Genomic DNA, 72,089 nt, shown 5'->3' on the forward strand with positions numbered 1-72,089 from the left:
CACACAGTCTGTGTAGAGAAGCATCGAAGAGCACCACAAGGAATTCCAATTCCTCCTGATCGACTCATCCAACCTTCTCTCACCTTAGGTTACTCCTGCTTCCCCATGCAAGATCCTCACACTGCCTGGTCATCTGGTTCACTGCTGAATTGGGAATCCATCTGCTGGACCACCTGTCTGTAACCTCAGCTAACTTCACTCTGTAAAATCTGTAGAGATAGAGGAAACCCTCAAGCTCACCAAACTCCCACAAGAATACTATGACTTCACCATCGGCTTCAGTGAAAGGGAAATGAGCACCTTGCCACCTCACAAACCACATGATTGACTCCTCTCGGGTACCACACCACTCCTTCCTGAGATCATCTGTTCTCCCTTTGTCCTCTTGAGATCCAAGCGCTACATCGCCAAAGTGCTACAATATGGCTTCTCTCAACCATCCCAGTCCCCAGCCGGTGCAGGATTCTTCTTTGTCAAAACGAAGGCTGCGGTCTTTGTCCATTCACTGACTACCACGGACTGAACAAAATCATCTCTAAGTACTGCTACCCTCTGCCCTTGATGAGTAGCGCATTCGGCACTCCACAGGGCCCAGATCTTCACCAAACTGGATCTACGCAGTGTGTACAACCTGATCCACATCTACATAGAAGAACATAGAATAGTACAGGCTCTTCGGCCCACAATGTTGTGCCGACCCTCAAACCCTGCCTCCCATATAAGCCCCCACCTTAAATTCCTCCATATACCTGTCTAGTAGTCTCTTGAACTTCACTAGTGTATCTTCCTCCACCACTGACTCAGGCAGTGCATTCCACGCACCAACCACTCTCTGAGTAAAAAAACCTTCCTCTAATATCCCCCTTGAACTTCCCACCCCTTACCTTAAAGCCACGTCCTCTTGTATTGAGCAGTGGTGCCCTGGGGAAGAGGCGCTGGCTGTCCACTCTATCTATTCCTCTTAATATCTTGTATTCCTCTATCATGTCTCCTCTCATTCTCCTTCTCTCTGAAGAGTAAAGCCCTAGCTCCCTTAATCTCTGATCATAATGCATACTCTCTAAACCAGGCAGCATCCTGGTAAATCTCCTCTGTACCCTTTCCAATGCTTCCACATCCTTCCCATAGTGAGGTGACCAGATGCCAGGAGGATGAGTGGAAGACGACATTCATAACATCCACTGGCCCCTATGAATACTTCGTGGTGTCCTTTGGACTTTCCAACAATCCACCCATTTTAAAATTCTTGGTTAACAAGATCTTTACCTTCTCCACGGACTCCTCAAGACCACATCTGTCACATCCATTCAGTCCTTCAGCATCTCATTGTAAACCTACTGTACTGCAAGTTAGAAAAATGCCAGTTCCACATAGTTATTTCCTACCTGCGTTATGTTATTTCACCCCAAGACATAACCATGGACGCAGAGAAAGTGCGCGCCTTTCTCTCCCAGTGAGAACTGCATGGGAAGACACACTTAAGCACCTTCTTCTCATGCAAGTACAACTCTACACGGTGCTGTTATGGAGTAGGAGATGGGGAGCTACTCACCATTAAATTTGCCTCAGAGAACTGGACCCCTACTGATCCGTCATCACCCATGGTCCCATACTGCTATAGATTTCATCATGGTTTGCTACCTTCAGACGGGCCATGGTGATCATGATGCAGGTTGACCGGTTCTCATTGGCATCCCATCAGTAGCTGAGAGGTGGACCTGGTTCTCCCTCAGCATATTGTGTCAGACCAGCACCCACAATTCATTGTCCGTTTCTGATTGGGCTTCTCCTCCCTCCTCAGCACCTCAGTGAGTTTGTCCTCTGGTTATCATCCACAGACCAACAGCTCATCTGAAAGAGCCATTCAGCAAGTGGAGAGACTTCTGCAATGCTTTGCCACCTCTAACCCTTCAACATGGAGGGTACAGAGTCTGGCCCTGTAGCTCAGAAGGGTAGGGCAAGGAAGAGGAGGGCAGTTGTGATAGGGGACTCGATAGTAAGGGGGTCAGATAGGCGATTCTGTGGACGCAGTCCAGAGACTCGGATGGTAGTTTGCCTCCCTGGTGCCAGGGTCCGGGATATTTCTGATCGTGTCCAAGATATCCTGAAGTGGGAGGGTGAAGAGCCAGAGGTCCTGGTACATATAGGTACCAATGACATAGGTAGGAAAAGGGATGAGGTCCTGAAAGAAGAATATAGGGAGCTAGGAAGGGAGTTGAGAAAAAGGACCGCAAAGGTAGTAATCTCGGGATTACTGCCTGTGCCACGCGACAGTGAGAGTAGGAATGCGATGAGGTGGAGGATAAATGCGTGGCTGAGGGATTGGAGCAGGGGGCAGGGATTCAAGTTTTTGGATCATTGGGACCTCTTTTGGCGCAGGTGTGACCTGTACAAAAAGGACGGGTTACACTTAAATCCTCGGGGGACCAATATCCTGGCAGGGAGATTAGCGGGGGCTACTGAGGTGACTTTAAACTAGAATGGTTGGGGGGTGGGAATCAAATTAAAGCGGCTAGGTGTGAGGAGGTTAGTTCACAACAGAGGGATGGGAACCAGTGCAGAGAGACAGAGGGGTGTAAAGTGAGCGTAGAAGCAAAAAGTACAAAGGGGAAAAGTAAAAGTGGCAGGCCGACAAATCCAGGGCAAGCATTAAAACGGGCTAAGAGAGTTGTAAAAGAGTGCCTGAAGGCTTTATGTGTCAATGCAAGGAGCATTCGTAATAAGGTGGATGAATTGAAAGTGCAGATTGTTATTAATGATTATGATATAGTTGGGATCACAGAGACATGGCTCCAGGGTGACCAGGGATGGGAGCTCAACGTTCAGGGATATTCAATATTCAGGAGGGATAGACACGAAGGAAGGGGAGGTGGGGTGGCGTTGCTGGTTAAAAAAGAGATTAACGCAATAGAAAGGAAGGACATAAGCCGGGAAGATGTGGAATCGATATGGGTAGAGCTGCGTAACACTAAGGGGCAGAAGACGCTGGTGGGAGTTGTGTACAGGCCACCTAACAGTAGTAGTGAGGTCGGAGATGGTATTAAACAGGAAATTAGAAATGTGTGCAATAAAGGAACAGCAGTTATAATGGGTGACTTCAATCTACATGTAGACTGGGTGAACCAAATTGGTAAAGGTGCTGAGGAAGAGGATTTCTTGGAATGTATGCGGGATGGTTTTTTGAACCAACATGTCGAGGAACCGACTAGAGAGCAGGCTATTCTGGACTGGGTTTTGAGCAATGAGGAAGGGTTAATTAGCGATCTTGTCGTGAGAGGCCCCTTGGGTAAGAGTGACCATAATATGGTGGAATTCTTCATTAACATGGAGAGTGACGTAGTTAATTCAGAAACAAAGGTTCTGAACTTAAAGAGGGGTAACTTTGAAGGTATGAGACATGAATTAGCTAAGATAGACTGGCAAATGACACTTCAAGGATTGACGGTGGATATGCAATGGCAGGCATTTAAAGGTTGCATGGATGAACTACAACAATTGTTCATCCCAGTTTGGCAAAAGAATAAATCAAGGAAGGTAGTGCACCCGTGGCTGACAAGAGAAATTAGGGATAGTATCAATTCCAAAGAAGTAGCATACAAATTAGCCAGAGAAAGTGGCTCACCTGAGGACTGGGAGAAATTCAGAGTTCAGCAGAGGAGGACAAAGGGCTTAATTAGGAAGGGGAAAAAAGATTATGAGAGAAAACTGGCAGAGAACATAAAAACGGACTGTAAAAGCTTTTATAGATATGTAAAAAGGAAAAGACTGATAAAGACAAATGTAGGTCCCCTGCAAACAGAAACAGGTGAATTGATTATGGGGAGCAAGGACATGGCAGACCAATTGAATAATTACTTTGGTTCTGTCTTCACTAAGGAGGACATAAATAATCTTCCAGAAATAGTAAGGGACAGAGGGTCCAGTGAGATGGAGGAACTGAGCGAAATACATGTTAGTAGGGAAGTGGTGTTAGGTAAATTGAAGGGATTGAAGGCAGATAAATCCCCAGGGCCAGATGGTCTGCATCCCAGAGTGCTTAAGGAAGTGGCCCAAGAAATAGTGGATGCATTAGTGATAATTTTTCAAAACTCGTTAGATTCTGGACTAGTTCCTGAGGATTGGAGGGTGGCTAATGTAACCCCACTTTTTAAAAAAGGAGGGAGAGAGAAACCGGGGAATTATAGGCCGGTTAGCCTAACGTCGGTGGTGGGGAAACTGCTGGAGTCAGTTATCAAGGATGTGATAACAGCACATTTGGAAAGCGGTGAAATGATCGGACAAAGTCAGCATGGATTTGTGAAAGGAAAATCATGTCTGACGAATCTCATAGAATTTTTTGAGGATGTAACTAGTAGAGTGGATAGGGGAGAACCAGTGGATGTGGTATATTTGGATTTTCAAAAGGCTTTTGACAAGGTCCCACATAGGAGATTAGTGTGCAAACTTAAAGCACACGGTATTGGGGGTAAGGTATTGGTGTGGGTGGAGAATTGGTTAGCAGACAGGAAGCAAAGAGTGGGAATAAACGGGACCTTTTCAGAATGGCAGGCGGTGACTAGTGGGGTACCGCAAGGCTCAGTGCTGGGACCCCAGTTGTTTACAATATATATTAATGACTTGGATGAGGGAATTAAATGCAGCATCTCCAAGTTTGCGGATGACACGAAGCTGGGTGGCAGTGTTAGCAGTGAGGAGGATGCTAAGAGGATGCAGGGTGACTTGGATAGGTTGGGTGAGTGGGCAAACTCATGGCAGATGCAATTTAATGTGGATAAATGTGAAGTTATCCACTTTGGTGGCAAAAATAGGAAAACAGATTATTATCTGAATGGTGGCCGATTAGGAAAAGGGGAGGTGCAACGAGACCTGGGTGTCATTATACACCAGTCATTGAAAGTGGGCATGCAGGTACAGCAGGCGGTGAAAAAGGCGAACGGTATGCTGGCATTTATAGCGAGAGGATTCGAGTACAGGAGCAGGGAGGTACTACTGCAGTTGTACAAGGCCTTGGTGAGACCACACCTGGAGTATTGTGTGCAGTTTTGGTCCCCTAATCTGAGGAAAGACATCTTTGCCATAGAGGGAGTACAAAGAAGGTTCACCAGATTGATTCCTGGGATGGCAGGTCTTTCATATGAAGAAAGACTGGATGAACTGGGCTTGTACTCGTTGGAATTTAGAAGATTGAGGGGGGATCTGATTGAAACGTATAAGATCCTAAAGGGATTGGACAGGCTAGATGCAGGAAGATTGTTCCCGATGTTGGGGAGGTCTAGAACGAGGGGTCACAGTTTGAGGATAGAGGGGAAGCCTTTTAGGACCGAGGTTAGGAAAAACTTCTTCACACAGAGAGTGGTGAATCTGTGGAATTCTCTGCCACAGCAAACTGTTGAGGCCAGTTCATTAGCTATGTTTAAAAGGAAGTTAGATATGGCCCTTGTGGCTACAGGGGTCAGGGGGTATGGAGGGAAGGCTGGGTTCTGAGTTGGATGATCAGCCATGATCATAATAAATGGCGGTGCAGGCTCGAAGGGCCGAATGGCCTACTCCTGCACCTATTTTCTATGTTTCTATGTTTCTATGGAGGAAGAATCTGTCTCACAATCCACACACCTCCTCTGCCATGGGTACGTCACCCTTCAAAGTGCTTCATGGCTACCAACCTCCATTGTTCCCCATGGTGTAGGTCTCATCTGCCAGGGCGCTGGTGAGGGAGTGGGTGGGGGAGGTGAGGGTGAAGGGGTAGGGGAAGGAAAGAGAGGTGAGAATGGGGAGGGTGAAGGGGTGGGAGGGGGTGAGAAAGGGGGAGGGGAAGCAGTGGGATAGGTGGGGGAGCGGGGTGTGAGAGAGGGGGAGCAGTGAGGGGAGGGGTGAGAGAAGGGTGAGAGGGAAGTGGGGGGAGCAGTGGGGGAGGGAGGGGTGAGAGAGAGGGAGGGGGAAGCTGTGGGAGAGGTGAGACGGTTAGTGAGGAGGGAGGGGGTGAGAGAGTGGTGGAAGAGGGAGGGAGGGAAGTGGGAGTGGGGAGGGAGGAGTGGCTGGTAGGGGAGGGGTGGAGGGGGGAGGGAAGAGGGGAGGGGGAGAAGGGGGAGGGGAGGGGGAGAAGGGGGAGGGGGAGGGGGAGAAGGGGGAGGGGGAGGGGGAGAAGGGGGAGGGGGGGTAGGAGGGGGAGGGAGAGGGGAGAAGGGGGAGGGGGGGTAGGAGGGGGAGGGAGAGGGGGGAGGGGGAGGGAGAGGGGGGAGGGGGAGGAGGGGGGAGGGGGAGGAAGGGGGAGAGGGAGGGGGGAAGGGGGAGAGGGAGGGGGGAAGGGGGAGAGGGAGGAGGGGGAGGGGGAGGAGGAGGGGGAGGGGGAAGGGGGGAAGGGGGGAGGGGGAAGGGGGGAGGGGGAAGGGGGGAGGGGGAAGGGGGGAGGGGGAGGGGGGAGGGGGAGGGGGGAGGGGGAGGGGGGAGGGGGGAAGGGGAGGAAGGGGAGGGAAGGGGGAGGAAGGGGGGAAGGGGGAGGAAGGGGGGGGAAGGGGGGAGGAAGGGGGGAGGAAGGGGGGAAGGGGGGAGGGGGAGGGGGGAGGGGGGAAGGGGGGAGGGGGGAAGGGGAGGAAGGGGGAGGGAAGGGGGAGGAAGGGGGGAAGGGGGAGGAAGGGGGAGGAAGGGGGAGGGGAGGAAGGGGGAGGAAGGGGGAGGGGAGGAAGGGGGAGGAAGGGGGAGGAAGGGGGAGGGGAGGAAGGGGGAGGGGAGGAAGGGGGAGGGGAGGAAGGGGGAGGAAGAGGGGGGGAGGAAGGGGGAGGAAGAGGGGGGGAGGAAGGGGGAGGAAGAGGGGGAGGAGGGGGGGAGGAAGAGGGGGAGGAGGGGGGGAGGAAGGGGGAGGAAGAGGGGGAGGAAGAGGGGGAGGAAGGGGGGAGGAAGGGGGGAGGAAGGGGGAGGGGAGGAATTGGGAGGGGGAGGGGAGGAAGGGGGAGGGGGAGGGGGGGAGGGGGAGGGGAGGAAGGGGGAGGGGGAGGGGGGGAGGGGGAGGGGAGGAAGGGGGAGGGGGAGGGGGAGGGGGAGGGGGAGGGGAGGGGGAGGGGGAGGGGGAGGGGGAGGGGGGAGGGGGAGGGGGAGGGGAAGGGGGGAGGGGGGGGAAGGGGGGGGGGGGGGGGGGGGGGGGGGGGGGGGGAGGGGGAGGGGGAGGGAGGGGGAGGGAGGGGAAGAAGGGGGAGGGGGAGGGGGAGGGGGAGGGGGAGGGGGAGGGAGGGGGGAGGGGGAGGGGGAGGGGGAGGAGGGGGAGGGGGAGGGAGGGGAAGAAGGGGAAGGGGGAGGGGGAGGGGGAGGGGGAGGGGGAGGGGGGAGGGGGAGGGGGAGGGGGGGGGGGGGAGGGGGGAGGGGAGGGGAGGGGGGAGGGGGGAGGGGAGGAGGGTGGTGTAGGGAGGGGAGGGGAGGGGAGGAGGGTGGTGTAGGGAGGGATGGGAGGGGTAGGGAGGAGGGTGGTGTAGGGAGGGATGGGAGGGGTAGGGAGGAGGGTGGTGTAGGGAGGGATGGGGAGGGGTAGGGAGGAAAAGAAGGGGAGTGGGGAAGTGAGAGAGAGGTTGTGGGGGTGGCAGTGGGAAGTATGCTACGATTATTAAGGCTTAGTATTGTCGGCAGAGTGGAAGTTGTAGAGAGCAGAGACTGGTTGAGAGGGAAACTGGAGTTTAGGGGAAGTTGAGGGGAGGGATGTTGGGCGGATAATGAGGTGGGAGGGAGACGGGGTAATGGTGGAGGGGAGGCTGTAAGCGGTAGGCGGTGCCTGGTGTGGGGAGCTGGTGGTTCCGGGGGCGGACCAGGCCAGGCCGGGCCGGGAGAGGAGAGACTTGTTTACACAGACTGCCGAGCGCCTGGGGAATAATGCGGAAAGGAAGTGATCCGGAGCTCTTGTCTGCCTGATCCAGCTTCCTGCTTGGGAGGATCTGGTTACGGCAGCAGCACCACTCCAGCATGGGAAGGGGAGGCACCGCACCTCGCTGAGCCGAGCCGAGCCGAGCCGAGCCGAGCCGAGGGCAGGGCAGCGAAGCCCGCCGGCCGGCCGTCCGGTAGGTGAGTAAGTAAGGTCCCGGCCGGCCGGGCCGCGCCGCGCCGGAGATCGGCTGGCCTGGCGATTGGGGGGGTTGGTTTGTGTCCCGGTAAAGTGTCGGCCTCTCCCCCTCTCCCGTGCTGTGGTGAGGGGGTGATGGGTTGAAGTGGAGGGGGAAGGGTGGTTAATGTCCCGCTGAGGTCATCGGCAACAGGTCCGGTGGGGTTTGGGGCCTCCGGGTTATGTCATGTGGAGCCGGGTGGGATGGGGGACCCGGTCCGGGGAAGGGTGTGTGTGTGTGTGTGTGTGTGTGTGTGTGTGTGTGTGTGTGTGTGTGTGTGTGTGTGTGTGTGTGTGTGTGTGTGTGTGTGTGTGTGTGTGTGATGGGAGGAGAGGTGGATTCAAGATTGAGTGCTAGTATGGGTCTGATGTGTATGGAAGTGAAGAGCAGGGGGTGTGAGTTGTGTATAGTACTGAGGTGAATGTGAGGGGGGAGTGTTGGGAGAATGTGATTCGGGTAAGTGCATCAACAGATGGTGTTGGTGGGCTACTGTGAGTAGGGGTGGCAGGTGGGAAGTGACACTGGGTGATAGGTGGGAATGTTGAATGTGGGCAGGAGGGTTTGCAAGTCTGGGACCGCAGTACAGTGAGGGCATGTTGAGATGGGGGTGCATTGAGGAGGGTCTGTTGGGGCAGTGTGTGTGATTGGCATGCTGGTCTGTGATTTCAGTGGGAACAGATTGGGGTGGTAGTGGCAGGCAGTGTTACGGTGATGACTGGGGATGAACAGACTTGAACATTCTGGGGGAGTGGCAGGTAGGTGCTTGGGATGAGGTGGTTAAGGTTGTCTATGGAATGGCTGGGGATGGGTGAGTGGGGAGTGGGGGCAGTGCAATGGTTGGAAGGCGGAGGTGGGGGGGGGGGGAGCCACTTTCCGTACTGTTCCTTTGCCTGTCTAGAAACAGCAAGAACTTAATTGCCTTGAGCTTCCGGTTTGAAACTGGCAGCAAGCTACATACTGGGAATGAGTCACCAGTGGAAACAAAGAATCTCTTGGTCTCCAAGTTGCAAGGGGCTGTGAGGTTAACTCCTTGTTGGCTGGCTTGTGTCTGCTACCCAGAGCCCTGGGGCTGTGTTTGGGGGGAGTTTAACTGAAGTTTGTAGTCTATGTGTAACATGATGCTCAATGCAGGATGTGAGTGGCGTTCCCTGAATTTTCCAGTCTCTGTAGCAGAGAGCGGATTTAGTCATGATTTAGCAATGCCTGCACACACAGCACCTAAATCTCATTAAAGTCTTTCCGTTCTGCAACACTACTGTTCTGTACCATTGCAGAGAAACTGCGTGTGTGTGTCTAAGAAAATAACCAATGCTGGTCTACTTATGTCTCTGTTTAATATTTATAAAATGCTGATGGCCACAAACCAGGCTGGTGTGTGGAGAACACCCCTGGCCTTTCCAGCCCTGTTCTACATTCTCTCTGGTGGCGGTTGCTTACCTGTCTTTGCTGCATGTCCCTTGGTGACCACACCAGCACCTGTAAGGAGCTGCCCTCTCGATCATCTGGTTGTCGTTGACCCCCAGCACAGTGCTTCCCAACTGTTCAGCTCTTTCTGCTGTTTCCATGGGGAGGTTGTGAGCTGTGTTTCTGGTGATACTAACAGACGTGAAAGTGATGCCGGGAACAACTCGGTGGTGCAGAAGAACTATTTATGTCATGTCGCACAATGAAGTGGTGGATGTAGGCCGTTGCTGTATCGGTCATTGCTGGCCTTCTCGGCTACTGGCATTGGTCTGTGAGGATGCCTTCTCTTTGAGCTGTGGTCCTGGGTGAATCTGCTCCACCAGCTGACGGCTGGAGTGTACAAGATGATCTCAGAAGCACCAGTGAGACCACTGATTGTATACTCAAGGTTCAAGCAACACACACAAAACACAGCAGGAACTCACCATTTTGTGCATGTTGCTTGGATTTCCATCATCTGCAGATTTTCTTGTGTTTGTGTTGGTACTCAAGATTCAAGTTTATTTTACACATGTACATCAAAACATACAGTGAAATGTGTCTCATTTGCATTAGCAGCCATCAAGTGTCTGAGTGGTGATGCTATTGAGAGACGTGTATTGTGGCAGCATAAGTGAGTAAACATCATAAAAATGATTTGAGTTCAGGCAGGATGAGTGGTTGGATCTTTCTGTGTAAGTGAGCAATTGACAGTGCTGGGCTGTAGAGCTGAGCCTTAGAACAACATCCTATAACACCGTGTCCTAATAGTTTTCTTCAAATATCTACTGCAATACTATTTTCAGTAGGCTTCTAACTGAATCAAGCCAGAAATAACTGGAGAGGTTTGTTAGTGAGATCAGTGAAGAGTGTGAGCTTGTAATGTTTAGATTGCACGTTATTTCTGCCCTTTCTGCAGCCCGCCTCAGCAGTGCTGTGAAGTTATAATGAAAGGAAGTCCACAATTAGACAGTTTCACAGTTTACTGAGCTACTGAGCAGCTTGCAATCTGCAGGAAGTGCCTTCAGGAAGCTGCTACCTAAATCCTGTGAGTGGCAAAACATGCAAAGAAATCAATAATTCATAAACATTCTGGGTTACACTGATCTTTTCTGCTGTAGAAAATCATTTCGTTTTAGTTTTGTAAGTCACGAATAGTAAGATGGCAGGACATTAATTGGCTGGTTACTTTATTATATCTGAATATTTTAGTCCAGATGTATTTGGTTATGTTTTGTAAATATACAGCCGTTGGCAATCGTATATTTTAATGTTTATCCAGAATTTATTATGAATCTAGTGTTGGATAGATTTCCTGTCAGTCTTTTCCATTATAAATTCAAGTACCTGTTTATAATGGAAATTGCCTATGTAAACTTGTCAGACTATAATTACACCCTCCTGCCAGTGATGGTCTGGAGTCCCACTGAGGAAGGAGTTGATCTTGATTTCTCATGTGGAACATGAGGGCAGCTTGACCGGTGTAACAAAATTACTGCTGGAGGTACCCACCCACTGTCTATGCTAAGCTTCCCTTCCCTCCCTCTCCCAATCCTAGCCATATCTTTCTAACACCATTTTCTTGCTCTGTTTGCACAATCTGCTACTGGTTCTTCCCATCAGGTGGCGGTTTAGTATACAGTATTGTAATAAAAATGATTCATTAACTGACTGTGAGTCTTCATGGTATAAAAGCAGGAGATGTGGGACTGGAGAATGGGGTCTTTGAGAAAATTCTGACTATTTGTGGCTTGTTGTGTGTACCTGTTGCATCTTCCTAGCATGGTCTCTTGTTTTTATTATCTGCTACGTGCTCCAACCTCTTAAGGCTATCCCTATGATTATACACGGGTACCTACTAGACAATTAGTAGTTCAGTCACACATGACACGGTGTCACTAGATAGCGTACAATTCAGTCACACATGATTCAGCGTCATAGCTACTGGAGTTGCTGCCTTGAGGCTCTAGTATCCTGATTTGATCACTAGAATGCTGTCTGAGTGGAGTTTGTACATTCTCCCCGTGACCGTGTGAGTCCCCCCCCCCCCGGTGCGTCAGTTTCCTCCCAGACACCCCAAGATGTTAGCTTGCTGCTGTACGTTGTCCCTGGTGTGTAGATGACTGGTATGACATGGATGAAATTGATGATGGGAATGTGGGAGAGTAAAATAGAATGGGTATAGAGTGAGTGTAAGTTGCTGATTTGAGTACACTCAGTGGCTGAAGGGACTGTTTGCATACTGTATGACTCACAAAAGATTCACAGATCTGTTTTGCTCAGGTAAGGTATCTAAAACGTGCCTCAGCAGGGCATTGGAAAATCGAGCAAATGCTCATACCACCGACTAGACAGTTGTCCGGTCACCACTACCAGAGGCACCACTACTTCTCGCCTGCTTGGTTAAACTTTATACGTTGCATCTCATCCAGGTTCTTCACTGCAAACATTAACTAGGAAATAACAGAGCCCCACTGAAAAATACACATAAAATAGAAAATTTAGTAGCAGAATTTACAATACCTTCAATAAATGTTCTGTGAGTTTGGTTAAAAAAAATGCTATATGCCTTTTAATGGAGGCAATTTGAGTCTAATAATATGCCTGTGAAGTACCTGAACATGCTTTGCATGTTGTGGGCATTAAGTTTTTGTTGTAGAGGTACTGGTCACACTGTACTGCTGATCTGAATATATTGCTGTGTGGCCTGCAAGGCCTGATTCATACTCAACCCTTGTGACCAGGAGCGACCTTGGTACATTCATGCAGCTGTACTGTTTGAATGTCATAGAACATAACAGCACAGTACAGGGCCTTCAGCCCACGGTGTGCTTATAACCTGCTCTAAGATTAGTCTAGCCCTCCTCCCCCCCCCCCCACATAGCCCTCCATTTTTCTATCACTTATTTGCCTATCTGAGAGTTTCTTAAATGCTCTTAATCTACCTGCCTCTACCTCCATCCCAGGCAGCACGTTCCACACATCCACCATTCTCTATGTAATTAAAAAAAACTTATCTCTGACATCTTCCTTGTGTATTCCTCCAATCACTTTGAAATCATGCCCCCAGGTATCACCCATTTCTGCTTTGGGAAAAAGTCTCTGGCTGTCCTCTCCTATCATCTTGTACACCTCTATCAAATCACTTCTCTTCCTCTGTCACTGCAAAGAGAAAAGCCCTAGCTCACTCAGCCTATCCTGATAAGACATGCTCTCTGTTCCAGACAGCATCCTGGTAAATCTCCTCTGCAGTCTCTCTAAAGCTTCCACATCCTTCCTATAATGAGGCCACCAGAGCTGAACATGACCCTGGTTAGACCACGCTTGGAGCATTGTTATAGGAGCTCTTCACTCTGTGAAAAGATTAATGGTGACTGATCTCCAGGATACAGAATACCCCGGAGCTCCAGCCGAGACAATCTCTCTGTAATCCCTACACCTACTCAGATAACAAGTGGCTTCTGTCAACAGACCAAGCCCCCACAAACCAACACTTTCTCTTTAACTCCAATTCAACACAGTGGTGGAACTGGGTGGCTCAGTGGCTCAGTTAGCAGAGCTGCTGCCTCAGTGCCACAGAGCATAAGACATTAGACCCATCAAGTCTGCTCCACCATTTCATCATGACTGATTTATTACTCCCCTTAACTCCATTCTCCTCCTTCCTATAACTTTTAACACCCTTACTAGTCCTCTTCAAATATACCCAATGTCTTGTCCTCCACGGTCATCTGTGGCAATGAATTCCACAGATTCACCACTCTCTGGCTAAAGAATTTCCTTCTCATGTCTGTTCCAGGAACATCTCTGTACTTGTATTCTGAGGCTGTGCCCACTGGCTCTAGACTCTCCCACCATTAGAACCATTCTCTCCATTCTAGGCTTTTCAATCTTGACCTTGGGTATTGTCTGTGTGGAGTTTGCATGTCCTGCCTATTGCTGTATGGTTTTCTTCTGGCTGCTCCAGATAACCCGTATCCCAAAGGTGTGAAGATTGCTATACCAATTGGCCACTGTAAATTCCCTCTGGAATGAAGGTGAGTGGTAGGATCTTGATAGGAATGGGTGTCTGATGGTGGGTGGGAATCAGAGGGCTGAAGGGCCTGTTTCTGTCTCTCTATGACTCCATGCTTAATGGTTTATAGAAAGTATCTGTCCTGGGAGCTGACAGATGTCACTTTGTTATGTACTTAAAACTGATCAATTTACCCTCAGCAAAGAAGGAGAAAAAGTGAGCAAGATTCCAACTGGGATACGCTCTTGGAAATAGTAATATGTCTGCTGGAGGCCAAAATATCTTTTGGGTATATATCCCACTAATTGCCTGCAAGATTTCTGGAGGAAGTGATTTCTTGTCGATTTCCTCTTACAACGATTTTTATACAATGATTTAGAGACTCGTCCTTGGGTGATTGTAAGTTTTGTTTTCTTGATGTTGTAATCAGAAATGGAAAATCAAGAGAGGCTTAGCACGAGGAGTTGACTGGCATTTTCCCATTTTACTGCTGTTCCACAAAAGTCCAAATCCAGCCTGATGTCACTCTTTGGTTCGTAGTTCTAGAAGCCAGCAAGGCTGAAGCATAAACTACAAGACTGAGGGACTTCCGCAGCATCCGAGGTAGGTCAAAGGACCAAAACACAAAGAAATTATGAGGGGCACAGATACAGTAAATGCAAGCAACCTTCTCCCACTGAGGTTGTGTGAGACTGGAACTAGAGGCCATAGGTTAAGGGTGAAAGATGAAATATATAAGGGGAATATGAGGGGGAACAACTTCACAGAGGGTGGTGAGAGTGTGGAATGAGCTGCCAGAGGAAGTGGTGGGAGTGGGTTTGTTTGGATAAGTACATGGATGGGAGTGGTTATGTAGGGTTATGGTTCAGGGGCGGGTTAGTTCGAGTAGACAGAATAACATATAGTTCAGCATGGACTAGAAGGGCTGAAGTGCCTGTTTCTATGATGCTGAATAAAAGCAAGAGTTGTCATTTCATCCCTCATATTTGCCCTGCCATCCAAATGATCCTGGCCAATCTTTGATCTTGCCATCATCTTCCTACCCTAGTCCCATATCCCTTAATATCGAAAAACTCATCCATCACTCCCTTGAATAAACCCAGTGACTGGGCTTCCACAGTTTCCTTGGATGGAGAATTCCAAGACCTGTGCCTTCTGGCTGAAGAAGAGCCTGCATTTCTTTAGCACCTAGTATGACCCTGGAGCCTGGCTGGACTGCTTATCCTGGTGGTGTTAAACTGTTCCTTACACAAAGCTACCGTACTCTACCAGTTAGTTGTCACTGTTGTTGGGTCTGATGTTTTTGTGATCCAAAGGTTCTTTTGGAAGTGAAGGATGAGGCATAAAACTTACTGCTAGCAATTTTATTGAGTGTGAAAAGAACAAAGAACAGAAAGACAAAGGAAAAAGTAGTTGTTTTCTCATGCTCAGACTAGAGTTAAGAAAAATTCCACTGATAATTAATGTATAAAATAGATCCTATCAAATAGTCAGACACGAGGAAGATGGTCAGATTCAAGTGGTGTGACACTGGCTATGGAAAACTAAGGAAAAAAAACTCAAAGTACAAGCAACTGTAGGGTAATTATTGGAAATTCACTAAACAGTTACATGTATATAGGTGATTATGTGAAATTATAAGTACAGGTGTCCCCAGCTTTTCGAACGTTCGCTTTACGAAACCTCACTGTTACGAAAGACCTACATTAGTACCCTGTTTTTGCTTTCAGAAGGTGTTTTCACTGTTACGAAAAAAATTCAGCGCGTGAAAAAAAGCAGCACGTACCCCAAGCAGCCTCTCTCCCCGGATTCGGAACGGCATTCTCGCCAGCATTGCTTTAACACGAGCAGTCGTTTGCAAGATGAGTTCTATGGTGTCGGAAAAGCCTGAAAGAGCTCGTAAGGGTGTTACACTTAGCGTAAAACTAGACATAATTAAGCGTTTCGATCGTGGTGAGCGAAGCAAGGACAAAATGAGTTTGGCTTGTGGAAGCTGACGAAGATGACGTTGAAGAGGTTTTGGCATCCCATGACCAAGAACTGATAGCTGAAGAGCTGATGCAATTGGAAGAGGAAAGGATAACAATCGAAACCGAATGAGTAATGATAAAGTACGACTTTAATTTTGAAAGGGTACGTAGGTTTAGGGGATATTTGCAGTATGGTTTGAGTGCTTACAAAGAACTGTATGATAGAAAAATGCACGAGGCTCAGCAGTCAAGCAAGCCTTCCACATCAGCCACAGCAGACGACGAACCTCGACCTTCGACATCGAGGTGGGCAGTCATAGGAGAAGATGAGCTGCCTGCCCTGATCGACGATGAGATGACATCCCAGTGTCCCACCACCCCAACACCCAGGCCACGGACAGATACTGTACCGATTTGAAGAGAATGCAGCAGTAGCCGGGAGGCACACAGCACATCTTTAAGAAAAAAGCCGAAATAAACATGCTAATTAATTAGGTGCTGCCCCACACGTAATTAATTAGCATGTTTATTTCGGCTTTTTTCTTAAAGATGTGCTGGGGGCGTCCTGGCTACTGCTGGACCCCTGCGTGCTTCGCGGCAATGTATTGGTTGGTGGCCCAGAGGGTGGGGGCCACTGTACCACCCAACCTCCGACTCAGCCTAACACACCATCATCAGTGTGCTCGGCAAGCTATCTTCACGATTCCCGTAAGTGATACTACACTGTATATACATTATTTCTACTTTATATCGGCTGTGTATTTTTACGTGTTATTTGGTATGATTTGGCAGCTTCATAGTTTAAAGATTACTGGAGAGCGCTTGCGCCGTGTTTTTGCCAACAGCGCTTGCGTGAGAGTTTCTGCCGATGGCGCTTGCGTGAGATTTTCGCTACGGAGAACAGTGCAGGCAATGGTTGTAGAGAAGTATTTCTACTTTATATAGGCTATGTATTTATCATATCATTCCTGCTTTTACTATATGTTACTGTTATTTTAGGTTTTATGCGTTATTTGGCGTGATTTGGTAGGTTATTTTTGGGTCTGCAAACGCTCACAAAATTTTCCCATATACATAAATGGTAATTGCTTCTTTGCTTTACGACATTTCGGCTTACAAACCGTTTCATAGGAACACTCTACCTTCGGATGGTGGGGGAAACCTGTAAGCTTAGGGAAATTAAACATGAAAATTAACAATTCTACACCCTAAACCGACACTGTAATGGCTCAGCTGATGTGCACACAGTGTGACCCTATACTAGTGCTGTGATCATCGTGGGTAATCTGCTCTAGAGATATTGGTTAATAAGTAAAGTTGAGCCTAGATGTTAGTGCTCTGAGAAACAGAAAATGAAGCCTCAGTTTAGTGTCTCATCACAGGGCTGGCATCTCCAACACTCTCAACTGTTGTGCTCAAGCCTTTGGAATGGGCCTTCAACCCACAATGACTCAGTGGGAAGATTACTACTTGTTGAGCAACGGTTCGTGTACAGCTGGCAGTCTCCATCCAATCTTGTGCAGTCTGTCTTCCAAGAATACACAGTTCCTGCCACCAGTCTGAGACGCCCCTCTCCACAGCCATGGGCTGTCTTTGCTAAAGGAATTCATCGTTCCGCAGTTTCGGTGATTGGTGGTGGGTGCAGTTCTGACGACCACTCAGGATTGATCATCTCGGTCTTTCTGATGTTCCAGCTGTCTCGTCTGATCCTGTAGAAACTGGTCAATCTAGTATTTTTGTAATGTACACTATATCTGCCAGTTTTCCCTGTGTTTGTGAACTGGAGTTTTGGAAAAGGCTGTTTAGTGTTAATCCTTACATTAGTACAGCAACATCTATTACTGCTCCAAGTATGAGTCCCAGGGTGAAATGGCTAATATGAGGGGGCATAATTTTAAGGTGAATTGAGGTAGGGGGTTGTCAGAGGTAAGTTATTTTACACAGAGTGCTTGGTGTGTGCAATGTGGTGCCAGGGGTGGTAGAGGCAGATAATGCATTAGAGACATTTAAGAAATTCTTAAATAGGCATATGGATGATAGAAAATGGAGGGCTACGTAGGAGGGAAGTGTTAGATTGATCTCAGAGTAAGTTAAAGGGTTGTGGGTTAAAGAACCTGTGCTGTAATTTTCTAGGTCCTATCTCTACATCTCAACCCTAGTGGTAATCTGAAGTTTGAGTGTTGAGCATCCAGTGTTGGTGAAAACCTTGTTCCTTGTTCTTCAAGTAGAGAAAGTGAAAGTTGAAGTTCTGTCTGTAGTTCTCATACATACAGGTGGATCTGCATCTCCAACTTGATGTTAGGTAAGTTCTCTGTCAAACCCCTGTCTACTGTGACTAGAGTGATTGGGGTTTGAGAGAATTGCCTATGGTAACAGATGATATAACAGAGACAAATTTAACAGAAAGATTGGCATTTGAATAGTACCTTTCTCTTCCCTTTCAGGAGATTGGAAGGTACTATAAAGTGTGGTTACTGTGGTCATGTAGGAAATACCGCCACGAACTTCCTCAAAACTCATGACCTACTGGTCAGCTGATGTTTTACTGACATTGAGAAAAGGATGAGTTCTACGTCAGCGAGCAAAAAAGAAACTGTTGGAGGAACTCTCAGCATGTCAGGCTGTATCTGTGGAGGTGGAGGGATGATCGTTCTTTTGGGTCAAGACCCTGCATCAGTAGGGGAGGGAGATGAACAGTATATAGAAGTGAGGGAGGGGTGAGACAGGAGATGGATGAAATCAGTTACGGGAGGGGATGATGGACAGATGAGCTAGGTGTAAAAGGCGGGGGGGGGATAGATAGACAGATAATCAGAATCAGATGTATTGTCACTGATATTTGGCATGAAGCTTGTTCTGCAGTAGCAGTACAGTCTTAGAAAAAAGTGCAAAACAAAAAGGAATAACGAGGTAGGGTTTGTAGATTGTTCAGAAATCTGATGGCAGAGAGGAAGAAGCTTTTTGCTGAGTTGTTAGGTGTGGCTGTGCAGGCTACTGTAGTAATGAGACTTACTGACGAGAGTGTGGTAAGGAATAGGTGGAAGCAGATAATGGGGGTTGGTGGGGGAGGGGAGGGCAAGGTTTGACGGCTGGAACTGGGTCGAAGGAGAGAGGAAGAACAGAGACAGAAGCCAGTAGGTAAGAGGTGGAACCGGGACAGAGGAATAATGGATAGTTTGTCTTTGGTATGTCACCAAAGAATTTCAAAATTCCGTAGTGTACAGTGGAGAGCATTTTGACTGGTTGCATCACAGCCTGATATGGAGGCTCCAATGCACAAAATCACAAGAGGCTGCAGAGGATGGTTGACTCATCAATGGTACATTGAAGGCATCCTCAAAGGACAGAGCCTCAAGAAGGCAGCAACTATCATTAAGGACACTGGCCATCCAGGGCATGCATTTTTTTTGTTACTACCATCATGGAGGAGGTGTATGAGCCTGAAGAGACACTAATTGATTTAGGATTAGCCTCTTCCACTCTAGCAACAGGGTCCATGAATGTTACCTCATTATTCCATTTTTTTCCTGCACTATTTATTTTATACTGTACTGCTGCTGCAAAACAACAAAATTCATGTCATAAGCCTGATTCTGAATTCTGTAGTTGGAACCAGAGAGGGGAAGGGGGTGTTCTGGTGAAGAATGCCCAGGACAGTCAGGTGGGTGTGGGAATGGGAAGGGGGTGGGGTGAAGAAATGGGAAGATAAACTTAGAAGTTCAAGACATCTTTTGCAGACAGACCATGGGTCCTAGGCACCTGATCTGTACTTGATCTCACCTGAGTCGAGGAGGCTCCCTCGAGTGACATTTAAACTAAATTACAATATCTCATTTCCTCTTCCCATTCCCACACTGGCCTGCTCTACTGCCACAGTGAGACCAAATGCAAACCGGAAGAACAACAAACACCTTGTGCTCTACCTGGGAAGCCTCCAACCCAATGGTAGCAACATTGAATTTTCCAACTTCAAGTGGCCTTCCTTCAACCCCCCGCCCCTCGTTTCTTTCCTATTCCCATCTCTGTCCCCTTGTTCACAATTTTTATCCTAACCCCCCTCCTCCCTTTATTGAGGTTTGTCGCACTCCCTCACCTGGTTTCATTTACTAACCATCCCTAGCTTCATCTCTTTCCACCTAGCACTTTCCAGCTCAATCTCACCCCCGCCCCCATCTCCATCTGCCTAATCCTTCTCTCGCCTCATCAGATTCCATGAATTGATCATTCTGTTTCACCCCTCCCTCTCACCTCCTCATTCTGGCTTTCTTCCACCTACACTCATTTATGATACAAGGCCTGACATATCACCCATCTCTCTACCTCCACAGATAGTGTCTGACCAGCTGAAATGCTCGGGCAATCTATTGTTTGCTCTAACTGTAGTCTCCCGTGTCTTTAAGATACTGAGAGGGCAGCTGTCTCATTCAAAACACTGCAACTCTCTCGGTGGCGTCAGCTGAGATTGGAATTAACTTTGATCATGATCTTTGATTCAGAGGCGATAGAGTTGCCTCTTGTACTATAATGTAAAATGTGGGCAAACAACCTGGCCTTCCTCTTAATCAGAATCGGGTTTATTATCACTGACACATAGTATGTCCTGTTCTGCACCAGCAGCACAGTGCAATACATAAAACATTATGTTGAGTGCCATTGAGTCACGTCAGCTCATGGCGACCCTGTGGATAGTGTAGTTGTCCCTAGGGTTTTCGTGGCAAGAATCGGAAGTAGATCGCCAGGCCTTTCTTCTGCACAGATACTGCTGCTGCCCAGACTGGGACCCGGCCGGATTCGAACTCAGGACCTTCTGCCTCGAAGTCCAGTGCTGATGCCACTGCACCACCGGCCGGCCATAGAATATAATAGTAATAAATATATATATAAAAAAAAATAGTGTAAAAAGAGTGCAGAAATTTAGTGCAGTAGTCTTTGTGGATTCATCGTCTGTTCAGAAATTTGATGGTGGAAAGGAAGAAGTTGTTTCTAAAATGGTAAGTGAGTATTTTCAGGGTCCTGTGTCTCCATCCTCTTTGATGGTAGTAATGAGGAAGGAGATGGCTTGTCCTAGATAAGGGGTTCTAAATGATGGCATTGCCTATTGAAGGTGTCCTCAATGGTGGACATTTTGGCCATTCTCCTATAAGTGTTAAGTTGCAGCTTTCATTATGCTGTACTTTCCACTCTCTCGTGAGTGTAACCAAATCCAGGGCAGCTCCCCAACACGTACCTTGCGAAGTCAGTTCTGGCAGACTGTGTGGATGTGATCAACAGAGAGATCCAACGTCCAGGAAGGAGGTTCTACAACACTTCATGGAGAGCGAAGGCATGATAAGGCACAGAAGAAGCGATGGTCATCCACTGCAACCAAGGAAGACTCCAGTTTATGATAACTGCTTGTACCACTGGATCTGGACTTCTGAGGTTGAGAGAGTGCAATGGCTTTTCCATTTCAGTGAATGTGTTTTGTAGCAGCACTGAAGGACAGTGCAAGACATAAACTTACTATAAATTACAAATTAAATAGTGCAAATTTTCGAATAATGAAGTAATGCTCATAGACCAAATGGCAGAGGGCAAGAAGTTGAGAAACTAGAAGGTGCTACACATGAAATGCTGGAGGAACTCTGCCAGCCAGGCAGCGTCTATGGAGGAGAATAAATAAGTCAATGTTTCAGGCTGATAAATTAAAACATGGCTATGTCTCCTTTCTCTTCCCTACCTTCCAGAGTCCCAGAGAGTTTGAAAGAACTCTGTGACTATATGAAGACTCGGGAACAAGAGAAAATCTACAGATGCTGGAAGTCCGAGCAACACACACAAAATGCTGGAGGAACTCAGCAGGTCAGGCAGCATCTGTGGAAAAGAGTACAGTTGACGTTTTGGGCTGAGACCCTCCAGGGTTTCATCCTGAAACGTTGACTGTACTTTTTTCCTAAATGCTGCCTGGCTTGCTGAGTTCCTCTAGCGTTTGGTGTGCATTGCTCATATGAGGAGTCAGTTTGCCTTTGCTGACTAGGGCAGAAAGTATAGAGAGGGATGTCAGAGGTAAGTTCTTTACAGAGAGTGGGCAGTGTGTGGAATATCCTGGTGATGGTAGAGGCGGATACATTAGGGGCATTTAAGAAATTCTTAGGGACATGAATGAGAGAAAAATGGAGGGCTATTAGGAGGGGAAGCTTAGATTGCTCTTAGTCCACATTAAAGGGTTGGCACAACATGGTGGGTTAAACAGCCTGTAGTGTATGAAAGTGTTCTGTGATTCCAGGGCCATTAAGCAGAAGCCTTGCACCACAATGTCAGTCCACACTCTGCTTGGATGGAATATCTCCTGCATTTCCATCAGAAATATTCTGTACTTAATATTGTACACTATTCACAGCAGTGGGCGTTAATGTGGTGCTAGCCAAGGGAATTTGACTGGTATTCTCTGTTTATTTCATGGTGACGGTGAGGGAGGAGTTTGCACAATGAGGTGCAGGTTGTTCTCATTCATTGAATGCTCCCTCTCATTGTTATATTTTTAAATGTCTTGATTTTTCACCTATCCTAAAGGTTTAACCATAGTAACTGCTGCATACATGCTGCTACACTTTCCCATGCAAAATGATGTCTTGTGTGCATCACCTCAAGTTGGTGGAAGTTACGGAACTTTAATAGATGGATCTCAGCTGTGGCCCCGCTATTGCTTTCAGACTTTCAGTCACTTTGGCATTTCCTCCCCCTTCAACTCCTCAGTGAAGACTCCCTAAAGCTAGTTCTCTGACCAAGCCTGTCCTAATTTTTTCACCTTAGGCACACCACCCTTTTCTAGTAGTATCCGAAACAGCTTGCTATGGTTTACTCTGTCAATGCATTATATCAGTGTATCTTTCTTTGGGTTACCTAGCAGGGAGCTGTTTTAGATTGCCATCAGATGCAGTATAACTGAGGGCAGTATGTCTCTTGTACGTTTCATTAACTGAGCACTTGGTCTTGTTTCCACTGAAGAAAGTTGATGCAGACAGCTTATCAATGTAAATGTTAAACGTATCTGTGCATATGTTGAGCTCCCTTGTGACAGGCAGCTGCCCTGTCAGTCCTGCTGCTCTTAGTGCACAGTGAAATATCGCGCTTGTCCCTGCAAATGAGGTGCTTGTCACACAACTTCAAAAGCAGACAGAGCTGTAGGGCTGAAAGTTTCAATGTTTTACTCCCCACTGCTGACATGTCAGCAGAATGGCTCCTTTTCCCCTCAAGATGACTCCCCCGAAATGATGGCAGTAGAAGTTCAACAATCATCTGGCCCTCCTAGTAATGTACCTGCACTCCTTCTCTGCTTACCTGGGGCTCCTGGTTCCCATGCCCCCCTTTTACTCACTGGGACCCTGTTGTTTCTCAAGCTGTCCTACAACTTGCCTCAGTCAGTAGAAAATTTGTTTTCACCCTGTCCAGCATCTTAAAGAAAAAGTGAATCAAAATAAGTGGTGAGGTATTAATAATCAGGGCCCCAAACAGTCCTTCCAGGTGAGGCATCACTTCACCTGTGAGTCGACTGGGGTGATATACTGCGTCCGGTGCTCCCGATGTGGCCTTCTATATATTGGTGAGACCCGACGCAGACTGGGAGACCGCTTTGCTGAACATCTACGCTCTGTCCGCCAGAGAAAGCAGGATCTCCCAGTGGCCACACATTTTAATTCCACATCCCATTCCCATTCTGACATGTCTATCTACGGCCTCCTCTACTGTAAAGATGAAGCCACACTCAGGTTGGAGGAACAACACCTTATATTCCGTCTGGGTAGCCTCCAACCTGATGGCATGAACATTGACTTCTCTAACTTCCGCTAGGCCCCACCTCCCCCTCGTACCCCAGCTGTTACTCATTTTTATGCACACATTCTTTCTCTCACTCTCCTTTTTCTCCCTCTGTCCCTCTGAATATACCTCTTGCCCATCCTCTGGGTCACCCCCCCCCCGTCTTTCTTCCCAGACCTCCTGTCCCATGATCCTCTCGTATCCCCTTTTGCCTATCACCTGTCCAGCTCTCGGCTCTATCCCTCCCCCTCCTGTCTTCTCCTATCATTTTGGATCTCCCCCTCCCCCTCCAGCTTTCAAATCCCTTACTCACTCTTCCTTCAGTTAGTCCTGACGAAGGGTCTCGGCCTGAAACGTCGACTGCGCCTCTTCCTATAGATGCTGCTTGGCCTGCTGCGTTCACCAGCAACTTTGATGTGTGTTGTTTATTAATAACACCTGCTGCTTCAGCACAGCCGAACCTGCTGGGCTACCTGGTTATTATCTTTGTGGCCTCTATTGGCTGACGTTGACCATGGATGTTGCGTCCTAACTATCCACATTGTTGGTGCATGTCGTCTGTGGCTGGGGAGACCAGTGTGAGATTGTCAGTCTCGGTTGTAAAGTTCACATCTGTAAGTGGTCTGAGCTCTGCTGGAGATGCAGTGTTCCTTTCTATGGGCCTATTTGCCTCCTGCTGCTTCCAGGAAGTTTTCTTCACCTGACTTAAGGTGTTGTTTTAGGATGCTTCTCCATCTGGTCCAGTTGGCTGCAAGTTCCTCCCAGGACTCGGTGTTGATGTCCAGCGCCTTCACGCAGGCATCCTAGTAGTGCACTAGCGGGCAGCCAGTGGTTCTCTTACCTGAAGCCAGCTCACTGTGGAGCATGTCTTTTGTGATGTCGCAGACTTGGCCCAGCCAGTGCAGCCTATGCAGGGTGTACGTGCCAGGGAGGCTGACGTGAGAGAGAACCTCCGTATTGGGCACCCTCTCCAGGAGATGCACACAATGCGACAAAAGCACCTTAACTGGAAGGTGTTGAGCTTTCTCTCCTGCTAAGCATCAGTTGTCCAGGTTTCGCTGCTGTACAGTCATGTACTGGTGACACAAACATACACTGTCACCTTTGTTCTGACTGAGTGTTTGGAGTTCTCCCAGACTCGTGTAGTGAGGCAGGCAAGAGTTGGTGCAGCACATATCGATTTCTGCATCCAAGGAGAGGTCGTCACTGACGATGGACCCCAGGTATGTGAGCTGATGAACAGCATCCAGTTTGTGGTAATGACTGGTGGTGTCCCAAGACGTTTGCCTTTTTCAGGCTGATAGACCAAATTCCTTGCAGGCCTTGAAGAAGCTCTGGAGCTGCTGTGGACTGTGGGTTGTGACTACTGCACCATTAGCAGCAGAATCTCTGATCGTAGCTTCACGCACTTTGGTTCTGGATCTTAGGCAGGCGAGGTTAAGAAGCCTCCCATCTGATTGAGTGTGGATCTCAGTGGACATCTGGGCAGCCACCTGGCCTGCCATAGTCTACTTTCCTCACTGGGTGCATGGGGATTAGGAATTATCTGAACTGCAGGCAGGAAACACTGCACTCGGAAAGAGACCAACTCTAAAACTAGGATTTTGGTTATCCACCTACAGGAAAGATATCAATATTATTGAAAGAGTACAGAGACAATTTACAAGGATGTTGCTGGGACTTGAAGACCTGAGTTATAGAGGAAGGTTGCACAGGTTAGGGTGTTTTTTGCTTGAGCATATGAGAATGAAGGGAGATTTACGAGGTAAACACAATTATGAGGGGTACGGGTAGGGTAAATGCAAGCAGTCAGATGGCGGGGAGGAGATGGGCCTCTATCAAAGGAGGTGTGAGGTGCTCCTTCCCTCCATTAGCCTGCAGGTCACCCCTGGGCAAGGTGCAGCACCTGCTTAGCCCCCCCGATCAGGATCACGTGAATCCACGGGAGCAGGTGGTGGATGGTTGTGTGAACAGCCGGTGGATATCACAAGTCCTGGTTATGCGACCACTGACGCCAGGCAGACAATCTCTGAAGAGTATTGATAATGGCTGGGGTCATCTGTCTTGTAAAGACACTGCCCAGAAGAAGACAATGGGAAACCATTTTTGTTGAAAAATTAAGGACAATCATGGTCAAAAGACCATGATCGCCCGTGTCATATGACACAGCACATCATGATGATGAAATGCAAGCAAGCTTTTTCTTCTGAGGTTGGGTGAGACTAGAACTAGAGGTCACGGGTTGAGAGTGAAAGGTGAAATGTTTAAGGTGAATCTGAATGGGAACTTTACTCAGAGGGTGGTACGAGTGTGGAATGAGCTGCTAGCAGAGTGGTGGAGTGGGTTCGATTTCAATATTTAAGACAAGTTTGATAGGTACATGGATGGAAGGGGTATAGAGACTAGATTGAATAATGGTTCAGGATGGACTTGATGGGTCAGAGGACCTGTTTCTGTGCTGTGGTGCTCAATGTTGTATGGGCAGTTTGGCTGTAAGTAGCGAAGCAAGATTGAGGGTCCAGCTGGCCTCTGGTGCTGCTCTGAGTTGATCATGATGATGTGTCTGTCGGAGGGCGGCCTCTGCTGCTACTGGCTAGGAGCATGTCCAACCCTGACTGAAGGTGTGCTTCCTTTGTGTTTTGCAGGTATGGAGAGTGCCATCACACTCTGGCAGTTCCTGCTGCAGTTACTGCTGGACCAGAAGCACGAGCACCTCATCTGCTGGACGTCCAATGATGGGGAATTCAAACTCCTCAAGGCCGAGGAGGTGGCTAAACTCTGGGGTCTGAGGAAGAACAAAACCAACATGAATTACGATAAACTGAGCCGTGCACTCCGATATTATTATGATAAGGTATTTGTTCTTTATTACATGTGGGGTGTGTACTGATTTTTTTTTTGTCCTTGATACTGAGTCAGACAGTTCACAGTTTTTATATGCGAGGTCATCTTCTTTGGAAAGAAAAGTAGATCAGATAAAGTCACGTTTATTATCACTTGAAATTTATTGTTTTGCAAGAGCAGTACGGTAAGAAATATATAGAAGTTAAATAATTAGTGTTAAAAGAGAGCAAAAATAGTGAGGTAGCAAAAAAAAATTATTGTTTAAGTAGTGAAAGATTGCAGCATGCTGTTGTGCAGAGGGTCTTGGGAGTGTTTGTGAATGAATCTCTAAAGGTTGGTTTGCAGGTACAACAGGTTATGGAGAAGGCAAGTGAAATGTTGGCCTTCATTGCTGGAGGGACTGAATTTAGGAGCAGGGAGGTTACACTGCAACTATACAGGGTGATAGTGAGGCCACGCCTGCAGCACTGGTCTGACTTGACAACAGATATATTGACTTTAGAGGAGTTTACTGGGTTGATAATGGAGATGAAAGGAGAGATTGAGTCGTCCAGGATTCAGGAGAATGAAAGGGGATCTTGGAGTAACATAGAATTATGAAAGTACATAAGATAGAAGCAGGAAAGTTGTTCTTAGTGGTAGGTGAGATTAGAACTAGTGGACATTGCCTCAAGATTCAGGGACTAGATTTAGGATGGAGAATGAATTGCTTTTTCCAGAGTAGTGAGTGTGGAATTCTCTGCCCAGGGAAGCTGTTGAGGTTACCTCATTAAATATATCTAAGACACAGTTAGGTAGGTTTTTGCTTAGTGAGGAATTGGGGTCACGGAGAAAAGGGCAAATAGGTGTAACCTCGTCCATAGCCAGTTCAACCATGAATGGTAGAACAGGCTTGAAGGGCCCGATGGCCAGTTCCTGCTCCTATATCTGCAGTTCTTATGTAATCACTAACAGAAGATGGGCTTTGGACCATTCACCCTCACTATATAGAGCCTACTGATTTCCACCTCTGCAGCATTACTGAAACCCACCCTTGTTCCAACTGTTCTGCTACAGAAATCTACACTTTTCCCCCTCTATCGCACACCTGGTCAAAAACCCACTTTCACTGTTCATCTTCTTGAGCTTGCCCAGGGTTTTGCTCTTGTATCCTAACTTGTGTATCCTAGCTCTGTTTGTGTATCACCTCAAGTTCTCCCTGAAACGTTGGCTCCCAACACATCTTAAAAATTCTCATCTATGTGTTTAAGTGTCTCCATGTCTCTCCAATCATCAGTTCCACGTCTCTCAGGACAAGTCCGCACTTGGTTCCTGAACAACCCACACAGGATCACTTTGCTGCCAGTAATGATTTCTCAGCTGCGAGGGCGCCAACCTCTGGTAATTCCCACCTAAACCAGCACCACCTCTCTCCCACTTCTTCCTTTAAACCACCACCTCTCTCCCCTTCCTCCTTTAAACCACCACCTCTCTCACTCTTCCTCCTTTAAACCACCACCTCTCTCACTCTTCCTCCTTTAAACCACCACCTCTCTCACTCTTCCTCCTTTAAACCACCACTTCTCTCCCCCTTCCTCCTTTAAACCACCACCTCTCTCCCACTTCCTCCTTTAAACCACCACCTCTCTCCCCCTTCCTCCTTTAAACGACCACCTTTCTCCCCTTCCTCCTTTAAACCACCACATCTCTCCCACTTCCTCCTTTAAACCACCACCTCTCTCCCCCTTCCTCCTTTAAACGACCACCTTTCTCCCCCTTCCTCCTTTAAACCACCACCTCTCTCCCCTTCCTCCTTTAAACCACCACATCTCTCCCCCTTCCTCCTTTAAACCACCACATCTCTCCCCCTTCCTCCTTTAAACCACCACATCTCTCCCCCTTCCTCCTTTAAACCACCTCATCTCTCCCCCTTCCTCCTTTAAACCACCACATCTCTCTCCCTTCCTCCTTTAAACCACCACCTCTCTCCCCTTCCTCCTTTAAACCACCAGCTCTCTCCCCTTCCTCCTTTAAACCACCACCACCTCTCTGCCCCTTCCTCCTTTAAACCACCGCCTCTCTCCCCTTCCTCCTTTAAACCACCGCCTCTCTCCCCTTCCTCCTTTAAACCACCACCACCTCTCTCCCTTTTCCTCGTTTAAACCACCCCCTCTCTCCCCTTCCTCATTTAAACCACCACCACTTCTCTCCCCCTTCCTCCTCTACACCACCACCACCTCTTTCCCCCTTCCTCCTTTAAACCACCGCCTCTCTCCCCCTTCCTCCTTTAAACCACCGCCTCTCTCCCACTTCCTCCTTTAAACCACCACCTCTCTCACCCTTCCTCCTTTAAACCACCACCTCTCTCACCCTTCCTCCTTTAAACCACCACCACCTCTCTCCCCCTTCCTCCTTTAAACCACCACCTCTCTCCCTTTTCCTCATTTAAACCACCCCCTCTCTCCCCTTCCTCCTCTACACCACCACCACCTCTCTCCCCCTTCCTCCTCTACACCACCACCACCTCTTTCCCCCTTCCTCCTCTAAACCATCACCACCTCTCTCCCCCTTCCTCCTTTAAACCACCACCTCTCTCTCCCTTCCTCCTTTAAGACCCTCTGCTCCGTTATCTCCTTTGGTGGCTTGGTATTGCTTGTCATTTGTTGACAGTCCTTTGAGATACTTCCAGGTAAGCTGGCAACGTCTTTATTCCCGGTGGCCTCACTGGGTCCAAACAAACACTGGGTCTAATTGTTCATCTTTTTTTTACCATTGCCAGACACTGCTGGGTGGTCAGAACATCCAGTGCTGTCGGTCTACCCTATCAGTGAGTTCCTCGATAGTGGTGGAGCTGGATTTGTGGTGTACCTGCTACAGCAATCCAAAGAGGAAGGTGCTGGAGGTGGTGTGCAGTCCAATCGGTGCAAATTATTGCCTTGTTTGTATTTGTGGACATTTTTCTTGTTATCGCAAGGCCCTGTTGGACGTTGGAATGTAGAATACGGCAAGTCTGGTTCATTGGAGAGCCCGATGGTGGGGGAGCTGCGTGGCCTTGGTTATTGCACGGATCTGGCCCTCATGACATGGGATTGCCTGGGAAGTGGCGCTGGAGGTGGCGTGGGGCGGCAGGCGTTCGTGCTGTGCTGCGGGCTGGGCCTCAGGTCAGTGCTGCCCTCCGGTGTCCACTTGGTGGAAGACGAGCTGGATTGCATTCACCTGTGGCTGTAGTAGCGCTTGATGAGGGACTGCTGTTTGTTCTTGCAGAGAACGTGCAACAGGACAACATCCCCCCAATCACCAGTCTACAGGCCACGATACTCAGGGACTTGGCCTATATATAATTTTTTTTGACTGTTTTACTGCTTTTGCATGTGCTGTGTGTGACTCTGTTTCTACCTTTTGCCCTGGAGGAAAGATGTTTCATTTGGCTATCTTCACGTGTGTAGTTTAATGACAAACTTGAACTTGGAAGTTCGGTACATAAACTAAATGAAATTGGAATTAGTTCATTATTGTCACATGTGAAAAGCTTGTGTACTATTCATATAGATCAGATTATCACACAGTGTACTGAGGTCTAAAAATAACAATATAAAATAAAGTGTATGTAGACATAGAACATGACAGCACAGAACAGGCCCTTTGGTCCATGATGTTGTGCCAACCTTTTAACCTACTGTAATCCTTCCCTCCTACACAGTCCTCCATTTTTCTATCGTCCATGTGCCTATCTAATAGTCTCTTAAATGTCTCTGTTCTATCTGTGTCTACCACCACCCCAGCAGAGCTTTCCAGGTATTCACTATTCTCTGTATAAACAAAAACTTACTTTTGATATCCACCGCCCCCCCCCCCATATTTTCCTCCAACAACCTTAGAATTCTGCCCTCTCATATTAGCTATTTCTGTCGTGGGGAAAAAGTCAGCCTATATTCAATCTATGCCCCTTATCATCTTGTACGCCTCTTGTCAAGTCACCTCTCGTCCTCCTACACTCCTAAGAGAAAAACCCAAGCTCGCTCAACCTATTCTCACAGGACATGTTCTCCATGCAGGCAGCATGCTGGTAAATCTCCTCTGCACTCACTCTAAAACTTCCACATCCTTCCTAAAATGAGGTGATGTAACAGCTACAGAGAAAGCGCAGTGCAGGTGAACAATAAAGTGCAAGATAAAAACGGGGTCGTTTGAGGTGAAGAGTCAGTGGTTATCTAAATACAGTATTCCCTCTGCACTCAGGCCGAAGTGGAGGCCGCGGATCTTTATTAGAGTGGGTTGAGGACCGATTACCAAAGAGAAGGTAGCTTGATAGCAATATGCACCTGAGGTGGGTGGAAGCCTCTTGGAGCAAAAACAAACTGCTGGAAGAATTCAGTGGGTAGAGGTGGTCGAAGTTTCAGGAAGAGACCCTGCAACAGGACTGAAAGTGTAGAGAGAAGATGGCCTGTGTGTAGAAGGAGAGGCAGAGATATGGCGGGGGCTGACAGTTAACAGGTAGAACCAGATTTCAGAGGGGGGAAGGGCAGATGGGAACTTTTAAGGTGACACAAAATTTTTGTTTTAATAGCTCTATAGTACTTTTCAGAAGGGAGCTATTGGAAAAGGCAATTTGTTGGGTGGGTAGTGTCTGCAATGATTCTTCCTCCCTTTTGGCCTCGACACAGAAGTCAACAACCTTCTCTACTGACCTGCCAATTCTCAGTGGTTTCCATGTACTATGTGAAGGTGCTCCCTATGACGCCAGTGTAGAATTACAACAGGATGTTCTAGGGAAGACGTACTCTGAAACACCAAAACTTATTGCTGTTCATCATCAGTCCTTTCTCCTCCCTACTCATCCAGTGGGGTTCCTGGACTGCCCGTTTAGAGGTGTCCTTGCATTATGACGCCCTGGTTAACCAAGTCTGTGTGCTGGGAAAGATGCTGAGATGTAAAAATCCTCCCCAGGTAATCAACAAAGCTGCCACGTCCTGTTCCAATAGGTGTTGGGACAACATTGTAGTGAGCAGCTTGGAAGGTGTTGGGACAACATTGTAGTGAGCAGCTTGGAAGGTGTTGGGACAACATTGTAGTGAGCAGCTTGGAAGGTGTTGGGACAACATTGTAGTGAGCAGCTTGGAAGGGAAGGATAATGGAAACATAGAAAAACATAGAAAACCTACAGCGCAATTCAGGCCCTTCGGCCCACGATGCTGTGCCAAACATGTACTTACTTCAGAAATTACCTAGGGTTACCCATAGCCCTCTATTTTTTAAGCTCCATGTATAGTTGAAGTCAGAAGTTTACATACACCTTAGCCAAATACATTTAAACTCAGTTTTTCACAATTCCTGACATTTAACCTAGAAAACATTCGCTGCCTTAGGTCAATTTGGATCACTCCTTTATTTTTAGAATGTGAAATGTCAGAATAATAGTAGAGAGAATGATTTATTTCAGCTTTTATTTCTTTCATCACTTTCCTAGTGGGTCAGAAGTTTAAATACACTTCGTTAGTATTTGGTAGCATTGCCTTTAAATTGTTTAACTTGGGTCAAACGTTTTGGGTAGCCTTCCACAAGCTTCTCACAGTAAGTTGCTGGAAGTTTGTTCCATTCCTCCAGACAGAACTGGTGAAACTGAGTCAGGTTTGTAGGCCTCCTTGCTCGCACACGCTTTTTCAGTTCTGCCCACAGATTTTCTATCGGATTGAGGTCAGAAAATGATGTCAAGTCTGGTTCATCCTTGGGAACAATTTCCAAACACCTGAAGGTACCACGTTCATCTGTACAAACAATAGTACGCAAGTATAAACACCATGGGATCACGCAGCCGTCATGCTGCTCAGGAAGGAGACGCATTCTGTTCCCTAGAGATGAATGTACTTTGGCATGAAAAGTGCAAATCAATCCCAGAACAACAGCATAGGACCTTGTGAAGATGCTGGAGGAAACAGGTGGACAAGTATCTATATCCACAGTAAAACGAGTCCTATATCGACATAACCTGAAAGGCTGCTCAGCAAGGAAGAAGCCACTGCTCCAAAATCGCCATAAAAAAAGCCAGACTACAGTTTACAAGTGCAAATGGGGACAAAGATCTTATTTTTCGGAGAAATGTCCTCTGGTCTGATGAAACAAAAATTGAACTGTTTGGCCATAGTGACCATCGTTATGTTTGGAGGAAAGAGGGTGAGGCTTGCAAGCTGAAGAACACCATCTCAACCGTGAAGCATGGGGGTGGCAGCATCATGTTGTGGGGGTGCTTTGCTGCAGGAGGGACTGGTGCCCTTCACAAAACAGATGACATCATGAGGAAGGAAATGTATGTGGATATATTAAAGCAACATCTCAAGACGTCAGCCAGGAAGTTAAAGCTCGGTCGCTAATGGGTCTTCCAAATAGACAATGACCCCTAGCATACCTCCAAAGTTGTGGCAAAATTGCTTAAGGACAACAAAGTAAAGGTATTGGAGTGGCCATCACAAAGCCCTGACCTCAATCTGATCGAAAATTTGTGGGCAGAACTGAAAAAGCGTGTGTGAGCAAGAAGGCCTACAAACCTGACTCAGTTACACCAGTTCTGTCTGGAGGAATGGAACAAAGTTCCAGCAACTTACTGTGAGAAGCTTGTGGAAGGCTACCCAAAACGTTTGACCCAAGTTAAACAATTTAAAGGCAATGCTACCAAATACTAACAAAGTGTATGTAAACTTCTGACCCACTGGGAAAGTGATGAAAGAAATAAAAGCTGAAATAAATCATTCTCTCTACTATTATTCTGACATTTCACATTCTTAAAATAGTGATCCTAACTGACCTAAGACAGGGAAATGTTTTCTAGGATTAAATGTCAGGAATTGTGAAAAACTGAGTTTAAATGTATTTGGCTAAGGTGCACGTAAACTTCTGACTTCAACTGTACCTATCCAGGAGTCTCTTAAAAGACCCTATTGTATCCGCCTCCACCACCATTGCCGGCAGCCCATTCCATGCACTCACCATTCTGCATTTTAAAAAAAAACAAACTCGCCCTAACATCTCCTACTTCCAAGCACCTTAAAACTGTGCCCTCTCGTGTTGGCCATTTCAGCCCTGGGAAAAAGCCTCTGACTATCCACACGATCAATGCCTCTCATCATCTTGTACACCTCTATCAGGTCACCTCTCACCCTCCGTCGCTCCAAGGAGAAAAGGCCGAGTTCACTCAACCTGTTGTCGTAAGGCATGCTCCCCAATCCAGGCAACATGAATCTTAATAATCTTACGTGTACTGTCTCAGTATCCTGATTCTCTTTACATATGAATTTAATTTGCATGGGTATTTGTCAGACCGATTATTTGTTAAACTTGAGAATGACTTTATCCATCATCCACAAAAGATATAGAACTGGTCCAGTGATGTGGGTTGCCTTTCGGTGATCTGTGTAACGAGCCAGGAATCTCCTTTACAAGCTGGTTCTCACTGGTGCAGTCCAGCATGTAGTGGACATGTGTCACCAATGGCACTGCAGTTTTGTGAGGGAGCCAGACAGGTCCTGTGATGTCTGTACTCTGTGAAGAGCCCAGTGGTAAATGTCAGAAGGGAGACACAAGAGACTGCACGTGCTGGATATCTGGATCAACACGTACAAGATGCTGGGGGAACTCAGCACATATAGAGTGAAATGAGCAGTACACATGTTGGGCTGAGACCATCAGGACTGGAAAGGAAGAGAGGATTTAGCCAGTACAAAAAGGTAAGGGAAGGAGAGGTAACGTATCACTTGTCAGCTTGTGTTCTTTCCCCTCCCCCTCCTTTTTTTTATTCTGGCTTCTTCCTCCTTCCTTTCTCGTCCTGATGAAAGGTCGCAGCCTGAAATGTCAACCATTTATTCCCTTCCATAGATACTGCCTAACTTGATGTGTGAAATGCAAGAAGAATCGGTTAATGGGATACAGTCTGTTGCAAGGTTGATAATTCTTGTGTTTCGCTTGGGTCTTTATAGATAGCTTCTTCAAGGCAAGTAACTGAAATACCTCAGATGGTTAAAATTGGCCAGTGCGCAGAAGAATACTTAAGCGGGGCCATAATGGTAACAACATTAGACCTTGTAACCAACAACACCTGTACTAAATTGGCACTAATTTCCTATGGTGGTTATGGTGTACGCCTAGACTAAGGGTGCCCATCTTGTAAGGTCATAGTCTTTTTTCAATAATACCCTTGCACCCAGTGATTCCCAACATTCCCTTCCCCTTTCCTGTTCTCCATCATTCACACTTGGGGAGAATTTTATGTGTCCATAAATTGGTTTAGATCAGTAGGGCTGGAGCTGTTGTGTCTACCCTGGAGAGCACATGGACAGCAGGAAGGTCATATTAAGCGGCCAGATTCTTTGTACAAGAATATCTCTCCAGGACCACTCTGGGATAGAAAACTTTTAAAAGTTAGAGGATGTTGTTACTCAAAGAAAGGTGAAGGCCACTGAAAGTAGATGTTGATATAGATCCTGAGTATTGGTCTCTGAGATATATTAAAGAAGACAAAACAATAACTTGTTGGTAATGTCCAGCTGGGGTTTTTGCTGTTCTCTGTCCATCGCATTGGCACTCGCTTGGTGGGAGTGTTAGCCAAGTTACATTAAGCTGAGAAATTCTGGGGGAAGAACCAGACAATTGCCACTCCTTTCTTTACGCTGCATCAGTTGGTAGTAGAGTAACAATTTACTGCTGCACTGATAGAAAAACGAGGGCTATGTTGGAGGGAAGGGCTAGACCGATCTTGGAGGAGGTTAGAAGGTCGGAACAATGTCATGGACCACAGGGCCGGTACTGTGCTGTAATGTTCTATCTACAGTATGTTATACGTATCTGTGATGCAATGTGGTTAGCAATCAAATAAGTGTTCCTTTTTCTTTTTCTGCAGAATATTATTAAGAAGGTGATTGGACAGAAATTTGTTTACAAATTTGTCTCGTTTCCGGACATTTTAAAGATGGATTCCCTGGCTGCAGATTCCAGTCGGGAACACATTTTGCTCAGGGACAGTGAGGCCCCGTCCATTGCCGAGGGTGGGAAGCACCAACAAGTGACGTTATCCAGCAGCAGAAGTCCCAGTCGTAATGACTACATCCACTCTGGGTTGTATACATCTTTCACTATAAACTCTCTGCAGAAGCGGTCAGACTTTTTCAAGTCCATCAAGATGGAAAAGCCTGAGGACCGGATGGCAAGGAAGTCGACACCGGAGGAGGTCCGGACTGTCATCCGGTTCATAACCAATAAGAGTGAGAGACCAGCTGCTGTACCAGTTGTCTCAGCAGCACCCGCCCAGTCTCCTCCTCCAGAAGCCATGGCTGCATCAACCTTCTTCACGTCTGCCTCCTCCAAAGCATCGTCACCTTTAGCATTGCTTCATTCGGCCACTGCGTCGTCGTCCTCAACCTCAGCCGCCTCCTCGGGATGCCGGGAGGCTCCCATTATTGAACTCGATGTCAGTGATTCTGAACAGTCAGTTCAACCCCTGAACCTCTCATCAGGCCCAAAGACCAAATCCCCTTGTCCCACTGACCAGAAACACCCCCAGCTTCCAAAGACTAAGAAGCCCAAAGGCCTGGAGATTTCGGCTCCTTCTTTAGTCATAACTAACACCGATGTCAGCTCGATTGCCCTCAACAGCCCAGCACTTCCGTCAGGGTCTCTCACTCCTTTTTTTACTGCACAGGTCAGTACCATTGTACGTTGGGTAAATTACATGTCCAACTGGAGATCTGATAATCATACAGACAGGTACATTGCTTTAAAACCAGGGTAAGGCAATATAAATAGAAGCATTTCATGCAGTTTTAATTCACTACTTTCAATAATATGCATCTTCAGAAGGGTGTGTAAATGTTTTACAGAATGTTCAACCACTTGTTTGCACTTGGTAGATTGTGATTCTGCGATAGTGGTTCCAGGAGCAGAGCTAACTCGAAGGGTTGCTGAGAATGGTGTTAGATGTAGGACAGGGCTCCCTCCAGTCTGCACTGTCACCTGCCTCAGACACAATATTAGACAAACGTTTCCCACTGCTTCATTTCGTGGCCCCATTTCCCACTGATTGTGGCCTCCAGGGTGGGAGAGTGAGAGTTTAGGATTATATATAATTGCTTTTGTGTACAGCCAGGTTCAATTGTTCATGGATATCCTGCAGGGCTGACTGAGAGAGAAGACATTTTTCTTCCAAATGTATCTCTTATTTATTAATTTATCAATTACGTATTGATAGATACTGGACAGTAACAGCCCCACTTAATGGACGAACCTGTACGTCTGTGGAATGTGGGAGGAAACCAGAGTACCTGGAGGCAACTCATGTGGTTAGGGGAGAACGTACAAACTCCTTACAGACAGCGGTGGGAATTGAACTCAGATTACTGGCTCTACAATAGCATTACACTAACCGCTACACTACCATGAGCCCCTTATCACCTTGTCTGTCTGAAATGATACCGTTATCTTTAAACCTTATCACCCAAGTTCAGGATCCTCCCACAAGAACAAATACCCTCTTCACATCCACCCTTCAGGATCTTGCACATTTCAGTCCTGTCACTTCTGGCTAAATCCCAGGGTGTACATAACCAGCCTGTCTGCCCATTCCTCGTGAGGCAGACTGGTCCAGTGCACTGCTTACGCTGTGTTTCCATCCTCAGGAGAGAAGACCAACACTGCACACTGTTCAAGCGCCCTGGATAATGGAAACAAAACCTCCCTTCGCTTGTCTTCAGTCACCCCAGCACTAGCTTTTCCTGATTACTTGATCTACGTGTGTATGCCATCCTTTTGTCCTTTTGTGTGTCTCATAGCTTTACAGTTCCTTGCCATTTAAATTGCTTTCACTTTTCCTGCCAAAACTGACAGTTTCACATTTTTACACATTAGCAAGATGTAAGCCCATTCATTTAACCTATCTCTATATGCTTGAGCTCTATATCTCCACCATTTAATTTCCTCCTGGGTCATCAGCAACTTTAGCAGCCATACCTTCAGTGCCTTCAGCAAGCTGTTTATATAAATTGTAAGATATTGAGACCCCAGTATTCCTCTCTGTATTACACCACTCATTATATATTACCGACTAGAATTTTTTTTAAATGATGCTTGCTGTCTGCTTCCTGTTCCACACAGACCTGTGGAAGCATACTCCGTGAGCTTTCATTTTCCACAATGACCTTTGACAAGACATCTCATCAAGTAGCTTCTGAAAGTACAGATATAAAGCATCCAGTGGTTCACTTCATTCACGGCACAATCATAGAGCACTACAGCACAATGCAGGCCCTTCGGCCCACAATGCTGTACTGAACATGTCCTTGCCTTAGAAATTACCTAGGGTTACCCACAGCCCTCTATTTTTCTAAGCTCCATGTACCTATCCAGGAGACTCTTAAAGTCCCTATCATATCCACCTCCATCACCGTCACCGCAGCCCATTCCACGCACTCTCCACTCTCTGCGTTTTTTAAAAAGAAACAACAACAACTTCCCCCTTACATCTCCTCTTTACCTACTTCCAAGCACCTTAAAACTGTGCCCTCTCGTGCTAGTCATTTCAGCCCTGGGAAATAGCTGCTGACTATCCACACGATCAATGCCCCTCGTCATCTTATACACCTCTATCAGGTCACATCTCGTCCTCCGTCGCTCCAAGGAAACAAGGCTGAGTTCACTCAACCTATTCTCATAAGGCATGCTCCCCAATCCAGGCAACATCCTTGTAAATCTCTTCTGCACCCTTTCTATGGTTTCCACATCCTTCCTGTAGTGAGGCGACCAGAACTGAACACAGTACTCCAAGTGGGGTCTGACCATGGTCCAATATAGCTGTAACATTACCTCTCGGCTCCTAATCTCAATCTCATCATTGATGAAGGCCAATGCACTGTATGCCTTCTTAACCACAGAGTCAACCTGCACAGCATCTTCGAGTGTCCTATGGACTCGGATCCCAAGATCTCTGTGATCCGCCACACTGCCAAGAGTCTTACCATTAATTCTGCTGTCATATCTAACCTACCAAAATGAACCACTTCACACTTATCTGGGTTGAACTCCATCCGCCACTTCTCAGCCCAGTTTTGCATCCTATCAATGTCCCGCTGTAACCTCTGACAGCCCTCCACACGATCCACAACACCCCCAACCTTTGTGTTGTCAGCAAATTTACTAACCCATCCCTCCATTTCCTCATCCAGGTCATTTATAAAAATCACAAAGAGTAGGGGTCCCAGACAGATTCCTGAGGCACACCACTGGTCACCGGCCTCCATGAAGAATATGACCCGTCTACGACCACTCTTTGCCTTCTGTGGGCAAGCCAGTTCTGGATCCACAAAGCAATGCCCCCTTGGATCCCATGCCTCCTTACTTTCTCAATAAGCCTTGCATGGGGTACCTTGTCAAATTCCTTGCTGAAATCCATATACACTACGTCTAATGTTCTACCTCCATAAACGTGTTTAGTCACATCCTCAAAAAATTCAATTAGGAAATTGACCCCCAATCAGACCCTGTCTATCCAAAATTTATATTTTCACTCCCTTAGAATACCTTCCAATAATTTACCTACACATCAGACTCTTTGGCCTATTGTTTCTTGGCTCCAAATAAATTGACCAAATATGACTTCCCTTTCAAAAACACACCTCTGTCTGGGGTAACTTTGACTCTTTCTAAGCATCCTGCTGTTAAAAGGAAGGGTGTTTAGTATTAAGCTCGCTCACTTCTCCTTTCCTGCTTTCTGTGTTTTTGAATAAAGGCTGTGCATTTGTTATTTTCCAATATATAATGGAACTTTCCCTGAATCTTGGGATTTCTGGCATTAAGCCCATGTACCATCTTTCTCAACAGCCATTTGTCTAACGTAGACCTACCACTAACATCCTTTGATCACCATTTATCAGTAGCTCGGTCGGACATAAATACCATTGCCATTAGAGTAGGTCAGCAGCTGGGTTTATTACTGTCACATGTACCGATCCACAGTGAAATGTTTGTCTTGCATATTGTTCATAAAGATCATCACAGTGCATTGATGAGTAAAGGTAAATCAGAATAAGTGTAACAGCTACTGAGAAAGTGCGGTGCAGGTAAACCAGAAGCTGCAAGATCATAATGAGGTAGAGTGTTAGAATCAACCGGCATCTGTCTGTATTTTGTTCTTTCTTTCCAATCTTTTTATTGTTATATTATACAAAAGAAATAACACAAGTACATTGAAGTAACAACACTTACAATGTCTCAAAAAAAAGATATTATCTTAAAGATTGAAAAAAAATTGTGATAATAAAAAAAACCTACTAAGCAGAAAAAGTGGGGAGAAAAAAACCCCATTAGGTGTACAACCCCAGAGCCATGCGTCATACAAAAAGCTTTTAAAAATAAACATCAAACCGCCAGCAAGAAAAGAAAATATACCAAAAAATTGACAATTGGATCATGGAAAAAATCTATCAATTAGCTCAAATGATAGTACGACCAAATGAGCCCCATCTTTTCTCAAAATCAAATAAAGATTCAAATGTTCGACTTCTAATTTTCTCCAAACTAAGACATAGCATCACTTGAGAGAACCATTGTGACAAAGTGGGAGTTGATGTATCCTTCCACTTCAACAAAATGTCCCTCCTAACTATTAATGTAACAAATGCAATAACATGAGGAAATCTGCAGAAGCTGGAATTTCAAACAACGCACATCAAAGTTGCTGGTGAACGCAGCAGGCCAGGCAGCATCTCTAGGAAGAGGTACAGTCGACGTTTCGGGCCGAGACCCTACGTCAAGACTCCTGACGAAGGGTCTCGGCCCGAAACATCGACTGTACCTCTTCCTAGAGATGCTGCCTGGCCTGCTGGGTTCACCAGCAACTTTTAAATGCAATAACATGTTGGTCAGACACAGAAATACCATGAATATTTTGAGGAATTATTCCAGAAAGCACAGTTAATTTATTAGGTTGTAGATTAATTTTAAGTGTTTTAGAAATTGTTGAAAAAACTGACTTCCGGAACTGTTGTAATTTGTTAACTTTACACAGCATTACGTAAGTAAATATAGAGGAAAAATGAATTACAGTAAGTGTGTGTGTATTTATTTATTAAATAGATTAAGTTAAACCAAGTAGTGCAAAAAAAAACATAATAAAAAGTAGTGAGTTAGTGTTCATGTGTTCAATGTCCATTTAGAGATCAGATGGCAGAGGGCAAGAAGCTGTTCCTGAGTCGCTGAGTGTGTGCCTTCAGGCTTCTGTATCTCCTTCCTGATGGTAACAGTGAGAAGAGGGCATGGCCTGGGTGGTGGGGATCCTTAATGATGGATTCCTAAGGCACCGCCCCTTAGATACTATGGCGACGAGTTCCCATGAAGGAGCTGACTAATCTTACAAGTTTTTGCAACCTACCTTGATCTTGTGCATTCCCCCCCCCCCCGCCCCCAACCCCAATACCAGACGGTGATGCAGCCAGTCAGAATGCTCTCCACGGTACATTGGTAGAAGTTTTCGAGTGTTTTAGTTGAAATCAAATCTCAAATTCCTAATGAACTTTCTTGTCTTGCCGCCTTTATAGCTGTGTCAATATGTTGTGTCCAGGTTAGGTCCTTAGATCTTGACACCCAGGAACTTGAAAGTACTCACTCCCTCCACTTCCGATCCCTCTATGAGGATTGATTTGTGTTCCCTCATCTTACCCCTTCTGACGTCCACTATCAGCTCTTTGGTCTTGCTGACGTTGAGTGCAAGGGTGTTGCTGCAACACCACTCCACTAGTTGGCATATCTCACTCCTGTATGCCCTCTCATCACCATCTGAGATTCTACCAACAGTGATTGTGTCAACAGCAACTCCTGTACGCCCTCTCATCACCAACTGAAATTCTTCCAACAATGGTTGTGTCAACAGCGGATTTATAGATGGCATTTGAGCTGTGCCTAGCCGCACAGTCATGGGTGAAAAGAGAGCAGAGCAGTCGGCTAAGCACACATCATTGTGGTGCACTAGTGTTGATTGACGTGAGGTGGAGATGTTATTTCAGATGTGCACAGATTGTGGTCTGCTGGTTAGGAAGTCAAGGATCCAGTTGCAGAGGTCTAGGTTCTGTAGCATTTCAATGAGAATAGTAGGAATGTAGCTGAGCTGTAGTTGATAAACAGCATCCTGACATAGGTATTTGCATTGTCCAGGTGATCCAAGACGCGTGGAGTACCATTGAGATCGCATCTGCTGTAGACTGATTGTGGCGATAGGCAAATTGCAGTGGATCGAGGTTCTTCCTGAGACGTGTTGAATCTAGCCATGACCAACCTCTCAAAGCATTTCATCTCCTTAGATGTGAGTGCCACTGGGTGACAGTCATTAAGGCAACTCACCCTGCTTTTCTTGGGCACTGGTACGATTGATGCCCTTGTGAGTGCTACTGGCAGTTAGTTGTTAAGGCAGCTCATGCTGTCTGATTGTGATTGTGAGTTCATTGTATTGTACAAGAGATTAATTCAAAAGTCTGATAACAGCAGAGTAGAAGTTGTCCTTGAGCCTGGTGGTATGTGCTTTCATGGTTTCCAATCTTCTGCCTGATGGGACGGGGGAGAGGAGAGAATGCTGGTGTGAGTGGGAACTTTGATTATGTTGACTGCTTCACTGAGGCAGTGAGGCATAGACAGAGGGGAAGCTGGTTTCCGTGATGTACTACAACTCTCTGCTGTTTCTTGTGGTCTTGTGCTGAGCAGTTGCCGTACCAAGCTGTGATGCAACCAGGTAGGATGCTTTCTATGGTGCATTGATAAAAATTGGTGAGGGTCAATGGGAACATGCCAAACTTCTTGATTCTCCTGAAGAAGTAGAGATATTAACAAGTTTCCTTGGCTGCAGTGTCAACTTGGTGGGGCCAGAACAGGCTGTTGCTGATGTTCACTCCCAGGAACTTGAAGCTCTCAAACTCAACACCATTGGTGTAAACAGGCGTATGTGCACCGTTCCCCCTTCCTGGAGTCAGTCACTGGCTCCTCTGAATTGTCAAAAAGTGTGTCACTCAAAAAACAAAGCCTGTCCAGTGTCTACAAGGCATAAACTGGGTGTGATGGAACACTCCATCCACCTGCATGAGAACAGCCCCAACAACTACCTTAACCAGTATGGAGCTTGTGTATGGGATAATCTGCCTAGATGGCAGGCAGCAGGGGCTTTGTCACATGTGACGATAGTAAATCAGTTTCCAATATTTTTGCTCAGGCCAGTGTTTCTGTAGGCTGGAGCAAGATGCTGCTAATGTTAGAAACAGCTCATTAACCTGTCTAATTACCAATTTTATCGCACTTACAGACACCGAGTGGGATTCTGTTGACACCGAGCCCCCTACTCTCCAGCATTCACTTCTGGAGTACACTAAGTCCAGTCGCCCCCTTGAGTCCTGCCAGATTACAGGGGCCAGGCTCCCTATTTCAGGTATGTGCTTATTAATACCAGGGCAGATGATGTCCATCATGTGGCTGTTTATTGGATGCGGTAACCTTATTTTTTTTATTATGATGTTGATAGTTGATTACAGTTTTCTGTATGGTTTGTTGTGAACTTTCCTTGAAGGGAATGGATTCCAACCTTGTGCTCTTATTCCCTTAATTTGAACATAAAACACTATAGCATAGGCCTGTACAGGCCCTTCAGCTAACTTTTTAACTTGCTCTAAGATCAATCTAACCTTTCCCTCCTACATAGCCCTCTATTTTTCTATCATCCATATGCCTGTGTAAGAGTTTCTTCGATGTCCCTAATTCATCTGCCTCTACTACCACCCTACCACCGCTATCAGAACATTCCACACACCCACCACTCTTCATATTTTTTCAAAAAAAGCTTACCTCCAGAATTTCCCTTGTACTTAAATCACCTTCAAGTTATGTTACCTCATATTAGCCAGTTTTGCCCTAGGGAAAACTCTTTGGCAATCCACTTAATCTCTGATTCATCATCTCATGCACCTCTATCAGTTCACCTCTCATTCTCCTTCTCTCTGAAGTGAAAAGCTCGAACTCATTTAACCTTTCCTCATAAGACATGCTCTCTAAACCAGGCAGCATCCTGGTAAATCTCTACACTCTCTCTAAAGCTTCCGCATCCTTGCTATAATGAGGCAACCAGAACTGAACACAATACTCCAACTGCGGTCTAAGCAGAGCTTTATAGAGCTGCAGCATTACCTTGCAGACTTTGAACTCAATTTGGTTAATTAATATATTAAAAATTCTTAATTTTGTAAATTTATAGCCCTATCTTGTAAGTTTCAGGGCTCCCAGATACATAAACATTTTCTTAGTTATAATGAAATCAAATCTTCTTTTGCAGGGTTATTTGAGGATCTAGGGCAGAGTTGAGATGATTTGCCTGTAACACAAGATTTAAAGCCAAGTTGCCGGTGCTTGAGTTTTGGAGTGTTTCCAAAATTGGATCATGCTGATTGGATATAGTGAACATTATGCAATGTTTGCTTACTATAAATATTTGATAGCTTTGAGGAGCAAATCCATGAAAATACAACGCCGAAGTAAACTTACCAAACATTATCCTATATAAAAATAATTTAACAGATCACTAGGTCGCTGGAGTTGAATGCTAATTTCAGATACTGTGACTTTATGGACTCCCTGGTGCTGCTGATTCCTCCCACATCCCACAGATGTGCTGGGGGGTTTACTGGATACTATTAATTACCCCTGGTGTAAGGAAGTGGCAAAAGATCCAAGGGGCAGTTGATGGATGTGTTGAGAGAGAGAGAATAAGTTACGAGGGCTCAGGGAAATGGGTAGGGGTGGTTGGAACTTTATACTTTATTGTGGCCAAACAATTGATACTAGAACGTACAATCATCACAGTGATATTTGATTCTGCTCTTCCCGCTCCCTGGATTACAAATCGATAGTAAATATTAAAAATTTAAATTATAAATCATAAATAGAAAATAGAAAAATGGAAAGTAAGGTAGTGCAAAAAAACCGAGATGTAGGTCCGGATATTTGGAGGGTATGGCCCAGATCTGGGTCAGGAACCGTTCAGCAGTCTTATCACAGTTGGAAAGAAGCTGTTCCCAAATCTGGCCGTATGAGTCTTCAAGCTCCTGAGCCTTCTCCCGGAGGGAAGAGGGACGGAGAGTGTGTTGGCTGGGTGGGTCGTGTCCTTGATTATCCTGGCAGCACTGCTCTGACGGCGTGCGGTGTAAAGTGAGTCCAAGGATGGAAGAACTGATGAATTACTCACCTGGAAGTGGCAGAGAATATAGACCAGGCCTTTCAGCCCATACTGTTTATTGGTCATGATGCCAAATTAAGTCCAAATTGGTCCATATCTTCATGTTTCTAACCCCACCCCCCATTCCCTTTTTGTGCCTGTGCCTGATTTGTTTATTTTTGTCGCATGATACAGAGGAAAAAGTTTTCGTTTTGTGTGCCATATGTAAATACATTAAGGTGGTACAAATCCAAACAAGGGTGTAACAGTCACCGGGAGAGTGCAGTGTTGATAAACAAAGTGTAAGGGTTATGATGAGGTAGTCTGCAAAGTCAAAGGTTCATCTTTAGTATATTAGAGGTCCATTCAAGGGTCTGAAGGGTTGATAGACGTTGGCCTTGAGCCTGGTGGCTGTATGTATCTCCTGCCCGACGGGAGAAGGGCGAGAAGAGAGCACGTCCAGGGTGAGTAGGGCCTTTGATTATTTTGGCTGCTTTCCCAAGGGAGTGGGGAGTGTATGCAGAACGTAACCGAGGAGGCTGGTTTGCGTGATGAACTGGGCTGTGTTCATAACTTTTAAAAGAACAAAACATACCCTGCACATTTCCTTTAAACTTTGTTCATCTCACCTGAAAGCAATGTCCTCTAGGCTTGGGGGAAAGATTCTGACTATCAATTCGGTCTATGCCTCTCAATTTTAACAGCTTTCAGATCTCCCCTCACTTCTGTCACTCAATCTCTCCTTATAGCTGATATCCTGTAATCCAGGCAACATCCTGGTAAAGCCCCTCCAAAGCCTTCTCAGTATTTTCCTATATTTTTCTGTTCAGTAACCATTCTTACTGATCATTTTTCAGTAGATTAATATCCTGGGACAAGCTCCACTATTTAGCTATTTACACTTCAAGCGTACTATTACTATCAAGGCAACTTTGTAAGGCCAGTGATGTTGTGGGGATGGAACTGGACTCTCTGACGGTGGTGTCTGAAAAGAAGATGCTGTCTAAGTTGCATGCCATCTTGGTCAATGTCTCCCATCCACTACATAATGTACTGAGTGGGCACAGGAGTACATTCAGCCAGAGACTCATTCCACCCAGATGCAGCACAGAGCGTCATAGGAAGTCTGTGGCCATCAAACTTTATAACTCCTCCCTTGGAGGGTCAGACACCTTGAGCCAATAGGCTGGTCCTGGACTTATTTCATAATTTACTGGCATAATTTACATATTACTATTTAACTATTTATGGTTCTATTTATTATTTTTGGTGCAACTGTAACGAAAACCAATTTCCCCCGAGATCAATACAGTATGACTATGACTGGACTTGCTGTGTTGTCTGGAAGATTTTCCAAGGGGTTTTTTCAGTTGTGATCCATGGAGGGTAGGGTTAAGGAAAACCGCAGTCACATACATGAAGAACTGGAGTTGAGGGTAGGATAGTAGAGGAAAAGTGCCTGAAGTTGGAGGAGGTAGGGGACATCAATGGATACTTTGCTTGAGTATTCAACAGTGAGAGGAACCTAGAAGTTTGTGAGAACAGCATAAAACAAGCTGATATGCTCGAACATGTTGACTTGTAAAAAGAGGATCTGTTCTGGGACCCCTGCTCTTTGTGATTTTTATAAATGACTTGGATGAGGAAGTGGAAAGGTGGGTTATTAAGTTTGCAGTTGGCATGAAGGTCGTAGGTTACAACGGGGCATTGACAGGATGCCGAGCTGGGCTGGGAAGTGGCAGATGGAGCTCAACCTGGAAAAGTGTGAAGTGATTCACTTTGAAAGGTTGAATTTGAAGGTAGAATCCAGGATGAATGGCAACGTTGTTAGTAGTGACGATGAGCAGATGGTCCATAGGTCCATCAAAGATGCTGTGCAAGTTTTGTTGTGGAGGACAGCATGTGTATAAATGTCTCTCTCCAGCAGACTTCATCATGACTCCAGTATTTGTACTATTTTTTAATGTTTCTTAATTGTACATATGATTTCTTTGTGTTCTATCGCTGAGCAGCGGTGAACCATCTGATTGGCCTATCAGAGTTCTCCTTGGGAACTAGTTGACTTGATCAGCATTTCTGATCTGGCTATTATTTACCATTGCACTTATATTAAAAAAAAGTTAAAAGGCATATGGTGCGTTGGTCTCTATTACTCAGGGGACAGAGTTCTTGAGTTGAGAGGCTATATTGCAACTCTATAAAACTCTGGTTAGACCACACTGGAACTTGTGTTCCTTTCTGGTCACCTCATTATAGGAAGGACGTGGTTGCAGAGGAGATTTACCAGGATGCTGCCTGGATTAGATAGCATGTCTCAAGGATGGGTTGAGCGAACTTGGGCTTTTCTCTTCGAAGCGAAGGAGGATGAGAGGGCCTTAACAGAGGTGTACAAGATAGTAAGAAGCATAGATTGAGAGGATAGCCAGACTTTTTTCCAGGGCAGAAATGACTAATACCGGGGGCATACATTTGAAGCCTGGAAGCAGCGAGAGGAAAGCACGAGCTGGATGGTGCTGCGGGGGGGGGGGGGGCGCGGCTGCGTCTTTGATGATGGATGCTGCTTTCTTTTGGCAGCGTTCCTCGAGCTGGGGCTTTGCCTATGATGGGCTGGGCTGTATCCATCTTTTTTTTGTAGTTTTTTTTCTGACTAGGCATTAATTCCCAGCATCTACAAGTTTTCATTGTTACTTTTGTGTTATTGTATTGGGGAGAGCAGCTGGAGAAGGGAAGGAGCTGGAAAAGAGCCACCTGAAGATGTGTGGGGGGATGAAAGTTGAGGCACAGCTGGTAAAATGTGAATTTTGGGAAGTGAGTGGGAAATGTACCAGATCAGTCTGGATATATATAGCCAGAGCACAGACCCAGCTGCCTGTGAAAACTATTTCACCATCAGCTGCACGTCATTTCATCATGGTTTTGTAGAGTTGGGAATGCAAGTTTATTTCATGGTGCCTTCCCTTTCCCGCATGCCCCTCCCTCAGTTTGAATTCAAAATTACCCTGATGTAGTACAGGAATGGCTTTGAATGTAGCACTGTTTAATTGTGATTTGGCATGATCCCTTTGAGCTCCAAATCTGATTGTCTCTGTGGCGCAGTAATCGGAGTGGACAACTGATGTTTCTTCATGGAATTCCAAAAGGTGTTCGATAAAGGTCTGCATTTTTACTTTTATTTTATTTTAGCAATACAGCATGGAGTAGGCCCTTCGGCCCTTCCAGCCATGCTGCCCCAGCAACCCTACAACCCCGATTAACCCTAACCTCATCACGGGACAATTTACAATGACCAGTTAACCTACCTGGGACATCTTTGGACTGTGGGAGGAAACTGGAACACCTAGAGAAAATGATGGGAAAGATGTGCTGAGACACCTTACAGAACCCCGACATTGTAGTAATCGCTCGGTTCCTGCGGCCGAGACATTGTACTAATCTCTGGGTCACTGTGACCCCGACACTGTACTAACCTCCCAGTTACTGTGGCCCCGACACTGTACTAACCTCTCAGTTACTGTGGCCCTGACACTGTACTAATCTCTGGGTCACTGTGACCCCGACACTGTACTAACCTCCCAGTTACTGTGGCCCCGACACTGTACTAACCTCTCAGTTACTGTGGCCCCGACATTGTACTAATCTCTCGGTCACTGTGACCCCGACACTGTACTAACCTCCCAGTTACTGTAGCCCCGACATTGTACTAATCTCTCGGTTACTGTGACCCCGACATTGTACTAATCTCTCTGTTACTGTGGCCCCGACACTGTACTAACCTCTCAGTTACTGTGACCCCGACACTGTACTAACCTCTCAGTTACTGTGGCCCCGACACTGTACTAACCTCCCAGTTACTGTGGCCCCGACACTGTACTAACCTCTCAGTTACTGTGGCCCCGACATTGTACTAATCTCTCGGTCACTGTGGCCCCGACACTGTACTAACCTCTCTGTTACTGTGGCCCCGACACTGTACTAATCTCCCTGTTACTGTGACCCCGACACTGTACTAACCTCCCAGTTACTGTGGCCCCGACACTGTACTAACCTCTCAGTTACTGTGGCCCCGACACTGTACTAACCTCTCAGTTACTGTGGCCCTGACACTGTACTAATCTCCCTGTTACTGTGGCCCCGACACTGTACTAACCTCTCAGTTACTGTGACCCCGACACTGTACTAACCTCTCAGTTACTGTGACCCCGACCTTGTACTAACCTCTCAGTTACTGTGACCCCGACACTGTACTAATCTCCCTGTTACTGTGGCCCCGACACTGTACTAACCTCTCAGTTACTGTGACCCCGACATTGTACTAACCTCTCAGTTACTGTGGCCCCGACATTGTACTAATCTCCCTGTTACTGTGGCCCCGACATTGTACTAATCTCTCGGTCACTGTGACCCCGACACTGTACTAACCTCCCAGTTACTGTAGCCCCGACATTGTACTAATCTCTCGGTTACTGTGACCCCGACATTGTACTAATCTCTCTGTTACTGTGGCCCCGACACTGTACTAACCTCTCAGTTACTGTGACCCCGACACTGTACTAACCTCTCAGTTACTGTGACCCCGACATTGTACTAACCTCTCAGTTACTGTGACCCTGACACTGTACTAATCTCCCTGTTACTGTGGCCCCGACATTGTACTAATCTCTCAGTTACTGTGACCCCGACACTGTACTAACCTCTCGGTTACTGTGACCCCGACACTGTACTAACCTCTCGGTTACTGTGACCCCGACACTGTACTAACCTCTCAGTTACTGTGACCCGACATTGTACTAACCTCTCAGTTACTGTGACCCCGACATTGTACTAACCTCTCAGTTACTGTGACCCCGACATTGTACTAACCTCTCAGTTACTGTGGCCCCGACACTGTACTAACCTCTCAGTTACTGTGGCCCCGACATTGTACTAATCTCCCTGTTACTGTAGCCCCGACATTGTACTAATCTCCCTGTTACTGTAGCCCCGACATTGTACTAATCTCCCTGTTACTGTGACCCCGACACTGTACTAACCTCTCAGTTACTGTAGCCCCGACACTGTACTAACCTCTCGGTTACTGTGGCCCCGACATTGTACTAACCTCTCAGTTACTGTGGCCCCAACATTGTACTAATCTCCCTGTTACTGTAGCCCCGACATTGTACTAATCTCCCTGTTACTGTAGCCCCGACATTGTACTAATCTCCCTGTTACTGTTACTGTGACCCCGACACTGTACTAACCTCTCAGTTACTGTAGCCCCGACATTGTACTAATCTCCCTGTTACTGTGACCCTGACACTGTACTAACCTCTCAGTTACTGTGGCCCCGACATTGTACTAATCTCCCTGTTACTGTGGCCCCGACATTGTGCTAATCTCCCTGTTACTGTGGCCCCGACATTGTACTAATCTCTCAGTTACTGTGGCCCCGACATTGTACTAATCTCCCTGTTACTGTGACCCCGACACTGTACTAACCTCTCAGTTACTGTGGCCCCGACATTGTACTAATCTCCCTGTTACTGTAGCCCCGACATTGTACTAATCTCCCTGTTACTGTAGCCCCGACATTGTACTAACCTCCCTGTTACTGTGGCCCCGACTTTGTACTAATCTCTCGGTTACTGTGACCCCGACACTGTACTAACCTCTCAGTTACTGTGGCCCCGACATTGTACTAATCTCCCTGTTACTGTAGCCCCGACATTGTACTAATCTCCCTGTTACTGTAGCCCCGACATTGTACTAATCTCCCTGTTACTGTGGCCCCGACTTTGTACTAATCTCTCGGTTACTGTGACCCCGACATTGTACTAATCTCTCGGTTACTGTGACCCCGACTTTGTACTAATCTCTCGGTTACTGTGGCCCCGACATTCTACTAACCTCTCGGTTACTGTGACCCCGATATTGTACAAACCGCTCGGTTACTGCGGCCCCGATGTTGTAGTAATCTCTCAGTTACTGTGGCCCCAACGTACTAATCTCTCTGTTACTGTGACCCCAACATTGTACTAATCTCCCTGTTACTGTGGCCCTGACATTGTACTAATCTCCCTGTTACTGTGCCCCGACATTGTACTAATCTCCCTGTTACTGTGGCCCCGACTTTGTACTAATCTCCCTGTTACTGTGGCCCTGACATTGTACTAATCTCTCGGTTACTGTGGCCCCGACATTGTACTAATCTCTCGGTTACTGTGGCCCCGACGTTGTAGTAATCTCTCGGTTACTGTAGCCCCGACATTGTGCTAATCTCCCTGTTACTGTGGCCCCGACATTGTACTAATCTCTCTGTTACTGTGGCCCCGACATTGTACTAATCTCCCTGTTACTGTAGCCCCGACATTGTGCTAATCTCCCTGTTACTGTGGCCCCGACATTGTACTAATCTCTCTGTTACTGTGGCCCCGACATTGTACTAATCTCTCGGTTACTGTGGCCCTGACGTTGTACTAATCTCCCTGTTACTGTGGCCCCGACGTTGTACTAATCTCTCGGTTACTGTGGCCCCGACATTGTACTAATCTCTCGGTTACTGTGGCCCCGACGTTGTAGTAATCTCTCGGTTACTGTAGCCCCGACATTGTGCTAATCTCCCTGTTACTGTGGCCCCGACATTGTACTAATCTCTCTGTTACTGTGGCCCCGACATTGTACTAATCTCTCGGTTACTGTGGCCCCGACATTGTACTAATCTCTCAGTTACTGGATTTGCTGTAAATACTTGGGCAACATGGACATAGAGGGAGGCAGACCCGATGTCTCAGGTCAATGATCTATCAGACAAGGCAGGACGTAGTAAATAAATTGAAAAGGACACAGACAGAAGGAAGGGCAATCACAGGGCAACTGAAATGTAATGTGGAGTAGTGTGATCTACTCTGGAAGAAAGAATGAGAAGCAATGTATACCAAATTGTTTCGTTATAACAGGGTAAAATGCAAGAGATCTGAGGGGCTTCTACACCAATTTTTGAAAGTAGGACAAGATGAAAAGACTTCTTGAGAATGGGTACAGGAACGTGATCTTTATAACAGGCTGCGGAAGTGTAAACCATGCTTTTGGACCTCAGAGTATTGTATCAAGGTGTGAGTACCCCAGTTTAAGGAGTGAAGAGAATACCATCTATACATTTGCTGATGTCTCAACTATAGTTTGCAAAATTTCTGATGGTGATGAGATGGAGCACGGGAGCAAGATTTATTAGCTAGTTGAGTGATGACGCAGCAACAACCTTGCATTCAGTGTCAGTAAGAACAAAGAGCTGACTGGGGACTTCAGAAAAAGTGAGACAAGGGAACACATGCCAGTCCTTGTAAAGGGATCAGAAGTGGAAAGAGTGAGGATTTTCACACTCCTGGACGTCAATATCTCTGAAGATATATCCTGGGCCCAACACATTGATGCAGCTAGTCCTGATGCAGATATTTGTAGTAAGCACAAGGTTGTGATTGTGGGAGATTTTAATTTTCCAAACATAGAATGGAAAGCCCATTCTGTAAAAGGGCTGGATGGTTTGGAGTTTGTCAAATGTGTGCAAGATAGTTTTTTGCAGCAATACATAGAGGCAGCCACTAGAGAAGGGGCAGTGTTGGATCTCCTGTTAGGGAATGAGATAGGTCAGGTGACGGACATATGTGTTGGAGAGCACTTCAGGTCCAGTGATCACAATGCCATTAGTTTCAGTATAATTATGGAGAAGGATAGGACTGGATTTAGGATTGAGATTTTTGATTGGAGAAAGGCTAACTTTGAGGAGATACGAAAGGATTTAGGAGTGGATTGGGACAATTTGTTTTATGGGAAGGATGTAACAGAGAAATGGAGGTCATTTAAAGGTGAAATTTTGAGGGTTCAGAATCTTTATGTTCCTGTTAGGTTGAAAGGAAAGGTTAAAAGTTTGAGAGAGCCATGGTTTTCAAGAGATATTGGAAACTTGGTTCGGAAAAAGAGAGGGATCTTCAATAAATATAGGCAGCTTGGAGTTAATGAGGTTCTTGAGGAATATAAAGAAAGTAAAAAGAATCTTAAGAAAGAAATTAGAAAAGCTAAAAGAAAATACGAGGCTGCTTTGGCAAGTAAGGAGAAAATAAATCCAAAGGGTTTCTACAGTTATGTTAGTGGCAAAAGGATAGTGAGGGATAAAATTGGTCCCTTGGAGAATCAGAGTGGACGGCTATGAGCGGAGCCAAAAGAGGTGAGGGAGATTTTGAACAATTTCTTTTCTTCAGTATTCACTAAGGAGAAGGATATTGAATTGTGTAAGGTAAAGGAAACAAGAAAGGTAGTTATGGAAAGTATGACAATTAAAGAAGAGGAAGTACTGGCACTTTTAAGGAATATAAAAGTGGATAAGCCTCCGGGTCCGGACAAGATATTCCCTAGGACCTTGAGGGAAGTTAGTGTGGAAATAGCAGGGGCTCTGACAGAAATATTTCAAATGTCATTAGAAACAGGGATGGTGCCCGAGGATTGGCGTATGCTCATGTGGTTCCATTGGGTTCTAAGAGAAAACCTGACAATTATCGGCCTGTGAGTTTGACATCAGTAATTAATGAAAAGTATTCTTAGAGATGGTATACATAATTATCTGGATAGACAGGGTCTGATTAGGAACAGTCAACATGGATTTGTGCGTGGAAGGTCATGTTTGATGAATCTTATTGAATTTTTTGATGAGATTACTAGGAAAGTTGACGAGGGTAAAGCAGTGGATGTTGTCTATATGGACTTCAGTAAGGCTTTTGACAAGGTTCCACACGGAAGGTTAGTTAGGAAGGTTCAATCGTTAGGCATTAATATTGAAGTAGTAAAATGGATTCAGCAGTGGCTGGATGGGAGACGCCAGAGAGCGGAGGTGGATAACTGTGTGTCAGATTGGAGGACGGTGTCTAGCAGTGTGCCTCAGGGATCTGTACTGGGTCCAATATTGTTTGTCATTACATTAAATATCTGGATGATGGGGTGGTAAATTGGATTAGTAAGAATGCAGATGATACTAAGATGGGAGGTGTTGTGGATGATGAGGTAGGTTTTCAAAGCTTACAGAGAGATTTAGGACAGTTAGATGAGTGAGCTAAAAGATGGTAGATGGAGTTTAATGCTGAAAAATGTGAGGTGCTACATTTTGGTAGTGCTAATCAAAATAGGACATACATGGTAAATGGTAGGGCATTGAAGAATGCAGTGGAACAGAGGGATCTAGGAATAATGGTGCATAGTTCCCTGAAGGTGGAATCTCATGTGGATAGGGTGGTGAAGAAAGCTTTTGGTACGCTGGCCCTTATTAATCAGAGCATTGAGTATAGGAGTTGGGATGTAATGTTGAAATAGTATAAGGCATTGGTAAGGCCAAATTTGGAGTATTGTGTACAGTTCTGGTCACCAAATTATAGGAAAGATGTCAATAAAATTGAGAGAGTACATAGGAGGTTTACTAAAATGTTGCCTGGGTTTCATCTCCTAAGTTACAGAGAAAGGTTGAACAAGTTAGGTCCTTATTCTTTGGAGCGTAGAAGGTTGAGGGGGAACGTGATAGAGGTGTTTAAAATTATGAGGGGGATTGATAGAGTTGACGTGGATAGGCTTTTTCCATTGAGAGTGGGGAAGATTCAAACAAGAGGATATGAGTTGAGAGTTAAAGGACAAAATTTTAGGGATAACATGAGGGGGATCTTCTTTACTCAGAGAGTGGTAGCTGTGTGGAACAAGCTTCCAGCAGAAGTGGTTGAGGCAAGTTTGATGTTGTCATTTAAGGTTAAATTGGATAGATATATGGACAGGAAAGGAATGGAGGGTTATGGGCTGAGTGCAGGTTGGTGGGACTAGGTGAGAGTAAGAGTTCGGCACGGACTAGAAGGGTCGAGATGGTCTGTTTCCGTGCTGTAATTGTTATATGGTTATATATGATTATGGGACCACTGACGCCAGGCAATCTCTGAAGGATATTGATAATGGCTGGGGTCACTTGTCTTGTAACGACACTGCCCTGAAGTGCCCTGCCACTACACTTCTGTAGGAAAAACTTGCCAAGAACAATTATGGTCATGCAAAGAGCAACAGCGTGAAGGGCGTCTTCCCAACAGGAAATGATCCTTCACGCGGTAGACGAAGGAAGACCATGCTCGCCCATGTCATATGACGTGGCACAGAGTGATGTTGATTGATTATTATTATTTCTTTTTGTATTATCTTTTCCACACAGGTTGAACGCCCAAAGGGTCTCGGCCTGAAATGTCGACTGTACTCTTTTTCCATAGGTGTTGCCTGGCCTGCTGAGCTCTTCCCTTTTGTGTGTGTTGCTTGGATTTCCAGCGTCTGCAGATTCTCTCTTGTTTGAAATTGGATTAGACATTGGCTTTGTGGGAGAAGCCAGAGAGTGGTGGTAGATGGTTGCTTCTCTGACTGGAGGCCTGTGACTAGTGGTGTGCCACAGGGATCGGTGCTGGATCCATTGTTGCTTGTCATCTATATTAACAATCTGGATAATAACGTGGTTAACTGGATCAGCAAATTTGCAGGTGACACCAAGTTTGGGGGTGTAGTGGACAGGGAGGAAGGCTATCAGAGCTTGCAGAAGGATCTGCACTAGGTGGAAAAATGGGCTGAAAAATGGCAGATGGAATTTAATGTAGGCAAGTGTGAGGTTTTACACTTCGGTAGGACCAACCACAGTAGGTCTTGCACAGTGAGCGGGTGGGCACTGAGGAGTGTGGTAGAACAAAGGGATCTGGGAATACAGGCCCATAATTCATTGAACGTGTCACAGGTAGATAGGGTCGTAAAGAAAGCTTTTGGCACAATGGCCTTCAGAAATCAAAGTACTGAATACAGAAGCTGGAATGTTCTGCTGAAGTTGTATAAAACATTGGGGAGGCCTAGTTTGCAGTATTGTGTATAGTTGTGGCACCTACAAAAAAAGGTGTAAACAAAGAGTGTAGAGAAAATTTATGAGGATGTTGCCCTGTCTGGAGGACCTGAGTTGTAAGGAAAGATTGAATAAGTTTCTCTGTAACTTAGGAGATGAAACCCAGGCAACATTTTAGGAGGTTGATTAAAATGTTGCCTGGGTTTCATTTCCTAAGTTACAGAGAAAGGTTGAACAAGTTAGGTCTTTATTCTTTGGAGCGTAGAAGGTTGAGAGGGAACTTGATAGAGGGGTTTAAAATTATGAAGGGGATAGACAGAGTTGACGTGGATAGGCTTTTTCCATTGAGTTAAGGGGAGATTCAAACAAGAGGACATGAGAGTTAAAGGGCAAAAGTTTAGGGGTAACATGAGGGGGAACTTCTTTACTCAGAGAGTGGTAGCTGTGGAACGAGCTTCCAGCAGAAGTGGTTGAGGCAGGTTCGATGTTGTCGTTTAAAGTTAAATTGGACAGATACATGGACAGGAAAGGAATGGAGGGTTATGGGCTGAGTGCAGGTCGGTGGGACTAGGTGAGAGTAAGAGTTCGGCACGGACTAGAAGGGTCGAGATGGCCTGTTTCCGTGCTGTAATTGTTACATGGTTATATAGGTTAGGACTATATTCTTTAAAATGGAGAAGATTGAGAGATGATTTGATACAGGTATACAAAATTACGTGGGGTATTTTTTTTGTGTGCCATACTCTGCCAGAGCCTCAGTGACTACTTTTTCAAGTGCTTGTCTTGGAGGAAGGATTCTGTGAGTGGTCCCCCCGTCGCAGTTTTTTTTTACGAGGCTGAGTTGCGAGCTCGACACTCAACCCGGCACGGATGGAAAGCGTGCCCGGGAGCGGCCCGACTGGGTTCGAACCCGGGAACCTTCGCTCTGGAGTCTGGCGCTGATGTCACTGCGCCACCAGACCTGGGGTATAGATAGGGTAAATGCAAGCAAGCCTTTTCCACTGAGATGGGGTGGGATTACAACCAGAGATCATGGGTTAAGGATGAAAGGGGAGACATTTAAGGGGAACATGAAGGAAAACTTCTTCACTCAGAGGGACGTGAGAGAGTGCACAATTGGTGCATGCGAGCGCAATTTCGATGTTTAAGAGAAGTTTGGATAGTAGGGATATAGAGGGCTGAGGTCCCGGTGCAGGTCGATGGGCCAAAGGGCCAGTTTCTGTGCTGTATGACTATTATGGATTTATTGAGTATACCCACAAGAAATGCATATGGTGACATATATATACTTTGATAATAAATTTACTTTGAACTTTGATACTCAGTGGCATTATGGATTTTTCTAGTCTGGCCCACCACTGGAAGGCACTGCAGAAATACGGTACTGATGGAATGAGCCACCCTTTGCCATCAACAAAAGCAGATTCATAAATGCTTTTCAAAGAGAATTGGGTGGTTAATTTTCTAGACCATGGGTAGGAAAAGAACAGTGGAAGAATTGGCAATTTCCTCTGAAGCAACACACACACAAAATGCTGGTGAACGCAGCAGGCCAGACAGCATCTCTAGGAAGAGGTACAGTCGACGTTTTGGGCCAAGACCCTTCATCAGGACTAACTGAAAGAAGAGCTAGTAAGAGATTTGAAAGTGAGAGGGGGAGGGGGAGATCTGAAATGATAGGAGAAGACAGGAGGGAGAAGGGATGCAGCTAAGAGCTGGAAAGTTGATTGGCAAAAGGGATACAAGGCTGGAGAAGGGAGAGGATCATGGGATGGGAGGCCTGGGGAGAAAGAGAGGGGGAGTGGAGCTCAGAGGAAGATGGAGATCAGGCAAAGAGTGATAGTGAGAGGGACAGAGGGAGAGAGAGAGAAAAAAGGGAATTTTAAATAAATAAATAAATAAATAAATAGGGGCCAGGGTAATAAGGGGAGGTGGGGCATTAACGGAAGTTAGAGAAGTCAATGTTCATGCCATCAGCTTGGAGGCTACCCAGATGAAATATGAAGAATATTCCTCCAACATGAGTGTGGCTTCATCTTTACAGTTGAGGAGGCCGTGGATGGACTTATCAGAGTGGGAATGGGAAGTGGAATTAAAATGTGTGGCCACTGGTAGATCCTGTTTACTCTGGCGGACAGAGCGTAGGTGTTCGGCGAAACGGTCTCCCAGCCTGTGTAGGGTCTCACCAATGCTCTTCTGAAGTATTGACACAGCACAAGGTGGCAGGTCTGCCTATCTCTGCTGTGACCTTATCATGGTCTGAGCAACTAACTCTGCTCAAGACAATGCAAACTGACAATGGGGAGGAACCAGGAGACACCAGGGAAAGATGGAGTGGAGGGAAGGGGAGGATGGATGGATGGAGAGAGAGAGAGAGAAGGTGGAGGAGACGGGGGTGACGAGGGGAAGGAGAGGGGCATTATTAAATGGATAACAGGCACTGCTTCAGGAACTCTGTGATGTGAGATTACACCCTTGTGCTCATGCTGGGGCTGTACCATCCACTGCAGTATATTATATTTTGTACCCTGAACCTTGCTGAGTACTGAGAGCCATTTGATTTCATAATGTCAAGTTGGGGCCAACATTGAGTAGAAACTGTTCTCTTCGCCCCTAGTGGAGGAGGGAGGTTCAGCTGAGAACATAGAACATAGAATAGTACAGCACAGTGTACAGGCCCTTCGGCCCACAGTGTTGTGCCAACCCTCAAACCCTGCCTCCCACATAACCCCCCACCTTAAATTCCTCCATATACCTGTCTAGTAGTCTCTTAAACTTCACAAGTGTATCTGCCTCCACCACTGACTCAGGCAGTGCATTCCACACCCCAACCACTCTCTGAGTAAAAAACCTTCCTCTAATATCCCCCTTGAACTTCCCACCCCTTACCTTAAAGCCATGTCCTCTTGTATTGAGCAGTGGTGCCCTGGAGAGGAGGCGCTGGCTATCCACTCTATCTATTCCTCTTATTATCTGGTACACCTCTATCATGTCTCCTCTCATCCTCCTCTCCAAAGAATAAAGCCCTAGCTCCCTTAATCTCTGATCGTAATGCATACTTTCTAAACCAGGCAGCATCCTGGTAAATCTCCTCTGTACCCTTTCCAATGCTTCCACATCCTTCCTATAGTGAGGTGACCAGAAATGGACACAGTACTCCAAGTGTGGCCTAACCAGAGTTTGATAGAGCTGCATCATTATATCACGACTCTTAAACTCTATCCCTCGACTTATGAAAGCTTACACCCCATAAGCTTTCTTAACTACCCTATCCACATGTGAGGCAACTTTCAGGGATCTGTGGACATGTACCCCGAGATCCCTCTGCTCCTCCACACTACCAAGTATCCTGCCATTTACTTTGTACTCTGCCTTGGAGTTTGTCCTTCCAAAGTGTACCACCTCACACTTCTCCAAGTTGAACTCCATCTGCCACTTCTCAGCCCACTTCTGCATCCTATCAATGTCTCTCTGCAATCTTTGACAATCCTCTACACTATCTACAACACCACCAACCTTTGTGTCATCTGCAAACTTGCCGACCCACCCCTCTACCCCCACATCCAGGTCGTTAATAAAACTCATGATGGGTGATGGAACTACCACCTTTCACTTGTTGAAATGGAATGGGTTTGAAGGTCTAGCTGCTTTGTAAACTCGTATTTTTCTACAGCAAGAGCTTTGAGCATTAACAGTCTTAACGTTGTCCTATTTTTCTGCCCGCAGTTTCCAAGCTTGGTAAATGGACATGTGCCGATTCCCATGCCCAGTTTGGACGGAGTTTCTCCCTTGCTGCTTTCATCAAACGCTCAGAAATCATGATACTGCCTTAATGAAGGAACAAAAGGGACCAATAAATACCAAAACGTAGAGCAATATTCAGCTATTATTTGTATCAGTGATGTTGCATCACTGGTATGAATTTGTCAATCATATTATGAAGTATAGATTAAATGCCTTTTACATGTTTTGATTAGTTTTGTTCCCAGTGTTTTATAATGAAGTTGGCAATAAATATATAACCTTTTCCTGTACTTTGCGTTTTATGCACCGTGCTTTTAATGAATGTTAACCAGCTGTGCCTATGCTTAGTATGTGTAACTTGTAAATGAACAGTAAACCTGTTGTAATGGCAAGTTATTAGCATTATTAAATAATTGAAACTTTGTATCAGTTTTCAATTATTGGTTATTAAAGGACGATACTATGTATTAGCAAAACAGATTAATGTTATTTTCAGTGTAAGTTTTTTAAAAGAGAAAACTTTTCAGTTTGTTTTATATATGGGTTTGCCTTGTCTCTGTATTTTGGCTACAGGTTTGTAATTGACATATTTCAATAAAACTTTACAAACTTTAATTCTTGCCTTTATATTTCCCCGTCAAGTAGCAACAAAGTACCAAGATAATTAATGAATACAATTCTAGCAAAAGAAGTTAAAATTGCCGTGTAATGTAAAATTACTGAAGCAAAAACTATCCTAGCTATCAACAGTTAAAAACAGCAAGCTTGCAATAAGTCTTATCTTTGCTTCATAACAGGAACTAAATTTACGTTATTTTTACCCGGTGAAAGTGGAGAGATGACTTGGTCCTGCCAATAATATATTCGGTAACTAAATTCCAGTGACCCGGTTTCAGTCCTGAGCAGCCCTCGCTGTTATCACATGGCTTTCCCCAGTTTCCTCCCACACCCCAAAAAACGTGTATTTGTAGGTTAATTGACCAATGTAAATTGCTCAGTACGTGTGTGTGACTAGTAGAATCTGGGGACAATTGGTAGGCAAGAAGAGAGATTAAAATAGGATTAGTGTAGGGTTGATGTTTGTATTGGATTTGATGGTGTGTGATGTATCGCTCTAGTCTAATGAGGTTCAGTCTATTATTACAGAAGGATGATGCCCAAGAGCTCTGGTGATGGTCTGTGTGTAAAACTGATAATCTGGTGGTGTCCTGACAGATTCTCCAAACTACCAGAGTTGTAGAGTAAAAGAACACCACAGTGCATCTCGTCCATGCTGAACTATTATTCTGTCCCGCCTCACCCAGGATGCCAAAACATGGACGATTCGATGCAGCAGCTGTGATTGAAATCAAACACTCTCATTTTAGCCTGCCACAGCTGAGAATCGTAACTGCATCTAAGAGGTGTACGTCAGTATCAACGTTTTAATGTGATTAAACAACGTATCGCTGCTCAAAACCAACAGAAATATATTGGACTGTCCCTTTAAGCCACAGGTGGAAGCTCTGGACAAACGGTGTGCTTTTGAAAAAACCGTTTTCAACTCCCAATACCAACTATCTTGCTGGCAAACATGTAGTCTCTGGTAAATAAAATTCACTGTCTCAGACCTAGGGTGTTGAATGAGGGGGAAGTTAGGAATGCTTGTATCATTTGTTTCATGGAATCTTGGTTAACCCTGTTTGTGCTGGACGCAACAATTCAAATAGACGGGTTCACTATACACATTCAAGATAGGTCTGTCAAGTCTCTCAAAGCAGAGGTGGGGGTATATGCTTCATGGTCAGTTCCTCGTGGTGTACAAATGTAGCAGTCCTGTCCCAATTCTGTTCACCAGATCTGGAATATCTCGCAATGAAGTGCTGTCCATTTTACCTGCCATGGGAGATTTCAGTGATCTTTTGGTAGTGGTGTACATTCCACCTCATACCAATGTCAGACAGGCTCTAGACAAACTGAGTGACGTAGTCAACAGGCATGAAACAGCTCATCCTGATGCTTTCCCATCATTTTGGGGGATTCTAACCAGGACAACTTGATAAAAGTCACTAAACAATTATCAACAAATCATCTGCAGTACCAGAGGAAATAACACACTGGACCACTGTTGCACTAAGATCAATAATGCCTATCATGCTAGTCCACATCTACACTTCGGGAAGTCTGATCGCCTGGCTGTACTTCTACTCCCTGAGGATAGGCAGAGACTGAAGACTGCAGCACCAGCAGTGAGGACCAAGAAGGTTTGGACAAGGGAGGCACAGGAACCCTGCAGGACTGCTTTGAATGGGTGGACTGGACTATATTTAGGAATTTATCTTTGAATCTGGATGAGTATGCTGCAGTTGTTACCAACTTAATTAAAACCTGTGTGGATGAGTGTGTTGAAGGGAACATACTATAGTTACCCAAATCAAAAGCCATGGATAAATCAGGAGGTTTGTAGTCTGCTGAGGGCTAAATCTGAGGCATTCAAGTCTGGTGATCCAGAACTATACAAGCAGACCAGGTACAACTTACAGAGGGCGATCTCAAGAACAAAGAAACAATTCTGAGAGAGGTTAGAAGTGACATTGGCAAGGTTTGCAGGCCATTACTTACAAAGCAAAACCCCAACATCATGAATGGCACTGATGCTTCATTTCCAGACAAGTTGAACGCCCTTTATGCTCGCTCTGAAAGGGAGAATAGAACTACAGCTACAAGGATCCCTGCAGCATCTGGCATCCATCATTACCGTCAGGGAGGAGATACAGAAGCCTGAAGGCACACACTCAGTGATTCAGGAACAGCTTCCTCCCCCTTGCAATCAGATTTCTAAATGGACATTGAACCCAATAACACAAATTTTTATTTATTTTTGTCTTTGCACTACTTATTTTAACTGAACTATTTAATATATATATATTTACTGTAATTCAGTAACACTGACTCCTGTGGAACACCACGAGCCACTGGCAGCCAACCAGAAAAGGATCCTTTTATTCCCACTCACTGCCTCCAACCAATCAGCCAAAGCTCTAACCATGCCAGTAAATTTCCTGTAATACCATGGGTTCTTCACTTGGTAAGCTGGCTCATGTGTGGCACCCTGTCAAAGGCTTTCTGAAAGTCTAAACATACAACATCCACTGCATCTCCTTTACCTATCCTACTTGTAATCTCAAAAAATTCCAATAGTTTCATCAGGCAAGATTTTCCCTTAAGGAAAATCTTGCTGACTTTGTCCTACCTTTCAGACTAACATCAGGAAGCATTTCTTTACACAGTGAGTTGTTGACACATGGAACAAGCTACCTCGTTGTACAGTTGAGAGTAATACCTTACAGACTTTCAAATCTAAACTTGATCGTTATTTCAACACATCATGTGAATGAGAATTTGGCTCGCTCTGTTGGGCTGAATGGCATGTACTTGTCAAAAATATTCTAATCACTTCCCCAGCTACAGGTTGACTCATCATAGAGCCTAATGGCCGAGGGAAAGAATGACCTCATATAGCACTCTTTGGAGCAGCACAGTTGTCTTAGTCCATTACTAAAAGTGCCCCTCTGTTCAGCTAAAGTGGCATGCAGAGGGTGAGAAACATTGTCCAGAATTGGCAGGATTTTCCGTAGGGTCTTTGTTCTACCACAGTCTCCAGTGTGTCCAGTTTGACTCCTATAACAGAGTCAGCCTTTCTAATTAGTTTATTGAGCCTGTTGGCATCACCCATGTTGATGCCATTGCTCCAGCACACCACCGCATAGAAGATCGTACTGGCGACAACAGATGGTAGAACTTGTGAAGGAGAGGCCTGCATCCCAGAGTGCTTAAGGAAGTAGCCCAAGAAATAGTGGATACATTAGTGATAATTTTTCAAAACTCTTTAGATCCTGGACTAGTTCCTGAGGATTGGAGGGTGGCTAGTGTAACCTCGCTTTTTAAAAAAGGAGGGAGAGAGAAACCAGGGAATTATAGACCGGTTAGCCTAACATCGGTGGTGGGGAAAATGCTAGAGTCAGTTATCAGAGATGTGCTAACAGCACATTTGGAAAGCGGTGAAATGATCGGACAAAGTCAGCATGGATTTGTGAAAGGAAAATCATGTCTGATGAATCTCATAGAATTTTTTGAAGATGTAACCAGTAGAGTGGATAGGGGAGAACCAGTGGATGTGGTATATTTGGATTTTCAAAAGGCTTTTGACAAGGTCCCACACAGGAGATTAGTGTGCAAACTTAAAGCACACGGTATTGGGGGTAAGGTATTGATGTGCATAGAGAATTGGTTGGCAGACAGGAAGCAAAGAGTGGGAATAAACGAGACCTTTTCAGAATGGCAGACAGTGACTAGTGGGGTACCGCAAGGCTCAGTGTTGGGACCCCAGTTGTTTACAATATATATTAATGACTTGGATGAGGGAATTAAATGCAGCATCTCCAAGTTTGCAGATGACACGAAGCTGGGCGGCAGTGTTAGCTGTGAGGAGGATGCTAAGAGGATGCAGGGTGACTTGGATAGGTTAGGTGAGTGGGCAAATTCATGGTAGATGCAATTTAATGTGGATAAATGTGAGGTTATCCACTTTGGTGGCAAAAATAGGAAAACAGATTATTATCTGAATGGTGGCCGATTAGGAAAAGGGGAGGTGCAACGAGACCTGGGTGTCATTATACACCAGTCATTGAAAGTGGGCATGCAGGTACAGCAGGCGGTGAAAAAGACGAATGGTATGCTGGCATTTATAGCGAGAGGATTCGAGTACGGGAGCAGGGAGGTACTACTGCAGTTGTACAAGGCCTTGGTGAGACCACACCTGGAGTAGTGTGCGCAGTTTTGGTCCCCTAATCTGAGGAAAGACATCCTTGCCACAGAGGGAGTACAAAGAAGGTTTACCAGATTGATTCCTGGGATGGCAGGACTTTCATATGATGAAAGACTGGATCGACTAGGCTTATATTCGCTGGAATTTAGAAGATTGAGGGGGGATCTTATTGAAACATATAAAATCCTAAAGGGATTGGACAGGCTAGATGCAGGAAGATTGTTCCGGCTGTTGGGGAAGTCCAGAACGAGGGGTCACAGTTTGAGGATAAAGGGGAAGCCTTTTAGGACCGAGATTAGGAAAATCTTCTTCACACAGAGAGAGGTGAATCTGTGGAATTCTCTGCCACAGGAAACAGTTGAGGCCAGTTCATTGGCTATATTTAAGAGGGAGTTAGATATGGCCCTTGTGGCTAAAGGGATCAGGGGGGATGGAGGGAAGGCTGGTGCAGGGTTCTGAGTTGGATGATCAGCCATGATCGTACTGAATGGCGGTGCAGGCTCGAAGGGCCGAATGGCCTACATCTGCACCTATTTTCTATGTTTTTCTATACTCCAAAGGGCCTCAGTCTCCTCAGGAAGTAGAGATGACGCTGGCCCTTCTTGTGCACAGCCTCTGTTTTGTGCTTCACTCAAGTCTGTCATCCAGGTGCACCCCCAGGTACTTGTATGTCCTCACCACATCCACATCCCCACCATCAATAGTAAGAGGGAGTAATGCAGGTTTAGTCTTCCTAACGTCCGTCACCATCTCCTTTATCTTACTGATGTTGATTCAGATTGCAGCATTTAACAAAGTCCTCTGCCAGGGCCCTGTATTCATCCTCCCATCCTCCTTTTATACACCCAAATAACGATGGGTCATCAGAATTTCTGCAGATGGCATAATTCAGTGTTACATCTGAAGTCCAAGGAATTCAGGGTAAACATGAAAGGAGCCAATACAATCTCCTGTGGGGCCCCAGTGCTGCTTATAGCCCTGTCAGACACACTGCTCTGAAGCCGCACAATGGAAATGTCAACCTGCATTGAACACAGCTCTTCTGCCAGAAATTAGGGCTGTATAGTATTGAAGACAACTGAGAAATCAAAAAACATGATCCTCATAGTGCTGTCGTGCTTATCCAAATGGGCACAGACTCTGTTCAGCAGGTAGATGACAGCATCGTCGACTCCAATGTGCTTCAGGTAAGTGAACTGCAGGGGATTGATGGCTGATCTGACCAGGGGTTGGAGGTGAGCCAGGACCAGCCTCTCTAGGGTCTTCATGATGTGTGAGGTCAGGGCTACTGGATGGTAATCACTCAAGACTTTCGGTTGGCCCTTCTTGGGTACAGGGTCCACACACCAGGACCCTTTCCAAGCTGAGATTCAGATTGAAAACGCGCTGGAGAACTCCACACAGCTGTACAGCACACTACTTCAGGACCTTGGGGCTTACACCATGTCTGAGTTTCTCCAGAGCATTTTATTTGCTTTCTGTTGGCTTTTAAAAGCTTTCTAATCCTCTAACTTCCCACTAATTGTTGCGATATTATATGCCCTCTCTTTGCCCCCAGAAACTCCACCCAATGCTATTCTGTCGTCAACCCTTCCAATCAACTCTGGCTAGCTCCTCTCTCATGCCTCCTTAATTCCCTTTCCTCCACTGTAATACTGATACATCTGCCTTTATCTTCTCCCTCTCAAACTGCATAGTGAAGTCTATCATATTATGATCACTGCCTCCTAATGTTTTATTTACCTTAAGCTCCCTAAACAAATCTGGTTCATTACACAACAATCAATCCAGAATTGCCTTTCCCCTAGCGGGTTCAACAGCAAGCTGTTCTAAAAAGCCATCTCATTGGCATTCTACAAATTCCTTTCTTGGGATCCTGCACCAACCTAATTTTCCCAATTTACATGCATATTGAAATCCTCCATGACTATTGTAACCTTGCCCCTTTTTCATGCCTTTTCCATTTTCCATTGAAATTTATATCCTACGTTCTGGCTCCTTTTCAAGGGCCCGTATTTAACTCCCATCAGAGTCTTCTTACCCCTGGAGTTTGTTAACTCTACCCACAAGGATTCTATGTCTTCTGATCCTATATCACATCTTTCTAAGGATCTGATTCATTTTTTAACCATCAGAGCCACCCCACTCCTTTTGTCTACCTGCCTGTCCTTTCAATACCATCTGTGTCAATGGACGTCTAACTCCCAACTCTGATCTTCTTTCAGCCACCACTCAGTGATGTCCACATCATCATACCTGCCAATCTCTAAATGCACGACAAGATCACCTACCTTATTCCATCTACTCTGTGTATTCAAATATAACACTTCCAGTTCTGTTCTGATCGATTTTATCCCCATGTTATACTTCAACTTATTCCACTGACTGCAATTTTGCCTGAAATTCCTCACAGTCTCACTACACACTGTGTTGAATTGCACAGCAACTGCACCTTCCTCAGCCCCTGCACTCCAGTTCCCAGCCCCCTCCACAACAGCGCTAGCAAGGATATTGGTCCCCCTAGGGTTCAGGTGTAACCTGTCTTTTTTTTGTATAGGTCCTACCTTCCCCAGACATGATCCCAAAGATCTGTATATCTGAAACCCTGACTCCTGCACCACTCTCTCGGCCACTCATTCATCTGTACTATCACCCTACACCTGCCCTGGCTAGCACCTGGCACCTGGTACTGGAGTATTCCAGGGATGACTACCTTGGAGGTCCTGTTCTTCAGCCTCTTCCCTAACTCCCTATACTCACTGCACAGGACCTCTTCCCGCTTTCTATCTATGCCATTGGCGCCATTGTGCCAATGGGTAGCGCAGTGGATGTGATCTATATGGATTTTAGTAAGGCATTTGACAAGGTTCCACACGGTAGGCTTATTCAGAAAGTTAGAAGGCATGTGATCCAGGGAAGTTTGGCCAGGTGGATTCAGAATCAGCTTGCCTGCAGAAGGCAGAGGATGATGGTGGAGGGAGTATATTCCGATTGGAGGATTGTGACTAGTGGTGTCCCACAAGGATCAGTTCTGGGACATCTACTTTTTGTGATTTTTATTAACAACCTGGATGTGGGGGTAGAAGGGTGGGTTGGCAAGTTTTCAGATGACACAAAGGTTGGTGGTGTTGTAGATAGTGTAGAGGATTGTCAAAAATTGCAGAGAGACATTGATAGGATGCAGAAGTGGGCTGAGAAATGGCAGATGGAGTTCAACCCGAAGAAGTGTGAGGTGGTACACTTTGGAAGGACAAACTCCAAGGCAGAGTACAAAGTAAATGGTAGGATACTTGGTAGTGTGGAGGAGCGGAGGGATCTCGGGGTACATGTCCACAGATCCCTGAAAGTTGCCTCACAGATAGATAGGGTAGTTAAGAAAGCTTATGGAGTGTTAGCTTTCATAAGTCGAGGGCTAGAGTTTAAGAGTCGCGAGGTAATGATGCAGCTCTATAAAACTCCAGTTAGGCCACACTTGGAGTACTGTGTCCAGTTCTGGTTGCCTCACTATAGGAAGGATGTGGAAGCATTGGAAAGGGTACAGAGGAGATTTACCAGGATGCTGCCTGGTTTAGAGAGTATGCATTATGATCAGAGATTAAGGGAGCTAGGGCTTTACTCTTTGGAGAGAAGGAGGATGAGAGGAGACATGATAGAGGTATACAAGATATTAAGAGGAATAGATAGAGTGGATAGCCAGCACCTCTTCCCCAGGGCACCACTGCTCAATAGAAGGGGATATGGCTTTAAGGTAAGGGGTGGGAAGTTCAAGGGGGATATTAGAGGAAGGTTTTTTACTCAGAGAGTGGTTGGTGAGTGGAATGCACTGCCTGAGTCAGTGGTGGAGGCAGATACACCAGTGAAGTTTAAGAGACTACTGGACAGGTATATGGAGGAATTTAAGGTGGGGGCTTATATGGGAGGCAGGGTTTGAGGGTCGGCACAACAATGTGGACCGAAGGGCCTGTACTGTGCTGTACTGTTCTATATTCTATGTTAACCTCTGGATGCTCACACTCCCTCTTGAAAATCTTCTGCAGCCACTCTGAGACAGCCTGGACCCTAGCACTTAGGAGGCAACACACCATGCTGGCTTCTCTCAAGGCCACAGAATCTGCAGTCTGGTAATTAGTAATTAATCCCCAACCACCCCCACCCACTCCACACCATGCAGGCAGTATCCAGAAGGGGAGTACTTGTTGCTGAGGGAAATGGCCATGGGGGGCCCTGCTCTGACTGTCTTCTCCCCTTACTGCTGCTGGTGGTCACCCATCTACTATCTGAAGTCTGCACTGTGGGTGTGACCATCTCAGCAAAAGGCCTATCTAGAATCAGAATCAGGTTTATTATCACCGGCATGTGACGTGAAATTTGTTAACTCAGCAGCAGCAGTTCAATGCAATACATAATTTAGCAGAGAAAAAATGAATAATAATAATAAAATAAAGTAATTATAAAAATAATAATAAACAAGTAAATCAATTATGTATATTGAATAGATTAAAATAAAATGTGCAAAAATAGAAATACTGTATATAAAAAAATGTGAGGCAGTGTCCAAGGATTCAATGTCCATTTGGGAATCGGATGGCAGAGCGGAAGAAGCTGTTCCTGAATCGCTGAGTGTGTGCCTTCAGGCTTCTGTACCTCCTACCTGATGGTAACAGTGAGAAAAGTGCATGCCCTGGGTGCTGGAGGTCCTTAATAATGGACACTGTCTTTCTGAGACACCGCTCCCTAAAGATGTCCTGGGTACTTTGTAGCCTAGTGCCCAAGATGGAGCTGACTAGATTTACAACCTTCTGCAGCTTCTTTTGGTCCTGTGCAGTAGCTCCTCCATACCAGACAGTGATGCAGCCTGTCAGAATGCTCTCCACAGTACATCTATAGAAGTTTTTGAATGTATTTGTTGACATGCCAAAGCTCTACAAACTCCTAATAAAGTATAGCTGCTGTTTTGCCTTCTTTATAACTACATCCATATGTTGGGAGCGGGTTAGATCCTCAGAGATCTTGACACCCAGGAACTTGAAGCTGCTCACTCTCTCCACTTCTGATCCCTCTGTGAGGATTTGTATGTGTTCCTTCATCTTACCCTTCCTGAAGTCCACAATCAGCTCTTTGGTCTTACTGACATTGAGTGCCAGGTTGTTGCTGCGACACCACGTAGAGCAGTGGGCTAAGCACACACCCCTGAGGTGCACCAGTATTGATCGTCAGAAAGGAGAATACGTTATCACCAATCCACACAGATTGGGGTCTTCCGGTTAGGAAGTTGAGGATCCAACTGCAGAGGGAGGTACAGAGGCCCAGGTTCTGCAACTTCTCAATCAGGATCGTGGGAATGATGGTATTAAAAGAAGATTTTCACCTCCCGCAAGGCTCTGAGTGCATCCAGCTCCAGTTCCTTGACGTTGCCAGTCAGGAGCTGAAATTGGGTGCTCTCAATACCGTTAGGTACTCTGAAATCCTACATTTTTCAGGAGGAGCCTAAGCTACCATCCTGCCTGCCTGCATTTACACCCATAACTCCTCAAGCTGAGTTCTAGCCTGCAGCTGTTCTCCCCAAAGCCTGACCACTCTTAACGGTGGTCCTCTCTGACAATGGCCATGCCCCTTTAAGCCTCACTTCTTTTCACTGGCCCTTACTTAGTTACTATTAACCTGCTCCGAGATGAGTCCTGACAGCCCCACTCGCTTTTTGAAGCTGGTGTGTAATGTCCACAAGGAACTGTCTCCAACTTACTCCTCGATCTGCTGCTCTGCAGACCAGTCCCGACAGACCCCGCTTACTTTTTAAAATTGGTTATTGGAGCTTTAATGAACATTGTTCACTTACTGTACCCAGTCTGATTAAACTTTCCTCCACACTCCTAAACAGAAACACTAATTAAAAAGTAGAATCATAGAAAAATATATCACGGATATGATCAGTCCATGCCCACCCAGACAGTCCCACAGTGTTTATGTTGTACCTCCCTCAACCATTTCTATATACTCACCACTGTCTGCATAGAAAAAGGTGCCTCTCAGGTCCCTTTTAAATCTTTCACTCTCTCCTTTAATCCTATGCCACCTAGTTTTGGACTCCCCTACCTTGGGGAAAAGACTGCTACAATTCACCTTATTCACTCCTCTCATAATTTTAAAGATTTCTTTATTCTTCCTGTTTTCCGAGGAATAAAGAACAACATCTCCCTACAACTCAAGTCTTTTAGTCCTGCCAACATCCTCATAAATCTGTTCTACTCTCTGTTCAATTTAACCACACCTTTTCTATAAGAGGGTGGCCAAAACATGGCACAGTACTTCAGATGTGGTCTAACCTGTGATTTGAACAACATATTTTTCCAAATGCTGTGCTCAGTGTCCCGATGATGAAGGCCAGTGTGCTGAATATCTCTTTTACTGCCCTTTCTACCTGCGACAAACTGCACTTGCAGTCCTAAGTCTGTCTGCTTAATTACACTCCCCATTGCCCCGCCATTCACAATATAAACTGGCTTGACTTTCCAAAATGCATCACCTCACAAAATGCCACAATGTGCGAAAGGGAACGTCACTGACACCAGCACATCACTAGTCACTGGTCTCTGTTCCAACAACTAGCCTTCAGCCACCACTCTCTGCTTTGTAACTGAGTCAGTTTTGAATCCACTGAGTTAACACTCCCTGGGCTCCTAATCTTCTGGACCAGCCTACCACAAATGACTTTGTCAAAAGCCTTGCTAAAGTCCAAATAGACACCACCCTACCCCACATACCCTTTTTGGTTACTTTTTTAGAAAAAACTCTTTAAAGGTTCATCAAACCCAATATCCTGTTGCAGAAAACAGTGCTGACTTTGAATCTGACTCTGTCTGTCCAAATAATGGTAGATCCTGTCCCTTAGATTTCTCTCCTGTCCATTGCTGTACTCTTCTATGTTATTTGAGTTTCTTTCAGAGAACTGTCACTATATTTTGTGCAATTGATCCTCAGCTGGTTAACTAAACTCTTCACAACCACTGCTGGTATTTAAAGAGTATGGGTTATTAGAAATAATGTCATTCTGGCAGCCCAGTCAGTGGCAAGAGCAGACCACAAAGACGAAGTTTCTCACAGTTGGCGATGCTTGTTTAAAAGTATAGAAGGGGCAAGTGGGGTGGCCATTGTTGGGAGTAGGCTCGTGGTGAGAGTAGGAGTGTCAGGCATTGGCTCAAAGGAGGCTTCAGCTCAAAAGAGGTGTTAACTCTGGGTAGGCTTCTGTTAAGTTTCCCCTTTTTACTTTTACTATACCTAGAGTAGTAAATGGCCACTGTGTGTTCCTCATTCCGGATATTGGAGTCCTGGGAGATTCAGAGTCTCCCAGGGAACTACTGCGTGAAGTGCATCCATCTGCAGCTCCTTGAAGACGGTCTTCGGGGTCTGGGCAGCAGCTGGATGACCTTTGGTTTGTATGGGAGAGTGAGGAGATAATCGATCAGAGTTACAGGGAAGTAGTCACCCCAAAGCTGCAGGGGACGAGTAGCCAGATGACCATCATGTGAATAGGCAGTTAGTGCAGAGCACCCCTGTGGCCATTCCTGTCAATACTCGGAGAAACAGACAGGAGATTCTGTGGACGTGAATGGGACACCTGAATGCTATGTTGCTTCCCAGTGATGATCAGGGATGTCTCGGATCATGTCGACATCATTTTGGAGGAAGAGAGAAAGCAGACAGATGTCTTGGTACTCATTGGTACCAATGACATAGGAAGAAAAAGCAAAGAGGTCCTGAAAACAGAATTTAGAGAGGCAGGTAGAAAGCTGAGAAGCAGGATCGCCAAGGTACTAATTTCTGGATTGCTTTCGGTGCCAGGCATCAGTCAGGGTAGAAACAAGAGGATTTGGCAGATTAATGTGTGGCTGAGAAGTTGGTGCAGGGGGCAGGGCTTCAGGTTCTTGGATGATTGGGATCTCTTCTGGGGGAGGTATGACCTGTTCAAAAGTGATGAGTTGCACCTGAACGTGAGGGGGTCCAATATTCTTGTGGGTAGGTTTGTTAGAGCTGTTGGGGAGCGTTTAAGCTAACTTGGCAGGGGGGTGGGAACAAGAGTGAAGGGACTCAGGATAGGACGGATGGTAAAAAAGCATGCAGTCACACTTTCAGGAAGAGCAGGCAGGTGATAGGTCAAAACTGTAGCCAGCAGGGTGAGTATCAGTGCGTTAAAGATGCAGAATTGAAAAGGGCAGCAAATACAATACTCAAAGTGTTATTGTCTCAATGTGTGGAGTATAAGAAATAAGGTGGATGATCTTGTTGCAATATTACAGATTGCCAGGTATGATGTTGTGGTCATCA

The 72,089-nt window shown here is 45.9% G+C and overlaps 1 protein-coding gene across 3 annotated transcripts; it reads left to right on the top strand.

The window, feature by feature from the left end:
- The first annotated feature begins 7,763 nt into the window (after window positions 1-7,763).
- Window positions 7,764-59,540, top strand: elk3 (ETS transcription factor ELK3). Of its 3 annotated transcripts, XM_063072250.1 has the most exons (6): window positions 7,764-8,043; window positions 13,970-14,142; window positions 25,952-26,160; window positions 35,017-35,814; window positions 42,448-42,570; window positions 58,943-59,540. In XM_063072250.1, exons 3-6 carry the CDS (start codon window positions 25,954-25,956, stop codon window positions 59,036-59,038), a joined length of 1,224 nt encoding a protein of 407 aa, XP_062928320.1. In that variant the 5' UTR covers window positions 7,764-8,043; window positions 13,970-14,142; window positions 25,952-25,953; the 3' UTR covers window positions 59,039-59,540. The 3 variants fall into 3 exon arrangements, with proteins under 3 accessions (XP_062928320.1, XP_062928318.1, XP_062928319.1); XM_063072248.1 differs by lacking the exon at window positions 13,970-14,142; XM_063072249.1 differs by lacking the exon at window positions 13,970-14,142 and having other exon boundaries at window positions 7,764-8,039.
- Window positions 59,541-72,089: the final 12,549 nt, after the last annotated feature.

The sequence above is a fragment of the Mobula hypostoma genome, chromosome 20 (assembly GCF_963921235.1).
Source record: "Mobula hypostoma chromosome 20, sMobHyp1.1, whole genome shotgun sequence".
In the NCBI taxonomy this organism is placed as follows: Eukaryota; Metazoa; Chordata; class Chondrichthyes; order Myliobatiformes; family Myliobatidae; genus Mobula; species Mobula hypostoma.

Excerpts from the sequence above, each read along its gene's own strand:
- elk3 (XM_063072250.1), top strand. The coding sequence starts at position 25,954 with ATGGAGAGTGCCATCACACTCTGGCAGTTCCTGCTGCAGTTACTGCTG. Across the intron at positions 35,815-42,447 it reads CTCCTTTTTTTACTGCACAG|ACACCGAGTGGGATTCTGTT; the intron begins GTCAGTACCATT and ends TCGCACTTACAG. Across the intron at positions 42,571-58,942 it reads GGCCAGGCTCCCTATTTCAG|TTTCCAAGCTTGGTAAATGG; the intron begins GTATGTGCTTAT and ends TTCTGCCCGCAG.